The 60948-nt window shown below is 42.2% G+C and overlaps 1 protein-coding gene across 1 annotated transcript; it reads left to right on the top strand.

The window, feature by feature from the left end:
* Window positions 1-383: 383 nt before the first annotated feature.
* Window positions 384-40681, top strand: LOC126101606 (transmembrane emp24 domain-containing protein 2). The gene is made up of 3 exons (XM_049912285.1): window positions 384-601; window positions 687-935; window positions 40256-40681. The coding sequence occupies exons 1-3, from the start codon at window positions 463-465 to the stop codon at window positions 40486-40488; spliced, it is 621 nt and encodes a 206-aa protein (XP_049768242.1). The 5' UTR covers window positions 384-462; the 3' UTR covers window positions 40489-40681.
* Window positions 40682-60948: the final 20267 nt, after the last annotated feature.

The raw sequence follows: 60948 nt of genomic DNA, 5'->3' as shown, positions 1-60948 counted from the left end.
TGAGTCTTGTGCGGAAATCCCTGTAGTAAGTTAAATGTTTATTCAACAAAGAAAACTTTTGTCCTTCAAGATTACTTAATTCGATAGAAGCATATTAGTGAACAATATCATTCTGGAACGGTCATTACAGAAAAAGAAGTGGAACTGAAAGGTACTTCGTTTTGTAAAGGGCGCTATTGGGCTTCGCCTCTAATTTGCGCTCTCTGTTAGGGAATTACGGAATCAATGCAAAGATATGTTGATGAACCGGTAAACGAATATAATATTTACAAATAATAAGTTTGGAGCTGCAAGAAGTAACAAAAGTTCTTTCTTAATCTTTTTAAATCAATATTTAATTTTTTTACAGAAATGAGAGCATCTTGCTTGATTTGAGCGTTCCATCAGCTCGCAAGTGGTTTGTCTTTACGCGTGCTACATTACGTGGAAACATACGTCGTGTACTGTATTTACAGGAGACTAATGGAAGTGAGAATGTTGTTTCATGTATTGTTTATTTGTATGTCCGTGTGTTTTCGAGTATGTGTTTCGTACTCCATAACAGTGGATGCCCATGCAGAAGAATGCTTCTTTGACAAGGTTGAAGCCGGAACAAAAATGGGTAAATGTTTTGACAGCAACAGACTTCCAGATGATTATGCTTCCTTATGCAGTGATCATGCTTAGCATTATTTTCTTTTTTTCAGGGCTGATGTTTGAAATTGCTGAAGGTGGTTTCCTTGATATTGATGTTAAAATAATCGGACCTGATAACAGAATAATCTATCAAGGTGAACGTGAAACCAGTGGAAAATACACTTTTTCGGCGCATACAACTGGAGTATACACGTATTGTTTTAGTAATCAAATGTCTACAATGACTCCTAAGGTTGTCATGTTTAACATGGACATAGGAGAAGCACCTAAGGATCAAGCTCCAGCATCTGAAGGGGGAGGTGAGGATAGTCTGTAGTTGTCTCTTCAGAGTACCTGTCTTGCCATTTCATTTATCCATGCACCGGCAGAAATAATAATTGTTGTTTACCGCATTGTACAGCTGTCTTGTACAGTTCTGTTATACATGCGGTTAATGATTCTGTGTACTGGATTACACTTTGCAAATTACGAATCTGTAGGTAGATTTGCCAACTTTCCTTCCTTCCGGACTTATACGTAATTTCAGCCAGTTGCAACCACAGTGAAACTTTCAGCTGCCTTACTACGACTTATCTTATGCCCTCTTCCGTACCTGCTGCGATTTTGCAGAAAGTGTTTTATATGCTTGAAATGATTAGCAGCTGTTTGAGAAATACGATTTGAATGAATATCTAACAAATATGATCGTCTTTATTGTTAGGCTTTGAATTACGAGTTTCCGATTCTGTCGGCCCTTAAATGATTTTCAATAGATATTTTTGTCAAGAAGTTATTTTAGTTCCTACAATGTGCCTTGCATGGAAAGTACTGATAAAGAGAGAGCTTTTATGAAGTTGGAAGGGGTTATGGACAGTTTGTGGCTAACTACCTACCAACAAAAGAAGGTGCTTGTCTTGACACTAATGTCAAAACCAAAATAATTGGAACTACAAAGTAAGTATTCATGCTTGCCTTACAGATTGCAGGGCCGTGATGATGAGTCTACAGACAAACCCAGTGACCGCACAATAAATTCCCAGGTGGAATACATGTTATTTGTTTATAAGTGGGGTTATTACAAAGGAAACCTACAAATCTTTCAAAAAAAAAAAAAAAAAAAAAAAAAAAAAAAAAAAAAAAAAAAAGTTCTTTTATTGATTGCTAACAAATATTTGAAGAATTGGCATCAAATGATACATTAAGTTGCATGTTGCAGACCCTTAAAGTCAGGTTTGATGAAAATTGTCCACTAGAACTCGATAGATATCCAACTGTCAAATCAAAATGCATGCAGAGAACAGGCCAACTGAAGAATGGGATACTACCCATCGGCTCTGACTGATGACGTCATAGTTTACTCGTAGATATTATCTTTATTTATTTATTTTTTTTTTTTTTTATTTTGTTGGCTTGTAGCATACAAACTTTTTGGCAATCACAAATAAATGTACTGACAAGATGTTGTCTTTATTTTCGAGTTGTAGATAATAAATCTGTTATCTCCTGTGGCAAGGTGTCATCATTGTAAACTGAAATAAATGACTGTTTTCTGAAAAGATAGGTCTAGACATTGGTTCGATTTTTGTCACTTGTATTAATTATAAGTTAATTGTTCGTTCCATTTCATTTGGTACTTGTTTTCATTCTTAGTGAGATTTAGATAATTTGAAAGAATTGTTATTCATTCTGGACAACTTTAACTTTTTGATTTTCATTTGTAGGTATGGATTTACTTATCTTGACTGCAGTACGGGATACAAATTTTACAGTTGTTGCTTCATTCTCTCTCACTAGTACTAGTATTACTAAGATATTTCTCAGTGGGTATTGGTACTATTGAAGGCAAAAACACCAATAATATAAAAAAATTGTACTAGTGCTAGCAAAGACGGAGAAAACGACTTATTTAACTCTGGCATCCTCTACCTCAGTTTAAGTATAAAGGTAGTATTCTGTTCTTCAGTTGACCTCTTTTTTCGACTTCGCTAGCGTTAGTATCTCGCTCTTCAGTTGACTTATATACATCAACTGAAGAAAAGGATACTACCTTTGTAGTTCATCTCAGATAGCCTATTAGTGCTAGTGAAGGCGAAAAAGTCGACATACCTTGTATCTCGTATTGCAGTTAACCTATACATATCAACTGAAGTTCGGGGTACAACTCATATATGTCAACTGAAGTAGGCCATACTGACACTGCTTCTATCCCTTTTTTCTTTATATTTTTTGCACTAGTATCCCATTCTTCAGTTGAGCTATGTAGGCCAACTGAAGAATAGGATACCAGGACTCAAAGAAACAATATATCTAACATCATGTTCAAAATATGGATGTTCGTGATGCATGCCTAACATCTGTTTTCTCTGACCTGTGTTCCTTTGTTTCTCAGCATTCGTCTTTGCTAAATAAAATGTGTTGCCCAAGTACCAAATATAGTCAAAGTAGCTAAAGACACTGACATTAGACTATCCAGCAGTTAGTTATGAGCCAAAAGGATATACAGAAAGAAAAGATAAAAAAGGAAAATGCTGCTAGATTTATTAAAGAAACTTATAATCGTTGCAAGGCAGCATGGGAACTGGTTAATGAACAAAGGAAAAAAGTCCACCTCTTATTTATTTGGTTATTTATCCATGGAACACTTTACAATGATATTGGATTTGTCATTATAATACAGTGAAAATAAATAGCTCAGGAGCTAACATAGAATATATAAGTATGGTGTATGAGGGTAGGACAGTTGGTCAGCTTAATTGATTGCAAGTCGTGAAGTCCAGTGAATTTAATGAATGCGATGACATTCTTGACTTGGGAATTAATCTTGCAGTTGCTGTGAAATTTGGAAATAAATGCAGCATAGTAATGTGGAACAGAGTGTATCCAAAAGATGTAAAAAAATGTAAACTCTCAAAAAATCCCAGATGTTTACAGTGTGCCCTGTAGAGTATGATACAAACTATAATGTGTGAAATTGCGAATCACTGTTAGAAGTGATAAATAAATGCCTTGGTGCTGGGGAATTTCCAGATTACCTAAAAGTAGCATGCACAGTGTCAATTTACTAGAAAAGGTACTCCAAATAGTGTCACTCTACAGGTCTATGTATCTATAATACCAGTATTAGCTTAAGTGATATAGTCCATAATGAAAGATCAACTATTCAGTTATTTTGAAAGAATCGTATGGTGCCTACCATTTCCGTCAGAAGGTCCAGTCAACAGCAGCAGTACTTGACTTAGTTAAAAATACAGGGTGAGTCACTAACTATTGCCACCTAGAATAACTCGGAAAGTATGATAGTAGCTGAAAAGTTTGTGGGACAGAAGTTGTGTGGGACAACGGTTTTTTTTGTTGCTAGGTGGGGTCGCTTCAGAGATATGAAGGTCAGCTTTGATTCTTTAAACGGGATGTTATAGTTTGGTACTTATTTTCTGGTAGCAGCTATTGAAACGAATCCAATGATGTGTAACAGTAAGGTCTTTGAAAGTGAACGAAGGTCAAAAAGGTGACATGATCGTCCATTTACAGAACGTATTCGAGGTGATGACCATTGGTATCAATGCAGTGCTGCAATCTTCTTATCATGGATGAGTGGTATTCCTTATCACATCAGCACTTATCGAAGTACATGCTCTGACAATTCTCTCGTATATTGTGCAAATAGTAAATATTAACCGCATATCCATCTAACTTGCCATTGACATGTAAACACCATTCGACGGTTTCGCAATACAACACTAATAAGAATGTTAAGACTAGTATTGTCGAATCCAGCAAATGTGAATGATGTATTCCTTCGAAAAACAAGTTGGTATGCTTCTCATTTATGGAGAATGCCAATGAAATTCAGTGAGAGCTAGAGACTTCTACACTGAAACATATCCTCAACGTACTCACCCTACTCGTTGTACTTTTAAATAAGTGTATGATAAATTGTCCCCCCCCCCCCCCCCCCACCCATGAATCATGGACCTTGCCATTGGTGGGGAGGCTTGTGTGCATCAGCGATACAGATAGCCATACCGTAGGTGCAAGTGCAACGGAGGGGTATCTGTTGAGAGGCCAGACAAACATGTGGTTCCTGAAGAGGGGCAGCAGCCTTTTCAATAGTTGCAGTGGCAACAGTCTGAATGATTGACTGAACTGGCCTTGTAACATTTACCAAAATGGCCTTTCTGTGCTGGTACTGTGAATGGCTGAAACCAAGGGGAAACTTCAGCCGGCCTTGTAACACTAACCAAAACAGCCTTTCTGTGCTGGTACTGCGAACGGCTGAAAGCAAGGGGAAACTACAGCCGTAATTTTTCCCGAGGGCATGCAGCTTTACTGTGTGGTTAAATGATAATGGCATCTTCTGGGGTAAAATGTTCCGGAGGTAAAATAGTCCGCCATCCGGATCTCTGGGCGGGAACGACTCAGGAGGACATCGTTATCAGGAGAAAGAAAACGCGTTCTACGGATCGGAGCGTGGAATGTCAGATCCCTTAATCGGGCAGGTAGGTTAGAAAATTTAAAAAGGGAAATGGATAGGTTAAAGTTAGATATAGTGAAGTTCGGTGGCAGGAGGAACAAGACTTCTGGTCAGGTGAATACAGGGTTATAAATACAAAATCAAATAGGGGTAATGCAGGAGTAGGTGTAATAATGAATAAAAAAATGTGAGTGTGGGGAAGCTAGTACAATAGCATAGTGAAAGCATTATTGTGGCCAAGATAGACACGAAGCCCACGCCTACCACAGTAGTGCAAGTTTATATGCCAACTAGCTCCGCAGATGAGGAAGAGATTGATGCAGAGTATGATGAGATAAAAGAAATTATTAAGATAGTGAAGGGAGACGAAATTTTAATAGTCATGGGTGACTGGAATTCGATAATAGGAAAAGGAAGAGAAGGAAATGTAGTAGGTGAATATGGAATGGGGGTAAGAAATAAAAGACGAAGCCGCCTGGTAGAATTTTGCACAGAGCTTAACTTAATCATAGCTAACACTTGGTTCAAGAACCATTAAAGAAGGTTGTATACATGGAAGAGGCCGGGAGATACTAGAAGGTTTTAGATAGATTATATAATGGTAAAACAGAGATTTAGGAACCAGGTTTTAAATTGTAAGACATTTCCAGGGGCAGATGTGGACTCTGACCACAATCTATTGGTTATGAACTATAGATAAAAACTGAAGAAACTGCAAAAAGGTGGGAATTTAAGGAGATGGGATCTGGGTAAACTGACAGAACCAGATGTTGTAGAGACCTTCAGGGAGAACATTGGAGAACAATTGCCAGGAATGGGGAAAAGAAATACAGAAGAAGAAGAAGAAGAAGAATTGGTAGCTTTGAGGGCTGCGTCAAGTAGATAAAAAGATGAGGGCTAGTAGAAACACTTGGGTAATAGAAGATACATTGAATTTAATTGATGAAAGGAGAAAATATAAAAATGCAGTAAATGAAGCAGGCAAATATGAATACAGAGTCTCAAAAATGAGGTCGACAGGGAGTGCAAAATGGCTAAGCAGGGATGGCGAGAGGTCAAATGTAAGGATGTAGAGGCATATCTCACTAGAGGTTAGATAGATACTGCCTACAGGAAAATTAAAGAGACTTTTGGAGAAAATAGGACCACTTGTATGAATATCAAGAGCTTTGATGGAAACCCAGTTTTAAGCAAAGAAGAGAAAGCAGAAAGGTGGAAGGAGTATATAGAGGGTCTATACAAGGGTGATGTACTTCGGGACAATATTATGGAAATGGTAGAGGATGTAGATGAAGATGAAATGGGAGATATGATACTGCATGAAGAGTTTGACAGAGCATTGAAAGACCTAAGCCGAAACAAGGCCCCGGGAGTAGACAACATCCCATCAGAACTACTGATAGCCCTGGGAGAGCCAGCCCTGACAAAACTCTACCATATGGTGAGCAAGATGAATGAGACATTCGAAATACCCTCAGACTTCAAGAAGAATATAATAATTCTAATCCCAAAGAAAGCAGGTGTTGACAGATGTGAAAATTACCGAACTATCAGTTTAATAAGTCACAGCTGCAAAATACTAACGCGAATTATTTACAGACGAATGGAAAAACTGGTAGAAGCCGACCTCGGGGAAGATCAGTTTGGATTCTGTAGAAATGTTGGAATATGTGAGGTAACACAGACCCTACGACTTACGTTAGAAAACAGATTAAGGAAAGGCAAACCTACGTGTCTGACATTTGTAGACTTTGTGAAAGCTTTTGACAATGTTGACTGGAGTACTCTCTTTCAATTTCTGAATGTGACAGGGGTAAAATACAGGTAGCGAAAGGCTATTTACAATTTGTACAGAAACCAGATGGCAGTTATAAGAGTCGATGGGCATGAAAGGGAAGCAGTGGTTGAAAAGGGAGTGAGATGGGGTTGTAGCCTACCCCTGATGTTATTCAATCTGTATATTGAGCAAGCAGTGAAGGAAACAAAAGAAAAATTCGGAGTAGGAATTAAAATCCATGGAGAAGAAATAAAATCAGAGACAGCAAAGGACCTGGAAGAGCAGCTCAACGGAATGGACAGTGTCTTGAAAGGACGATATAAGATGAACATCATCAAAAGCAAAACGAGGGTAATGGAATGTAGTCGAATTAAATTGGGTGATGCTGAGGGTATTAGATTAGGAAATGAGATGCTTAAAGTAGTAAAGGAGTTTTGCTTTTTGGGGAGGAAAATAACTGATGATGGTCGAAGTAGAGAGGATATAAAATGCAGACTGGCAATGGCAAGGAAAGCGTTTCTGAAGAAGAGAAATTTGTTAACATCAAGCATAGATTTAGGTGTCGGGAAGTCATTTCTGAAAGTATTTGTATGGAGTGTGGCCATGTATGGAAGTGAAACATGGACGATAAATAGTTTGAACAAGAAGAGAATAGAAGCCTTCGAAATGTGGTGCTACAGAAGAATGCTGAAGATTATATGGGTAGATCGCACAACTAATGAGGAGGTATTGAATAGAATTGGGGAGAAGAGAAATTTGTTGCACACCTTGACCAGAATAAGGGATCGGTTGGTAGGACATGTTCTGAGGCATCAAGGGATCACCAGTTTAGTATTGGAGGGCAGTGTGGAGCGTAAAAATCGTAGAGGAAGACCAAGAGATGAATACACCAAGCAGATTCAGAAGGATGTAGGATTCAGTAGGTACTGGGAGATGAAGCAGCTTGCACAGGATAGAGTAGCGTGGAGAGCTGCATCAAACCAGTCTCTGGACTGAAGACAACAACAACAACAACAACAACAACAACATGTAAATTGAGAACAAGTAGATTTTTAACGCATTGGAAACATGCCTGGTAAAGAAAAGTTACTAGCAGTGGTATGTGTGCCAGTGTGGTTCGAGATCCTTGTGTTAGTTCGCATCAGGTTGTAAGGGAATGTGGCATGAGCCAGAGTAATGTTGTTCGTCTTCTGCATTGCCATAAGTATTATCCTTACCATATTGGTCTCCACCAAGAATTAACTGGTACGGACTTATGTGTCGCATTGAATCCTGCCGATGGGCTCAACTTCAGATTCTGAGGGATAACACATTTACTAATTTTACTGACGACGCTATATTCACACACCATAAAAGTGTTAATTTACATAACATGCATTATTGGGCAACTGAAAATCCATGTTGGCTGCGGCAAGTTGCACACCAAAAACTGTGGTCGGTGAATGTTGGTGTGGGATTCTGGAGGACAGAATTCTAGGCCCCTGTTTCATCGAAGGAAATCTTAACGATAGAAAGTACATTACATACCTGTAAGAAACATTAGGTCCGTTATTGGAAGAAATACCTTTAGGAACAAGGAACAGAATGTGGTATCAACATGATGGGTGTCCGGCACATTTTTCGCTGATGGCTGGAAATGAGTTGCAGAGACAATTCCCAAACCTTTGGATTGGACGTGGAGGAGAAGTGTCGTGGCCGGCTCATTCCCCAGACTTGACGCCTCTGGATTTTTTTCTTGTGGGAATTTGTAAAAGACATTGTTTATAAATATGTTCCAACTACACTGGAAGATATGCAAGAGATAATTGTCATAGCATGTGCTTTGATATGTGCCAGTGTGATAAGGATTACCACTCAATCTGTGATAAGAAGATGGAGCACTGCATTGATACCAATGGTAATCATTTTGAACACCTTCTGTAAATGGATGTTCTTGCCACCTTTGTGACCTTGGTTGTCCTTAAAAGATCTTACTGTTACACATCACTGGATTCGTCTCGATAGCCGCTGTCAGAAAATAAGTACCAAACTATAGCATTCCCTTTAAAAAAGTAAAGTTGACCTTCATATCTCTGAAGTGACCCCACCAAGCAACAAAAAAACCAACGTCATATTATGGCCCCCATTGTTCCATGCAACTTTTGTCCCACAAACTTTTCAGCTCATACCATACTTTCAGAGTTATTCTTGGTGGCAATAATTAGTGACTCAGCCTGTATAATTCAAGTTTTTAAGGAGCTCCAGAAAGCCCTATGTTTCCAATTTTAAAATAGTAGTTATAAATTACATGTAAATATGCTAAATGAACCAATTTCTTCAATTTTAAATTACATATAACAGTAATTGTGCTTACTGCAAACATAGCTGAACCAATAACAGCAAAATTCCACACTCCGGCCCTGATGACCTATCAGAATTGACCAACCACTGTGTCTTCCTCTACCAGTGGTGTCATTTGGTGTGATATGGACCTCTGAGCCTCCACTTCTCATTCAAGCAGCTCATCAGTTGGCCTCACGAGGCTGAGCACACCCTGTACCAGTCCTCCCACCAAGGAAAAATCTCTGGCAATAACAGGAACCGAAGCTGAGTCCTCACTGTAGCAGCCATACTTGCTTACCACTGGGCTATGGAGGCAGACGAAAGAGTTGCTTCATTATTTCTAGACATTGGGTTTTTCCAAATAAGGTTGTGACCTATCTGTAATGCCCAAACATTAACACTTTCTAGTTCTTGTATTTTATTGTTGGAGAAATCTACACTGAAGAGCGAAAGAAACTTGTACACCTGCCTAATATCGTGTAGAGCCCTTGCAAGCTCTCAGACAGGTCATGGCATGTACTCGACTAATGTCTGAAGTGTGTGCTGGAGGGAACTGAGACCGGGAATCCTGCAAGGCTCTCCATAAATCCGTAAGAGTATGAGGGGCTGGAGATCTCTTCTGAACACCATGTTGCAAGGCATCCCAGATGTGCTCGATAATGTTCATGTCTGGGGAGTTTCGTGGCCAGCAGAAGTGTTTAAACTTGAAAGAGTGTTCCTGGAGTCACTCTGTAGCAAATCTGGATGTGTGGGGTATCACACTGTCCTGCTGCAATTGCCCAAGTCTGTCGGAATGCCCAATGGACATGAATGGATGCTAGTGAACAGACAGGATGCTTATGTACTTGCCACCCGTCAGAGTCGTATCTAGACATGTGGGGGGTCCCATATCACTCCAGCTGCAAATGCCCCACACTATTACAGAGCCTCCACCAGCTTGAACAGTCCCCTGCTTACGTGCAGGGTCCACAGATTCATGAGGTTGTCTCCATACCTGTTCACATCCAGCCAGTCGATACAATCTGAAACGAGACTCGTCCGACCAGCGTCATGTTTCCAGTCATCAGTTGTGTAAAGTCAGTGTTGATGGGCCCAGGTGAGAGATAAAGCTTTGTGTCGTGCAGTCATCAAGGGTACACGAGCGGGCCTTTGGCTCTGAAAGCCCATATTGATGTTTCATTAAATGGTTCACATGCTGTTGATGGCCCAGCATTGAAATCTGCAGCAATTTGCGGAAGGCTTGCACTTCTGTCATGTTGAATGATTCTCTTCAGTCATTGTTGGTCCCGTTCTTGCAGGATATTTTTCCGGCTGCAGCAATGTCGGAGAGTTGATGTTTTACCGCATTCCTTTTATTCACGATCCACTCGTGAAATGGTCATACAGGAAAATCCCCACTTCATCGCTACCTTGGAGGTGCTATGCCCGATCGCTTGAGCGCCGACTATAACACCATGTTCAAACTTGCTTAAATCTTGATAACTTGCCATTGTAGCAGCAGTAACCGATCTAACAACTGGGCTGGACACTTGTCTTATCTAGGCGCTGCCGACCGCAGTGTCGTATTCTCCCTGTTTATATGTCTCTGTATTTGAATACACATGCCAATACCAGTTTCTTTGGTGCTTCAGTGTATTTTTATAGCTTTTGGAGAAGTACTGAATTATATTTACTGAATCCTGTCAAAATTAATTGATGATCCATTGGTATCAAACCGTCTGTAATTGGTTTCAGATACTACATTAGCTGCTGTCTTTGTAAAGGGATTAGTACTATGTTTTATTCCTGTGGTTGTATCATCTGCATATGAAGAACAAACTTTTCATCTTCTGAAACTAGAAATAGAAAATCATTTGTGTAGATCAGAACCAACAGAAGACCAAAACTGCCAGTCTTACTTCAAATTCAGTTTGCCATTGGAACGTAATTGACATGAACTAATATACTTTAATTTTCATCATTTGTATGGGATAAAAATCATGAACCTTCTTTGTCTGCTATTATTTTCACTTTCGCATAAGGATATCACAGTTCACACAATCAAAAACCTTACCGGAGTCACAAAATTCAGTAGTAATAATTTCTGATTTATTGTTTCTGGTACACAATCTGTCAAAGGGATTAACTTAATCCTTTGACAACCACTTTGTCAATTCCCAACCAACCTGTCAGCTTTCAGTCCAGCATAGGCCTCGGGCTACACTACATATAAGTATTTTATCTCAACTAAGATTTTGTATCCGGGTCAGGCCATGCTATTTTTTTGCTATGGAAGGACACTTTGTTGTGAAATCTGGGTAAAAAACTTTAATTAGAAGTGGAAAACTAGGGCACAACACATATTCTGCAAATTGTTAAAAACAACAGGAATTTTTTATGCATTTAAATAGTAATATTATGTTTCTATATTTTCAATATTAATTATTTTACTGAGCGTTACGGAAGGACAAGAAAAAGCAAGCTTTTTCGATACTTGAATGTAAAGATTAATTCCTGCTCTGATGTTTATGTTTCACTTATTAAAGTTTTTAATTGGTTAACTGCATATGTTTAGTATACAGATAAGGGCATAATAGATTTTTTTAGCTCTTAGATTAAATGCTGCCTCCAAGAAAGTGAGTAGCTGCAGTGTTACGGAAGGACATTTTTTCCCAGCTATACAAATTTGACTTTTAACACAAAATAAATTGCTATTTATTAAATTTTGTAACTATAAATGCTATCATACAAGTTACATATTAATTTATTACTGAAATTAAAATTATGTAGCATAGGAAAGTTAAATTATTGTTAGTAAAATATAGACTTTGTACATACTTAATTTAAAACACTGTTCTGAGGAAGTACCCTTTACATTTAATAAAGTAACACTGGAAAATGGTTTATAAACTTCAAAATAATTGAAAAATTGTATACTTAGGCATTACTACTTGCTTAAGAAAGCATGAGTAATGTTGCTGAGATATTTCTTTTTTTGTTTTTTAAGAAAGTACCAGGGGGAACAAAAAAACTTTCATTTAATTTTTGTTCATAAACATCAACAGGATCTGAAAATTTATAAGTAAGTCTTTCAGAACTACCATTAATATGCGGTTCACAACACAGAAATTATGTCAGCAGGAGAAACATTAAAGACATTATTCTGGGCAATTTTAAATGTGTTTTTAGTAGTGTCTGTTGACTTCATTCCCATCACTTTGTAAATATCTTCATCAGCATGAAACTTCTGAATAATGCATGCATACCTGTATACAACAGCTGTATCACTTTGCAAAGTAAAAATGACCCATTAGGCAAGACTGAATCATTTGTTAACTTGCTTTGAACTACTTGGTTCTGCTGCTGCTTGAAAACATTTGTACTCTGAATAAGTTTGTAGGTCCTTCCACTATTATGCTGCCCAGAAAAAAAACAGAATTTTTCAAAAGTGTGACATTTTTTTTATCAGAAGAGGGTTGTGCAAAATGATATTTTCGAAGGCCACTTATAGGCAGTTATTCCATCGGGTTTCCAACATTTTCTTTACTTCTTCAATTTTTGTCTCTGGAACGTATATCAGAATAATACTTTTGGCAAGATCTTTTGCAGCTGTTGCAAATTCTTCTGCATTATTTACTACTATTTTTTTCTGGAGTATGGAACGAAAAATGACACTCTTCAGTTCTCCTCTGATGCCATCATGTGGACCCTTTCCATGAGCTGTTTCGAAGTAACTTTGATCAGCTGTTACACCAAAATCTTTGTCATGGAAAAAGAAGATAACAAACAGAGAACCGGCTTTTGAACTGACTTGCAGCTCCATCACTAAAGTAATGGACAAGTGAAATTGGAAACCCGACTTTTGTTTTCAGATGTGCTAAAATTGCCTGATTGAAAGCATGGTTACTGTCCGTACTACATTCTAAAGAATCAGATACAGCACAGCAGTTTATATGCTTCAGTTCAGGACACTTGTAATACAAAATGGCTGTAAAAATAGACACCCTGGGTGAACACCAGTGAGTCTGCATGATCTCAGATTGATGTTTTATCGAAAAGTTTTGTGAGAAATCCTCTAGTACAACAATGTCAGTTTCTGGAAGGACACGTTTTAACACGCGCAACTTGGAGTGCTGCCTACGTGCATTGTAAACGTGCCTGGTCAAAGTCTGTAATTGTAAATAAAGTTGTACCTTTGCTTCTGACAACTTTGTTTGCATTTCTTGTTTCTTTGTACGACCTTCTTCTAGACACCATTTATAAAAAGTTATTCTTTCGTTTAAATGTAACCCTTCAAAATAGCTGTCAAGGTTTTGAAGTGCCTTACTCTTCACAATTCCTGTCTTGGTCCGGCTCACAGTTTGAATCTGCCAGGAAGTTTCATATCAACACACACTCCCCTGCAGAGTGAAAATCTCATTCTGGGAACATGCCCCAGGCTGTGGCTTAGCCATGTCTCCGCAATATCCTTTCTTTTAGTTCTGAAAGGTTCGCAGGAGAGCTTCTGTAAAGTTTGGAAGGTAGGAGATGAGGCACTGTCAGAAGTAAAGCTGTGAGGACGGGGCTTGAGTCGTGCTTGGGTAGCTCTGATGGTAGAGCACTTGCCCGCGAAAGGCAAAAGTCCCGAGTTCGAAACTCTGCAAGGAACGTTCACCTTCTTTATTGTTTGATTTGGCACAGAATCCCTTCTTTTTTTTCTTTCAAATATTGATTGTTTTGGTTTTACATTCCTAGCAGTAAAGCCAGCAACATCAAAGAAATTATTAAGTTTTTGAGGTGAAAAGGGTTTGACGGGTTTTCCAAGAACTTTGGGATGCTTGGAAGGTGATTTTGGGAGACAACTCTTGATCCTAGTGGTAGCTTTACCTAACGAGCTAGGTGACATTTTTAATGTTGGATTTGGACTGGTTTGACGAGCTAGGGCACATTGCATCTTTTCTTTTTCATGTTTTCGTAAATGACCTATATTTCCCTCAGCTATTAACTTCTGTCATTTTGCCTTCTTTCTCTCACGATCATTTTGACGATACACTTCTGCTGTTCCTGGATCATTCATTTTTCGTTTCTGCATCCCTTAGCACGCTCGGCACCAGTTTTGGCCATCACACCTGCACATATATTCAAGAAACTTGTTAAGTCTGTAACTGAACCAAAGAAGCAATTGAATTTACATTACATTTCCAAAAATTTCATAGTAAGCCATTGATGTACATTACATTTTATTTCCAAGCTGAAAGAGCGAACATATGCTCAGCTCAAAGGAGATATGCCATGTTTGTTTAGAGTATAAATTAAAAATTACAAAGCCAAAAATTGAGAAATTCTTTTAAAATGTTTTTGAAAGTGTTGCACGTAACAGTGTCACCTAGTCTTTGCAGAGTAGGCTACGATGTTCCTTCACTGTTAATAATTATAAAAATATTTGGAAGTTGTCAGATAAATACTAACAATATTAACAAGATGCCTCAGCATGTAAATATTTGATACACTTGCTTATATAGCACATGGAATTATAGCTTACATTGTTCACTCATGCTTTTGAAGTAATCAGGCTTATTAAAAAAAATGTTTCAGACTTATGCATAAATAAACAAACTTTGTTTACATTACACTAATACTTACTTTCAAATTGCTTATAACCTTTATAACCAGCAGATTTACACTTCCAACATGAGCAGCCACTTGAAACCTATACAACAATGGGGAGAGAAAGAGAGAGAGAGAGAGAGAGAGAGAGAGAGAGAGAGAGAAAACTGGAGGGAAAACATCTGATAGAATTGTTTCATTGGCTAGCCAGGTAAAGACGTGCTGCGAGTGGCTGGTTTCATTTTTAGAGGGAAACTCAAATAGACATTTATAACAAATGTCCTTCTGTAACAAAAAATGACCTTCCGTAAACAGTGTTACAAAATAAATATTTATTAAATAGTCATGTTTCATGTGGATTTATGGTACTGAAGACATAATAATACTCTTATATTAGGCAGTTAAGGAAAAGAAAATTGTGTATTCTGTTCATTATATTTTATATTGAAATTGTGTTAACAATTTGTTATGGAAGGACATTTACAATTTTGGGGGAAATTTTATGTCTTTGATAAACATACCAAATTCCTTCTTTAATACCAATGTATTCCTGTTAGGCTAACTTAAGTGCCCACATAGATTTTGTCATAGGATCATCAATGTGTGTCATACAAATAATGAAAATGAAATGTCCTTCCGTAACAGAATATTTTTTTATTTTTTCTAAATATGCGAGAAAAAAATCACACAAATAATTTTTAAAAAGGAAAATGCCTATAGCATATGAAACTACATAGTTTTTCTGAACAAATATGGTGATTAAAAGGTTTATGAATTTCAGTACTTGTGGCAAACAATATCATGGCCTGACCCATCTACATTCTTTGGTTTTAGCAACTCACAATCAGATTGTCACCCTTCAGCATCTACCTCGTGTTACACTACAAAACAGCCGGCCGGTGTGGCCCAGCGGTTCTAGGCGCTACAGCCTGGAACCGCGCGACCTCTCCGGTCGCAGGTTCGAATCCTGCCTCATTCATGGATGTGTGTGATGTCCTTAGGTTAGTTAGGTTTAAGTAGTTCTAAGTTCTAGGGAACTGATGACCTCAGATGTTAGCCATCTGTGGGTTCGGGGGTAAGAATAGGCCCGCAGTATTCCTGCCTGTTGTAAGAGGCGACTAAAAGGAGTCTCAAACGTTTCGGCCCTTCTGTGTTGGTCCCCTGTCGGGTTTGACCTCCATATCTCAAAGTTCTTCTGAAGAGTGAGCCGATTGGGGAAGGGCGCTTTACTTGGTGCATTGTGTCCATCTTGCGTTGAGACCTTTTGCCAGCTTATTCGTTGTTGCCTTGCAGTCCTGCCTGCTCTCCATCTCTTGGGCATGGATACGTTCCTGCGTGCATTTTCCGCCATGCAATGTGCAGTGCCGCTTTCTGCACTGACGACGAACATGGACTACTTGTCACCTAATATCCAGCACGGTAGCCAGTCTGTTGTGGTGGGGCCGCCATGTACCCTGTTGGTTGTAGCCTCCTGACAACACAGGGATCGCTCTACTGATGCCTGCACCGTTAACTCCCCACGTATGCCAAGGATTAGAAGCCTATCTCCCTGGGTCATCGGGACTCCCGGCAACGGCCATCCTGCCAGGTGGCCCTTGCTGAGGCTGGGTGGCACCCGTGGGGAGGCCTCTTGGTCGGAGTGGGTGGCATCAGGGCGGATGACCCGCAATTAAGCGTGCTAAATCATCTCTTGCTGGTGGCCAGCCGCCAGCAGTCTCTAAGCGTTCTCGGGCTCAATTTAATGCTCAGAAACAAGATCCGAAAACGTTCCCCTACCTGGCCACACTGTGGGAGGAGGGTAAGTCTCAGGATGGCAGTGACAGTTATTCGCCCCGTTTCCTTGTTTGTACGAGAGCTGATGGGGAGTCTTCCGTGCCCACAAAGCCTCTGTTCTTCATAGAGCATTTAGAAGACAAGTTTGGGAAGGTGGAGGGCTTGTCCAAAATGCACTCTGGGACAGTTTTGATAAAAACGGCGTCCTCTGCCCAGTCACGACGGTTACTTGCTTGTGACAAATTGGGGGATGTTCCCATTACCATCACACTCCATAAGAGTTTAAATATGGTCCAGGGTATTAATTCCCATAGGGACCTACTTCTGCAGTCTGATGACGAGCTGCACGCCAACTAAGAGCGTCAAGGGGTTCATTTCATCCGGCGCGTTCATTGGGGTCTGAAGGATAATCAGGTTGCTAATGGTGCTGTCATCTTGGCCTTAGAGGGTGATACATTACTGGAGAAGGTCAAGGTGATGGTCTACCGGTGTGATGTCAAGCCCTATATCCCTCCCCCAATGCGGTGCTTCAAGTGCTGGAAGTTTGGCCATATGTCTTCCTGCTGTACTTCCAGCCTCACATGTCGAGATTGCGGACGCCCATCACGTCTCAATACTCCATGTTCCCCGCCTCCCATCTGTGGAAACTGTGGAGAGCATCATTCACCTTGCTTGCCAGACTGCAGGATCTTACAGAAAGAGCAAAAAATCATGGAATATAAGACCCTGGACCGACTGACCTATACTGAGGCTAAGAGGAAATATGACCGACTACATCCTGTGAGAATGACGTCTTCATACGCTGCTGCTGTAACAACCATGCTATCCCCATCAGTTCAGCGACTTCCAGCCAGATTGCCGAACTGTACATCTCCACATGCCCCCTTGCCCGTAGGGGGGGGGGGGGGGGGGGGGGGCACTACCCACCCTGTTGCTCCTGTGCCACCTACCTCGGGAGCAACACTCCCCCACCCTTCCCCGCTTCTAAGCTGGAGAAGCGTCCAACTTCTTTGGCTACTCTCGCTCGCAAGGGGTCCCCTGGGTCCCTCCCTTCCCAGGTTTCCACAAGCGGGAAGGATGACGTGCGACAGTGGCATAAGTTCCCACAAGCAGCTGGTCATAGGGCTTTGCAATCCTCCTCCATCCCTGAGACTGAATCGGTGAGGCCTCCCAGCCGGTGAAACCCATGGAGCAGCAAGAGAAGTCAAAGTGAAAGACCTCTAAGCCCAAGGTACTTGCGGTAGCACCCATCCCACCACAGCCTTCGAGCTCTGCATCCGAGGAAGAGGTGGAGATCCTGGCGTCCACTGAGGACCTCGATCTCGCCGGTCCCTCAGACACAATGGATAGCACTTGCACAGTTGCTGAATCGGTGGCAGCAGGTGACCCATCTACATCTACATCTACATCTACATCCATATCCATACTCCGCAAGCCACCTGACGGTGTGTGGCGGAGGGTACCTTTAGTACCTCTATCGCTTCTCCCTTCTATTCCAGTTTCGTATTGTTCGTGGAAAGGAGGATTGTTGGTATGCCTCTGTGTGGGCTCTAATCTCTCTGATTTTATCCCCATTGTCTCTTCGCGAGGAGGGAGCAATATACTGCGTGACTCCTCGGTGAACATATGTTCTCGAAACTTCAACAAAAGCCCATACCGAGCTACTTAGTGTCTCCCCTGCAGTGTCTTCCACTGGAGTTTATCTATCATCTCCGTAATGCTTTCGCGATAACTAAATTATCCTGTAATGAAGCACGCTGCTCTCCATTGGATCTTCTCTATCTCTTCTATCAACCCTATCTGGTACGGATCCCAGCAGCGTAATCTGCCTCCCCAGTCCCTTCACGCCTTTCTCAACCATGGACAATATCATCCTCCAGTGGAACTGCAGCGGTTTCTTCCACCATCTTGCTGAGCTCTGACAACTTCTCAGCCTTCACCCTTTCCTCTGCATTGCTCTTCAAGAAACTTGGTTTCCGGCAATGCGAACCCCCGTCCTCCGTGGCTATCGGGGTTATTGTAGGAACCGGGCAGCTTATGAAAGGGTATCTGGTGGCGTCTGCATCTACGTCCTTCACTCTCTTCACAGCGAGTCTGTCACTCTATAAAAACCTTTAGAGGCTGTCGCTGTTTGGGTGTGGATGCCACATGCTGTTACTGTCTGCAGTCTGTATCTTCCACAGGATGGTGATGTCCCGCAGCATGTCCTGGCTGCGCTGATAGTCCAAATGCCGCCCCCTTTTCTGTTAATGGGCGACTTCAATGCCCATAACCCTCTGTGGGGTGGATCAGTGGCAACAGGCCGAGGCGCCACTGTTGAGCATGTTTTGGCACAGTTTGACCTTTCCTTTTTAATTGATGGTGCCTTCACACATTTCAGTGTGGCGCATGGCAGGTACTCGGCAATCGACCTTTCGATTTGCAGCCCTAGCCTCTTACCGTGTGTCCAATGAAGGGTGCACGACGACTTGTGCGGTAGTGACCACTTTCCGCTCTTTCTGTCACTGCCACAGCGTCCTTCTTCTGGGCGCACCTGCAGATGGGGCATGAATAAGGCTGACTGGGACTTGGTCTCCTCCGTTGTCGCTATTGTGCCTCTGTCCAATGACGCCATTGATGTGGTGGTTCACTCTGTCACTACCAGCATAATTAATGCCACAGAATCTGCTATTCCCTGTTCTTCTGGGTCCCCTCAGCTGAGAACCGTGCCTTGGTGGTTGCCTGAGATTGCTGAGACGATGAGAGATCGCAGGTGGGCACTCCAGCATCACAAGCGACATCCCTCATTAGCACACCTCATCGCCTTTAACGGCTCCATGCGCGGGCCCGCCGCCTCATTCACCAACACAAGCAGGAATGCTGGGAATGGTATGTCTCCACCATTGGCCTCCGTACTTCTCCATCGCAGGTATAAGCCTAGATTCGGCGACTCTATGGCTATCGAACCCCCGTAAGTGTCCCTGCGCTGTCACTGAAAGGGGCAGCTTGTACTGATTCTGACATAATTGCAAACCGCTTAGCAGACCATTTTGCTCTCAGTTCTGCTTCTGTGAATTACCCACTGGCCTTCTGCTCTATTAAAGAGTGATTGGAATGTCGGAGCCTTTCATTTCACACGCGTCATCCTGAATCCTACAATGTTCCATTCAGTGAGTGGGAATTCCACAGTGCCCTAGCCGCTTGCCCTGATACAGCTCCTGGGCCAGATCACATCCACTGTCAGATGCTCAAACACCTCTCAGTGCACTGCCAGCGACGCCTCCTCGACCTTTACAACCGTATCTGGGTCAAGGGTGAGTTTCCGTCACAATGGCGGGAAAGCATTGTTATCCCCATTTTGAAACCTGGCAAGAACCCATTGGAGGTGGACAGCTACCACCCCATTAGCCTCACCAGTGTTCTTTGCAAGTTGCTTGAACGCATGGTGAGCCGGCGGTTGAGTTCGTTACTTGTCTTGGGGCCTTCTGGCTCTGTCTCAGGGTGGGTTCCGTAAGGGCCCCTCTGCCGCTGACAATCTGGTGAGCTCGCCGTCAGCACCTTGTCGCTGGCTTTTTTGACATGCGGAAGGCATACGATACGACATGGCGACATCACATCCTCTCTATGCTTCATGGTTGGGGTCTTTGGGGTCCGCTGCCGATTTTAATATGAAATTTTCTGTCGCATCGTACCTTCTGCGTGCAAGTTGTGGCCTCCTATAGTTCCCCCCGGGTTCAGGTGAACGGGGTGCCACAGGGATCTGTCTTAAGTGTCTGCCTGTTTTTAATTGCAGTTAATGGGCTTGCTACGGCGGTGGGAACGTCTGTCTCAGCTTCCTTGTATGCTGATGACTTCTGCCTCTACTATAGCTTCATTGAATTGCAGCTGCTGAATGTCAGCTGCAGGACACTATCCACAAGACGCAGTCTTGGGCTGTAGCACATGGCTTCCAGTTTTCAGCTGCCAAGACCTGCGTTATGCATTTCTGCCGGTGACGCACTGTTCACCCTGAGCCACAGCTTTATCGTGACGGTGAACCTCTTGCTGTGGTGGAGACACATCGGTTTTTGATGTCTGGTTGACTTGGCTCCTTCATATTCGGCAGCTTAAACAGATCTGTTGTCGGCATCTTCATGCTCTGTGATGCTTGAGCCACACCAGCTGGGGAGCCGACTGATCTACCCTCTTACGGCTCTACCAGGCTACCCTCTTACGGCTCTACCAGGCTTTAATTCAGTCCCGTCTGGATTATGGGAGCCTGGTGTATGGTTCAGCATCCCCTTCTGCATTGCGGGTGCTGGACCCCATCCTTCACAGTGGGATCTGAGTTGTCACTGGAGCTTTCCAGACCAGCCCTGTGAACAGCATCCTTGTGGACCCAGATGTCCCTCCACTGCGGTTACGGCACCAACGTTTACTGGCTGCTTATGCTACACACGTTTGTAGCGTTCCCATTCATCCTAATTATCGTCTCCTGTTCCCTCAGTTGGTTGCCCATCTCACAGAACGTCGGGCCCGGTTTGGTTGTGCGATCGCGATCCTATTCAGAGAGCTTCTCTCTTGGCTTGGGGTTTTCCCTCTTCCACCTCCTTTCCGGGCCCCTCTGCATACACGCCCGTAGTGTGTGCCCCGCCCATGCCTTTGGCTCGAATTGGCACAGGGCCTGAAGGACTCAGTCCCTCCTGAGGCCTTCTGTCTCCGCTTTCTTTCCATCCTTGCCACGTATGAGGGCTCTGGTGTTGTTTACACTGACGGTTCGATGGTTGTTGGTTGTGTCGGTTATGCTCTCACTCTAGGGGACCATTACGAACAACTCTCATTGCCAGCTGGCTGCAGCGTTTTTACTGCTGAGCTGGTCGCCATCTTTCGCGCCCTTGAGTATAGCCGCTCATGCTCAGGTGAGTGCTTTGCTATCTGTAGCAACTCCCTGAGTGGTTTCCGAGCTGTCGACCAGTGTTTTCCTGCTCTCGTCTGGTGATGACTATCCATGAGTCCCTCCATACTCTTTCCCGTTGTGGCCACTCTGTGGTCTTTGTGTGGACCCCAGGCCATGTTGGGATACCGGGCAATGAACACGTTGACCACCTGGCCAAACACGCCACCAGTAAACCATCTCTGGACATTGGCCTCCTGGAGACTGATTTGCGAGCTGTCTTATGCCGCAAAGTTTTTGAACTTTGGGACACTGAATGGTGCGCCCTACCTTCACAAAACAAACTTCGGGCCATCAAGGAGGCTACCGGAGCGTGGCGCTCCTCCTTGCGGGTCTCTCGCAAGGAGTCTGTTGTCCTCTGCCGGCTGTGCATTGGGCACACCTAGATGACGCACGGCCACTTATTGCGCCATGAGGACCCACCTCTATGTCGCTGCGGATCCATTTTGACGGTGGTCCACATTTTGTTGGAGTGTCCCTTTTTAACTGTGCTCAGACAGATGTTTGCGTTAATCTTAGTGTTTTGTCATTTCTTTGTTTTGAGTCTGGCCTTTGGCCTATGATTTTAGACTGGGTTATTATTTAGTGTGTTTCTAGATAGTTGGCTTTTCCTTTTTTGTCTCTGTGTTCGGCCAATCACCATCACACTTCTGTGTTCGGCCAATCACAATCACACTCTGTATGATTTTAATTCCTTTTGTCTGGTCTCTGTCTGCGTCATTCTTGTCCTGTGTCGTCTGTTGTCATGTCCATTGTTCGTTTTTATTCTGTGTGGGTGTTTGAAGTTTTGGAAAAAGGGACCGATGACCATAGCAGTCTGGTCCCTTTAATCCCACAAACCAACCAACCAACCAACCAACCAACCTCAGATGTTAAGTCCCATAGTGCTACAAAACAGTCCATCATAACAACTACATTACAAAAAATAATAGAGATGCAAAGAAGTCAGTTGATCCTGTCAAGGTACTGTTATAAATAAGTGTAAGAATTATTTAGCTGCCACCCAGATTCCCCCATCCCACAATGCCAGAACATTTTTCCAGTCAGTGTATTGATATGCAACATGTATAGGTCTGCATATTATGTATCAAAATAATCACTGGGTATTTGTCAGTTATGTAGTACAGATTTTTTTTTAATTTACCCTTCAATTTCAACTATTTGTAGTGAAAAGTGTGTTAAATATAGAATGAAAGTAGACTTTGTGCTACAGATCTATTTGTTACCACAACCATTATTTGGTATTCAGTCATTGACCTCACTGGCTTATGTCAAAGACCTCTGCCTATGTTAAAGATCAGTCTGTCACCACAGCTAAGATTTTGAGGAGGTAACACTTATAACACTAAAAACAAGATAAGCAATACACAATATAGAACTTTTTCTTGAAAATTGAGATATAGAATGCACTGATTCCACAAATGAAAAAAATGTGTGTGCTGCTACTCAAAAATCTTGCTGTCCCAGGTGATTATTCAGCATTTTGTCTTCAATCCGATCAATTCCGTTCCCCCTTTGGAAAGGTAGTGCTACAGAACTGTGGCACAGGCTACAGTCTTCTGGTTGTCCATCTTCATCAGTCTACCTGACACCAATTCTTAGAAAGAAAAAGTGTTTTGCTCCAGCAACATGGCAGTGGCACTGCTCAGTGTTGAGGTCCAGACTAACACTGGAGAGCAGGGACGGGCAGGTGAGCAGTAGCAGAGGTCCGTAAGTTGCAGCCCAGAAGCAGAGTTTGAGGCGAAGACTCGAGGGCTTTGTCAGTAGAACTCATAGTGATGGCTGACGACCCATGGCAGTCACTACACATGGGTCTTTGTGGTCCACCACAAACCATCTGAAACAGAACAACAGCCACAGTTTCTGGGGTAATCGGTGCCATGTGTCGAAAGCGCTGAAGTTGGTCGAGCTGGAGTGGCTTCTCAAATGCTTGATCCAGGGTACTGACACTCAGAATGGTGTCACAGAAGTCTTGCTGCCGCCGAGGGAAACTGATCAAGCAGGGGTCATGGCTGGCTGTGGCCGATGCCTGTGGCTTATGGTACGATTTTGGCAGTCCACATTCTTCTGCAGTTCATCCCATTACAGTTGTTTCTCCTTTGGCATACTATATCTATGGGCTTTGTCATCAAAACATGCATTTGTTTAGTGCTTTCTGCGTCCCTTCAGTGAGTATTTATAGCATTGCATGCTATCCAGGATAAAATTATAGAGAGAAGTGAATAAATGCATTAACATAAAAAGTGTGGTATTAAAATGGTGTAATGGTGTTGTCAGTAATTTGGAATGCAGTAAATGGTTTTATGTGCATACATGGTATTCAGCTGGAAGCAATGACACTATCAGTAAGCCAACTTTGTCAGCCATATTTAATCATTGTGGAATATGTGACATCTTATTTATGGATATTTCTCTGTTGTAACAGAGACTTCTTAGCATCAGGCAAAGTCACACTCGTGTCCATGGCCAAAGTTGGCGCACACTTAGCACTGAGTAGTACATGAGACAAATTGTGCTAGGTAGTTCTCTTAAGACTTCCTCTGAAAAGTTTATCACTTGATGCAAATTATTTCTGTGCACAGCTACACATATACTGGTCAAGCTGAATAACAGTCACCCACTTCGCTTCTCACTTTTACCTGTGACATAGGGTTAAAATAGTGACTTCATCTACACCACTAATCAGTGCTCTGTAGCAATCCAGGTGCATTCAAAAGACTTTCAAATCCAACCACTATACTTGAAAACAAGCACCGCAAACAGACACTACACCATCACCAGATGGTTTATAATGTCTCTTCCATACATGAGACATTATAGCAATCTAAAATTTAAAGATAGCAGGACACTTGCAGAAACACCACAAGTTTCCACTAGAACAAGTGGAGATTATAGGCATCAGTTAATCCTAGCCGAGTCTGTCACTTTTATCCAACACCTCCTCCAGCTAGTTAATGCCTCCAGGCATTGTTCAGGGGTGCCTTTTTATTCAACAAGTACTCACTCACTAACCTGCAACACTCTCAAAGAAAAACAGCAAAGTACCTAAGCTGTAGTGACAGCCGCACATGAGAACAACTTTTGAGTACTTTGTAGGCTTTCTGTATTGGAAAAGTAATCTCAGACATTGTAAAGAATGACCACTTTAAAAACACAACCTCCATCCCCACGAGGGGTGTAAGCTGACTCTGTTTTCATGAGCTACCAAAATTACCCACAAAATTGTTTTAATCTCCAAACCTTCCAACCAGTCAGCTTCCAGAGCAGGAAGTAGGCACCTCAGTTGGTCATTTCCTGCTAACATACATAGTACTTGCTTTAAGGTGCTGCTTCCTGCCAGTACCTGTACCTCCAGCAGCCAAAATTCCAGTACAACCAACACACATAGAACTACACACACTATCCCAGTTTCCAGAACTATTAGTTCCTTCCTTATGGTTGTTTGATTACTGCTTGGTTGGTTGATTTGGGAAAGGGGACCAAACAACGAGGCCATTGGGCGCATCAGATTAGGGGAGGATGGGGAAGGAAGTCAGCTGTGCCCTTTCAAAGAAACCATCCTTGCATTTGCCTGAAGTAATTTAGGGATATCACAGGAAACCTAAATCAGGGTGGCCGGACATGGGTTTGAACCATTGTCCTCCCGAATGCCAGTTTAGTGAGCTAACTACTGTGCTGCCTTGCTCAGTCCTACCTGTTGGAGGAGGGAGTGAGGGATAGATTGGGTAACATTAAAGAAGGGAAGGCAGGCCAGTCAGAAGTGGAAGAGAGGAGACGAAGACTTCTAAATATATTTTTAATTTTTTTTAGGTATGCCCATGATCATAACTTTTTAATTTCATTTCACACTTCCTGTAGTTCATTATTTACATCTTTTTCTAATGCTGTGAGGACTATTTAAATAAGCATCAGTCCTTTATCCACGCGTTGTTTCTGTTGGGCATTGTCTTCTTAGACTGTTTCTAGGTCATTTTAATGACAACTATCTGATTTGATCAACCAGCGATGTTCAACTTTCCTGTCTCTAGCTTCCTTTCCAGGATTTATTAACCACATTCTTTGGAAAACAGTGCTCTTTGTTTCTGTGTATCTTTGCACACTTTCCACTGGAGCAAAATTTTGCAGTTCATCTGTAAGGAACAAAACTGTTCAAGATGAGGCCTTAGGTGTGAGAAAAATGACGAGCATTTGTTAGCATAGAGCCAGTTATCACTTTGCTTGTTGAGTCAACATTCACCACCCTTGAATATTAGATAAAAAGTATTTCAGAGTATTTAGAGGTTTGTATTAACTAAATTCATGTGAGCACCAAAACATTGTTATAGTGTAAGTGCTTCAAAGGAAAAATGTATCAAAAAACTTTCTGACCAGTATTCACCTTCAAAAGCCAAAATGTTTAGTGCTACCAATAGACACACAAAAAGTATAAGTGATATTAGCTCCTTCCTCAGGAGGAGGAAGAGAGAGAGTAGAGAAGGTTAAAAAAGATGTCTGTTAGTTAAAGAGAGGGGTATTTGATATGGCAGATTGGAGAAAGAAAATTTAATGTAATATTACTTAATTCCAGGAATGTCTTTGAAATATACGGTAACTATAGATAGAAAGCTGGCTGAAACCAGATGTTAATAGCAATGAAATTCTAAATTGCAAAGACAGATTGAATGCTTGTGGTAGGGGCATGTTTTTTTTTCTTTTTTCTTTTTTAAAAAAAAAAGTAATATGTAATGTTTCTGGTACAGAATGCAAATGTGAAATAACTTGGGTGAAGGTAAGAGTTACAGGTGGATCAAACATCGTCATCAGATGCTTTTATGGACATCATGCCTCAAGAGCAGTAGAGGCAGAATTTTTGAGGAGAAAGCTTGAAAAGGTTTTGCACGAATTTTGTGTTCATGTTACAGTATTAGATGAGATTTCAATGTACCAGCTATAGCCTTGGAGACTTCAGTGATTAAAGTAGGTTGTAGGTACAGGAAATCATATGAAATTTTTCTGAAGGCCTTATCTGTAAATTGCATTGAGCAGCCAGTCAGGGAACCAATTCATGAAAATATATTAGAACTCCTTGTTAACAATAAGCTCTAAATTTTCAACTTGGGATAGAACATGGGATCAGTGATTATAAGGCCCTTACAGAAGCCCTGAATGTAGTTGCCTGTATGAATGTAAAGGGAAACAGGAAGATATTTTGCTTAATAGGTGTCACAAGAAAGATTTCAGTTTACCTGAGTGGTCAACATGGAAATTTTACCTCCAGCACTGCTGGTGTTGAGCATCAATGGACAGAGTTAGAGAGTATTCTCCAATGTACTTTGTACAGGTATATGATGAGCAGATTTGGTATGGTTGGGAAAGACCCACCGTGGTTCAGCAGCCATGTTAGGAAGTTGCTACAAAAGCAAGGAGTGTTTCACTGCAAATGTTAATGTAGCCAAAGCCTCACGGATGAACAAAAACTGAATGAAGCCGAAATTAGTGGAAGGAAGCTCACGCTTGAAGCGTTCAACAAAATCGAAAGTAAACATCTACCTGCCAACTTGAAGGAAAAACCTAAAGTTTTGGTTGTATGTTAAATTAGTTAACAGATTCGAGGTATCTGTCCAGGCACTGTGACCTTAGTGGCATAGACGTGGGATGGCAGCAAGAATGCCAGAATATTAAATGTCTCGTTCCAAAATTGTTTCACTGAGGAAGATCATACTGTGGTTCCTCCTCTAAATCATCAGACAAATGTGGAAACGATAGATAATAATATAGGACATCATGTGGTATAAGAGAAACTGAAATTGACTGACAGATGAAACACCACTGGACTTGCTGGAATACTAATAAGGTTTTACGTAGAGTATACGAAAGAACTAGTTCCAACATGTTCCTCTTATTGCAGCAGTGTGCTGTAGCAATGAAGCATTCCTAGCAATTGGTAAAATGTGCAGGTCATTCCCATTTTCAAGAAATGTCATCAGATATATGTGCAAACTGTAGGCCTATATCTTTGACATTTGCCTTGTTGAATTATGGAACGTGTTTTATGCTTGCTTATTACAAAATTTCTGGAGACTGAAATCTCCTCTTTATAAATCAACAAGGGTTCAAAAAACAGTGATCATGTGAAATCCAGTCACCCTGTTTGTCAACGAAACCCAGAAAACAATAGAAAACAGCACCTACCGAGGTTGATGCCATGTTCCTTGACTTCCAGGTGGCGTTCGATAACAGTTCCACGCTGCCGCCTAATGAAAAAAGTGCAAGCATATGGAATACCAGACCAGTCGTTTAATTGAAGAGTTTAAAGCAATCAGAAGACAGTTTGTCATCCCTAATGGAGAGGAATCTTTGGATGTGAAAGTAGTTCTGGGCATTCCCCAAGGGACCGTTAAATGACAGTTACTTTCCATGGTATATACTGAAGAGCCAAAGAAACTGGTATACCTGCCTAATATTGTGTAGGGCCCCCGCGAGCTCACAGGAGTGCTGAAAAATGACTTGGCATGGACTTGGCTAATCGCTGAAGTAGTGGTGGAGGGAATTGATCAGTGAATCCTGTGGGGCTGTCCATAAATCCATAAGATCGCTGAAGTAGTGGTGGAGGGAATTGATCAGTGAATCCTGTGGGGCTGTCCATAAATCCATAAGAGTGCAAGTGGGTGGAGATCTCTTCTAAGTAGCACGTTGCAAGGCATCCCAGATATACTCAATAATGCTCATTTCTCGGGAGTTTCATGGCCAGTTGAAGTGTTTAAATTCAGATGAGTGTTCCTGGGGCCACTCTGTAGCAATTGTGGACGTGTGGGGTGTCACATTGTCCTGCTGGAATTGCTCAAGTCCGTCGGAATGCACAATGGACATGAGTGGATGCAGGTGATGAGACAGGATGCTTATGTACGTGTCACCTAGACGTATCAGGGGTCCCATATCACTCCAAATGCACTCGCTCCACACCATTACAGAGCCTCCAGCAGCTTGAAAAGTTTCCTGCTGACATGCAGGGTCCATGGTTTCATGAGCTTGTCTCCATACCTGTACACGTCCATCTGCTCGATACAATTTACACGATTAGACAAGACTCGCCCGACCAGGCAACATGTTTCCTGTCATCAACAGTCCAAATTTGGTGTTGATGGGCCCAGGTGTTGTGCTGTCATCAAGGGTATGGGAGTGGGCCTTCGGCTCCGAAAGCCCATATCGATGGTTCTGTTGAATCGTTCACATGCTGATACTTGTTGATGGCCCAGCATTAAAATCTGCAGCAGTTTGCGAAAGAGTCACACTTCTGTAGCGTTGAACGATTCTCATCAGTCGTCGTTGGTACCATTCTTGCAGGATCTTTTTCCGGCCACAAAAGTGTCGGAGATTTGATATTTTACCATATTCCTGACATTCAAGATCCACTCATGAAATGGTCATGCGGGAAAATCCTCACTTCATCGCTATCTTGGAGATGCTGTCCCCCATCGCTCGTGCACCGACTGTAACACCACGTTCAAACTCACTTAAATCTTGATAACCTGCCATTGTAGCATCAGTAACCAATCTAACAACCGCGCCAGGCACTTGTTGTCCTATCTAGGTGTTGCCAACTGCAGCACCATATTATGCCTGTGTACTATCTCTGTATTTGAATAAACATGCCTCTAATAATTTCTTTGGTGCTTCAGTGTATAATTGACTTGTAAATATAATTGACCTAATGGACAATGTTGGGAGTTCTGTGAAGCTCTTAGCAGATGATGCCATTGTATACAGAAAAGCCGTAACATAAGAAATTTCTTGCAGGATGAAGGGAGACCTAGGGAGGATCAGTGCTTGGTGCAGTGATTGGCAGGTAACCCTCAACATAAAAAAGAGTCGTATATTGTGCATAAATAATCAGAGTGCCAATTGCAGACCAATCACAGGAAGCAATCACATCTGTAAAATATTGCGCAATTGATTTAAAGTGGAACAACCACTTAAATTAATTGAAGATATGCAGGTGCTAGTCTGAGGATCATTGGAAGAATCCTCAGAAACCATCGACCACTCACAAAGGAGACAGCTTATAAAACCTGTGTTCGACCAGTGCTTGAATATTGGTCGTCAGTCTGGGATGTACCAGATTGAACTGAGTCATTTAATAGGCACAAACGTGTCATGGAGATGGACGTTCAACACGAGTAGGAGTCGCTGTAAGAGAGGTGTTCTGTTACACGGTGTGGTTTAGTGTTAAGAGTTCCGAGAACAAATTTTCATAGAAGAGTTGACCAATTTATTCCTTTCTTCTGTGTATTTCTCATGAAAAGATCATGAAGGTATAACTAGAAGTATATGAGCTCACATGGAGGCTTGCCAAAAATGGTTCTTCTTGCAGACAGGATAGTCAGATGAGTGACATTGATGCACACAGTACCCTCTGTTACACTGTAAGGTGGTTTTTGCAGTTTAGACATAGATGTAAATACTTAAAAAATATTTAAAAACAGAAGTATAAACTGAAACAAAATTGAAATAAACATATATTAAAAAGGTGCTTGGTTGGCTCAGTCGGTAAAGCAGTTGCCTGTGAAAGGCAGAGGTCCCGAGTTTGAGTCTTGATCCGGCACACCGTTTTAACCTGATAGAAGTTTCATATCAGCGCGCACTTAGCTGCTGATGAAAATTTAATTCTGGAAACATTCTCCAGGGTGTGGCTAAGACTTGACTTTGCATTCTTTGATCGAGGAGTGCTAGTCTTGCAAGTTTCGCAGAAGAGCTTCTGTGAAGTTTGGAAGGTAGGATCTGAGGTGTGGTGGAAGTAAAGCTGTGAGGATGGGTTGTGCGTCAATCTTGGGTAGGATGGATTGTGAGTCATTCTTGGGTGGCACAGTCTGCAGAGCACCTGCCTGCAAATGCCAGGAAGTTCACACCTTTCAGCCTTTATGATGGTCCCCTCCATTTTTCAGAATTTTCCCGAAGAGCGAGCCAATTGGGGAAGGGTGCCTTACATGGTGCATTGTGTCCATCGTACATGGAGATCTTTAGCCCGCTTTCTCGTCATGGCATTGCAGTTCCGCTCATCCTCGAATCTCTTGAGTGAGGACACCTTCCTGGGTGCGTTCTCCTCCACCCACTATGCAGTGTCGTTTTCTGCGCCGACGATGACCGTGGAATTCTTTGCACCTCTTTGCACCTCACATCCAGTCTGTTGTGGTGGGGCAACCATGTACCTGGCCATCCTGCTAGGTGGCCTTTGTTGTGGCTGGGGAGGGCCCCTGGTCGTAGTGGGTGGCATCAGGGCGGATGACGCGCGATGAAGCGTACCATGTCATCACGATGAAGTGTACCATTCATCACTTGCTGGTGATCAAACGCCAGCAGTCTCTGAGTGTTCCAAGTCTCAGTACAATGCAAGGAAGTATGATCCTAAATTGTTTCCCTTCTGACCACACCATGGAAGGAATGCCAGGCTAAGGATGGCAGTGAACCTCATTCGCCCCGGTACCATGTATGTACGAAAGCTGATGGGGACTCCTTTGTCTCTAAGAAGCCTCAGTTTTTGTAGAGCATGTAGAGGACAAGTTTGGGGAGGCACAGGGTTTGTCCAAAATACGTTGAGTGCCAGTCTTGATAAAAACAGCATCCTCTGCTGAGTCACAGGCATTATTTGCTGGTGACAAGCTTGGGGATTTGTCCGTTACCACCATGCCTCAGAAGAACTTAAATATGGTCCAGGGTATCATATTTCACAGGGATCTTCTTTTGCAGTCTCACAATGAGCTGTGCGCTAACTTAGAGCGACGAGTAGTTCATTTCGTCCGGCGCTTCCATCGGGGTCCGAGGGATAATCAGGTTTCTGCTGGTGCCTTCATCTTGGCCTTTGAGGGTGACACATTACCTGAGAAGGTGAAGGTGATGGTCTACCATTGTGATGTCAAACCATATATCCCTCCCCCAATGCAGTACTTTAAGAGCTGGAAGTCTTCCCGCTGTGCTTCCAGCATCACATGTCGAGATTGTGGACGTCCTTCCCATCCCAATACTCAATGTGCCCCGCCTCCCATCTGTGTCAAGTTCTGAAGAGAGCATCGTTCCTCTTGCTCACCAGACTGCAGCATTTTACAGTGATAAAGGAAAATGGTAGAATACAAGACTGTGGACCGACTGACCTACTCTGAGGCCAAGAGGAAATTTGAGCGTCTACATCCTTTGGCTATGATCTCCTCTTATGCTGCTGCTACGAGAACAGCTGTATAGCCCCATCAGTTCTGCGAGTTCCAGTCAGCTGGAAGACTACTCCTGCTCTCTTGTCGATGGGGGAGGGGGGGGGGGGCAGCACTTCCCTCCCTGTTGCTCCCGCCCCACTTACCTCAGGAGCACTGTCCCCCCCAACCATCGGGGACACCAGTCCCCACTTCTCAGCCAGAGAAGTGTAAGTCTTCTTTGGCTCCTCTCGCTACGAAGGAGTCCCTTGGGTCACTCCCTTCCAAGGTTTCTGCTAGTGGGAAAGGTGACACACGCCAGAGGCTGAAGTGCCCACAAGCAGCTGGTCGTAGGGCTTCACGATCGTCCTCAGTCCTGGAGACTGAATAATTGAAGCCCTGCCAGCCAGAGAAACCCAAGAATTAGTAAGAGAAATCCAGAAAGAAGACCCCCAAGGCCAAGGGAAGTGCGGTGGCACCCACACCACTGCTGCCTACAAGCTCTGCATCTGAGGTGGTTGTTGTTGTGGTCTTCAGTCCTGAGACTGGTTTGATGCAGCTCTCCATGCTACTCTATCCTGTGCAAGCTTCTTCATCTCCCAGTACCTACTGCAACCTACATCCTTCTGAATCTGCTTAGTGTATTCATCTCTTGGTCTCCCCCTATAATTTTTACCCTCCACGCTACCCTCCAATACTAAATTGGTGATCCCTCATCTGAGGATGAGGTGAATATTCTGGTGTCCACTGAGGACTTAGATTTCGCCAGACCCTCAGACACAATGGATATACCCTATTCAGGAAATAATTCAGTGGCAGTAGGCGACCCTGATGCGTAGACTGCCTCATTGAGTGTTTCATGCCTTCCCAGTCTCACGATCATGTCATGTTCCAGTGGAATTGCAGCAGTTTTTTCCACCACCTGGCTGAGCTACAGCAACTGTTAAACTTTACACCTGCTTTCTGCATTGCCCTCCAGGAAACTGGGTTCCCGGCAATGCGAACCCCTGCCCTTCGCAGCTCCAGGGGATATTACAAGAACTGCAGCAAATATAATAGTGTGTCAGGTGGAGTTTGTGTTTATGTACTGAACTTGGTATGTAGTGAACCTGTGTCCCTTCACACTCCTCTTGAAGCTGTAGCTGTCAGTATATGGACGACACAGGAAATAACTGTCTGCAACGTATATCTCCCTGCAGATGGTGTGGTACCCCTGAACATATTGGCTGCAGTGATTGATTGATTCCCTAAACCTGTTCTACTTTTGGGAGATTTTAATGCCCACAACCCTTTGTTACAGGCTTACAGGCCATGGCAAAGATGTGAAAAATTTACTGTTCTAACTCGACTTCTGCCTCCTAAATACTGGGGCTGCCACACATTTCAGTGTGGCTCATGGTAGTTACTCAGCCATTAATTTACCAATTTGCAGCTCAGGACTCCTCCAATTTATCTACTGGAGAGCACATGACGACCTGTGTGGTAGTGTCTACTTCCCCATCTTCCTGTCACTCGCCCGGCATCATGCCCACGGATGCCTACCCAGATGGGCAGGCAGACTGGGTAACCTTCACCTCTGCTGTCACCAGTGAATCTCCTCCACATGGTGCCATCGATGTTGTCATTCAGCGGGTCACTACAACAATAATTTCTGCGGCGGAAAACGCGATCCCATGTTTTCCAGGGCGCCCCCGGTGAAAGACAGTCCCTTGGTGGTCACTGGAAGTCACTGAGGCAATTAAAGAGCATCAGCGAGCTCTACAGCGACATAAGTGGCACCTTCCCTAGAGCACCTAACAGCCTTTAAGCAGTTCTGTGCCTGCGTTCGCCTGCTTATAAAATGACTGAAACAGGGGTGTTGGGAGAAGTATGTGTCGACCATTGAGTGCCATACATCACCTTCCCAAGTCTGGACGTAGGTCAGACATCTTTTGGGTACCAGACCGACAGGTGTCCCTGGCATTAACATCAATGTTGTTCTCTCTACCGACGCAAACGCGATTGTTGAGCACTTTGCTCGAGCCTCTGCATCAGAGAATTATCCCCCAGCCTTTTGCACCCTCAAATGCTGGATGGAAAGGAAAGTCCTCTTTCACTACATGCCACAGTGAACCCCATAACGCCACATTTACAGAGTGTGAGCTCCTCAGTGCCCTTGCACATTGCCCCGACACAGCTCCTGGGCCGGATCGGATCCACAGGCAGATGATTAAACAACTCTTGTCTGACTACAAGCGACATCTCCTCCTCATCTTCAACCGGATCTGGTGTGATGGCATTTTTCCATTGCAATGAGAGCACCATCATTCCGGTGCTCAGACCTGGTCAAAACCCGCTTGATGTGGATAGCTATTGGCCCATCAGCCTCACCAACGTTCTCTGTAAGCTGCTGGAACGTATGGTGTGTTGGCGGTTGGGTTGGGTCCTGGAGTCACGTGGCCTACTGGCTCCATGTCAGGGCAGCTTCTGCCATGGTCGCTCTATCACTGATAGTCTTGTGTCCCTCAAGTCTGCCATCCGAACAGCCTTTTCCTTTGCCATCTTTTTTGACTTACGTAAAGCTTACAATACGACCTGGTGACATCATATCCTTGCCACATTGTATGAGTGTGGTCTCTGGGGCCTGCTCCCGATCCTTATTCAAAACTTCCTGTCGCTCCGTACTTTCCATGTCAGTGTTGGTGCCTCCCATAGTTCCCCCCGTATTTAGGAGAATGGCATTCCGTAGGGCTCCGTATTGAGCATATCTCTATTTTGAATGGCCATTAACGGCCTAGCAGCAGCTGTAGGGCCATCGGTCTTCCCTTCTCTGTATGCGGATGACTTCTGCATTTCGTATTGCTCCTCCAGTACTGGTGTTGCTGAGCGGCACATACAGGGAGCTGTTCATAAGGCGCAGTCATGGGCTCTAGCCCATGGCTTCCAGTTTTCAGCCGCGAAGTCGTTTGTCATGCACTTCTGTCGGCATCGTACCATTCATCCGGAACCTGAACTTTGTCTTAATGACGATTCACTCACTGTAGTGGAGACGTATTGATTCTTGGGACTGCTTTTTGACGCCCGATTGACTTGGCTACCTCAGCTTCGTCAGCTTAAGCGAGAGTGCTGGCAGCATCTCAGTGCTCTCCACTGACCGAGCAACACTAACTGGGGTGCAGATCGCTCTACGTTGCTGTAGCACAGAGCCCTTGTTCAATCTCGCCTTGACTTTTGGAGTCTGGTTCGTGGTTCGGCGGCACCCTCAGCGTTGCCTTTACCCGACCCATTGCACCACTGTGGCGTTTGCCTAGTGACGGGAGCATGTAGAATTAATCCGGTGACCGGTGTCCTGGTGGAGGCCGGAGTCCCGCCATTGCGGATCCGGTGTGCACAACTGCTTGCCAGTTATGTTGCACACATTCGTAGTTCTCCTGAGCATCCGAACTACCAGCTCTTCTTCCCACCCACGGCAGTTCATCTCCCGCATCGGCAACCCACGTCAGGGCTCACGATTGCAGTTTGTGTGCGATCCCTTCTCTCCGAAATGGAGTCTGTCCCATTACCACCTCTACTTGAGGTCAATTCACGTACATCTCCATGGTGTACACCTCGGCTGAAGCTTCGTCTGCACCTTGCCCTGAGGACTCCGTTAACCCCATCGCTCTCCGCTGTCACTTCCGCTTGTTTCTTGAAGTGTTCAGGCGCTCTGAAGTTGTTTACATCGATGGCTGATGGTAATGTTGGCTTCGCCTATGTCTACAGAGGCCATATTGAACAGCATTCCTTGCCTGCTGGCTGCAGTGTATTCACTGCAGAGCTTGTGGCCGTATCTCGTGCACTTCAGTACATCTGCTCCTGTTCTGGTGGGTCATTTCTTCTGTGTTCTGACTCCCTGAGCAGCTTACCAGCCATTGACCAGTGCTATCCTTGCCATCCTTTAGCAGCGAACACTCAGGAGTCCATATCTGCCCTACAACAGTCCACTCGTTCAGTGGTGTTTGTGTGGTCCGCAGGACACGTTGGAAACCCAGGCGACGAACTTGCTGACACTCTGGCCTAACAGGCTATGATGAAACCACTCCCAGAGATGGGCATCTCTGAAACTGACCTGCGTTCTGTCTTACGCCACAAGGTTTTTCAGCTTTGGGAGACGGTGTGGCATAACAGTATGCACAACAAACTGTGTGTCAATAAGGAGACTGCGAATGTGTGGAGATCGTCCCTGCGGGCTTCTCCCAGGGAATTAGTTGTCCTTTGTTGGCTCTGAATTGGCTATACGCAGCTCACACATGGTTACCTCCTCCGTCGCGAGGCCCCACCTCAGTGTCGCTGTGGCTCCCAAATGACAGTCGTCCACTTTTAGCCACTCTGGGGGGGACTTTTAACTTTCCCAGCATCCTACCTTCAGTGTTGGGTGACAATGCCTCAACAGCAGCTTTAGTTTTATGTTTTATTCATGAGGGTAGGTTTTATCATTTGATTTGAGTTTTAGCGCATGTTATTCGTCTCTCTGTGTCCTCCACCCTAGGGCTTTTAGGGTGAAGGTTTTAATGTGTTGCAGAGTGGCTGGCTTCTCCTTTTTTATTCTCATGGTCAGCCACTCATGGTAACCTGCTTTCTTGTTTTTAATCTCTTCTCCCTGTTTCTTTAGTCTCTCTCTGGTTTTCTGTCCTGTTTTGTCCATTGTAGTGTTTGTTGTCTTCCTGTCATTCTTCTGGTTCTTCCTCTCTCCTGTTATTGTGCCGTATGCCTTCTTTGTTTTCTTCTTTCCCTTGGGTAATTGTTCTACTGGGAACAAGGGATCAGTGACCTTGCATTTTGGTCCCTCCCCCCCTCCCCCCTTTTAAACCAACCAACCATGAAGTTTCATATTGGGCCACACTCTGCTGCAGAGTGAAAATTTCATTCAAAAAATATATTGTCAGCACTAGGCCAAACACCTGCCTCAAGAACGGTCAAAAATGCAAGTAATATATGTGAACAGTGTTCAGATACTAGTTTTTGATTATGAACGTAAGCTTCAATGTTGCACTTATTTCATATATAAAATAAAAAGTACAATGTTTCAATTAAATAAAAAAGCAATCAAGCATTTGATTCTGGAACATAAAACAGTTGGACCTTGATAATCCGGCACATTTTGGGATTCGACAGTGCTGGATCATCAAATATATGCTGGATTATTAAGGTAATTTTTAGAAACTTTGTGTAAAAAAGGGGTATAAGCGAAATCTATTGTTTTAATCTACAAAAACAAGTATTGGTTATTTATTAAATATAACAGTAGAGATTACAGTATAAAAATTACAAGTATGTATTACTTTTGTGTAAAAACAAAATTGAATTAAAATTTGAGTACTGTAGTGTTCCATTAAATGAGTTCAAGGCTCAGAGATTTAGATATGTTCAGTTTACATAAAACAGTGGAAAGTTTAGGATGGTATAATGACAATATTATTAAAAGGAAAGTTGCTACTCACTGTGTATTGGAGATGCTGAGTCACAGATCGGCACAACAAAAAGAATGCTAAACAGGCCTTCATCAGGACAGACAGAAAAAAAAAACCACACACACACACACACGCGCGCGCGCGAGACTAAAGTCTCTTGATCTACTATCTTGGAACAATGAAACTGAACTTTTGCTGCAGATTTTGCTTTAGAAATTAATACATTGCTATGTATTTCTGAAGTGCCTCAACAATTCTTGTTGAAGCAGGTGTCCTTTTTCAACTTCTGTCTGTCTCTCTGTGTGTGTGTGTGTGTGTGTGTGTGTGTGTGTGTGTGTGTGTGTGTTTTCTGATGAAGATGTGTTTGGGCTAAAGCTTTGTTTGTCAGTTATTTTGTTGTTCTATCTGTGACTCAGTATCTCCACTATGTGGTGAGTAGCACCTTTCCTTTTCATAATGTTGTCAGTATACGTAAATAATTTTTGTGTGCCACTTATGAAGTAAAATAAGCACCGTTGATTTGAAAAGATCAAGAGCAAGCTAATTATTAAAAATTGTTACCATAAATGTGGTCCACTCTGATTAGAATCACTGTCCTTAGAAATAGTACAGACATCTGACATTGTCAAGGGCATGGACACTGATAGTTTAGATAGAGTTTTCTTCTCGACTCTGGAACATTGTAGAAATGCCAACTTATTTCTTGGATTGAGCTCAGTTGTATAAAAGTAATATTGTCTGATGTGCAGTTTCAAAAATTCAGGGGTGTTGTATTGTTGGCTTCTTTCAGCGAATTTCACGAAAGTGTTTAATGTTTCTGAAGCCTCAGGCCAAGAGGTGTGAATTGTAGGCATTTCTTCTTCATCACTCCCAATTTCTGGTGCCTCCTGTGGGTTGAAAATACTTTGTAATACCACATTGTCAGTCTGCCCTTCTTTAATAGCTAAATTTCTGTCAAGAACAATCCATTTGTCAACTACTTCTGCTGAAGAGACACGCAGTTCAGTATTGGATGCAGAATTTGTCACTTGTGCGACTTCAGGGTGATCAGTTGTCGACTCATTATCATTTAATTACTTTCCATCTTGGCTTCTTCAACCAGTTTATGCCATACTTTTCTCCAGGCCCTGTACAATATTGCATGTTTCACAGAGGTCCAAAATTGCATTGGAACTCTTTGACATTGCAATCTGAACTTAGCAGATTTTGCACAAACATTCCTCTGCCCTAGCACTTGAATTAGTGACATAACACTGGCGGGAAGATACGAGCAGAAAATATTACCTGACACAATGTCCGATTCTGGAGATTGAGCTCCTGCTTCACAGCATGTGCTATATGGATCCTTCCCACCAACACCAGCAGGTGGGAACTTCCGCTGCAATACATCCTACGTTCTAGTAACCCTCCTGGCCTCAACCTTCATTAGTCACTGTCCTCACCCATCCAGCTCCTTCCCTGTTCCCATTCCACCCAGTCTTTTTATTTCTCTCCTTTTCAGCTGCTTCGCCCCTGCCCCCCTCCCCTGCCCTCAGTTTAATGTGCAGCACTTCGCTGTCCACCACCCCCACCATACTATTCCTTCCCCTCCGTGCTCCAGCCTCGTCCTTACCTCCAGCCAGTCGCCACTCCCATCGTGCACTGGTGCTACTGCTGACAGTGTGGTTTCAGTTGCTGAGACTGCAGTTGTGTGCATGAGTTGCACGTGTGTGTGTGTGTGTGTGTGTGTGTGTGTGTGTGTGTGTGTGTGTATTGTCGATGAAGGTCTTAATGGCCAAAAGCTATAATTGTGAGAGTCTTTTTGTGGTGCCTATCTGCAACCCAGCATTGCTGCTATATAGTGAGTAGCAGTTTTCCTTCTCGTAATATTGTTATATTCCATCCTGGATTTTCCAATGTTTGATTTCTCTCTGTCTTGTTGAGATGAAGAAAACGGTACCAAGCAGTATCTTGGCATTGCTTACAGTATGTATTAATGGTAAATGAATTTTAGAAAATTCGTTGCTGTAATGAAAGGATGCTAAATATTTGCGCATAATGTACGTTAACAATTTTGTAAAGGTAGGCAGAAGCTGTCACACCAAATTACATTCTTGTCAAATGAGTGATTTCGAAGTTGCTTATATGATTTTTGTGGCTATTGAGATTAATGAGTCTTCTTGCGATCATTACATCACAAATATTTCCATGACAACTTATTGTCTCTCTGTCTCTGGGATGTGGGGAATCATTCCCATTCTCTTTTCGAATATTTGCTTTTATTCTTTCTCTTGAGATGCCCATACCAAATTAAGTATTATATGTCAGTGGCTAACTGTCCCTTTTCCCCCATTTACTGTCTTAAGTTATCATTGTGCACATTATCCATCCTAGAGATGCCCCAATTTTTATTCTGAAAATAATTTTGAGTGTGTAATCATTTTTGTTGCCTCTGTAAAACACATTTGTGATGCATGTATGTTAATTCCATCCAAAATTGCCTAGTAGATAACGTGTTATGTTCCATGCTATACTTGTGCTTCAGAACACAGAATTCATTTTTACAGACTCATTAGAAACAATTGTCACTATTAGATATTCCAGGAATTAAATTACAGAAAGTACTTACCAACTGCCAGTGTATTAGATAAAAATGAACAAAGAGTTTACTTTGTTGTAATGATTTCTGTAAGTAATATTGGAGTGGATTTTTATTTGTTTGTTTGTTTGTTTGTGTATTTGCAACTTGTGCCGTTACAATGTTATTTGCAATATTAAATATATGTATATTTGTGTGTTTGGTATTTCACTCAGGGCATTGGCACCAAGTCTTTACGCCACCACCTCTCCTCCACTTGCCAGCCAGATACTGGCAGTGAAAATTTTTACCCCACCAGGGTTCGACCCAGCTTACTTCTGGGTCGAGTGCCACCGTACGAGTGTGTGTTAGTAACCTTGGTCACGGAGGCGGGTTGTGAAATTTTATTGAGAGAGAATTTTTATTAATAGCTCGTGAGACATTTCCTAATTTAATGTATAGTGGACAAATGAAATATTTCTTCCTAGTCACATAGTGTTGGGGAAAAAAAAAAAAGGCTTTAGATGGCATTTCACAAGTTGTTCTGTTCAGGAAATGAACTATAGCACCTCAAACACATTTCATGTCATATCTGTCACTGATAAGAAGTGTGTACTTATGTTTGTTATATTCTCTCTTTATGGCAGAACAATTAACCTTGGCTTTTTATTTTGCAGATGATCACAACAAGTTACAGGACATGATAAAAGAACTATCTACAACACTTACTGGAGTAAAGCATGAACAAGAATACATTGAAATGAGAGATAGAATCCATCGAAAAATTAATGAGAGTACAAATTCGAGAGTGGTCATGTGGTCTTTCTTTGAAGCCATGGTTCTAGTTGCTATGACTGTGGGACAGATCTATTACCTGAAACGATTTTTTGAGGTTAGGCGAGTGGTATAAGAATTTCACTAAGAGAGACATATGAGTGTGTGGCTGTGAATAGAAGTGTATGTATGCAGATTATACAAACTTCTATTGTTGTGTCAGTATTTAATAAAGAGGTGTAAATGTCTATGAATGTACCAAGATTTTGATGTTAAATGTTTTTCTATTGAAATTTGCAGAAATAAAACATTTTTCCATCTGAAAAATTTTTACCTCTAAAGAAATTCAGTGTTGTTTTAACCCTTCTAGGAGTTAACTTGTCATACTCCGCTGCCTCCCAGGAGCTGTGGGCACGTTGAAATGAGGCCCCTGGCTTTTCCTGAAGCACTGTTGACATGTTTATGCGGATCTTCCACTGACCTCTCACTGTCAGCGAAGATAACTTGTGAGATATGCGCAAATCAGATTTCTTTTCACTAAATAGTTCTATTAAAATCAGTTGATAAGTATTTCATAGTGGTTGGCAAGCCATTTCTCAGCACAGGTAGCAGAGTTTGTCAAGCAGTTCAGCCTCAGCAAAGCAGCACTCAGCACGTCATAGCAGCAAAGGGGTTAGTATGTAAATAGTTTGTAATTGTGAGGGATTGTAGGAAGAACTTTACTGTGAACATCTGCTGTGATTGGTTTATTGTTATATTGTATCCAGGACTACACTGGACACCATAGATGTGTAACAGAGCAAAAGTGCTGTCTCACTATGATGTTTTTTTGTGTGTGTGTGTGTGTGTGTGTGTGTGTGTGTGTGTGTGTGTATTTCAGATTTCAACTCACGTTTATTGCACATGTCTATTGTTTCCAGTTGCCTTGAGTATATAAACTTATCAGCTGTCCAGTAACGTCATTGCTGATCTTTATTGATTTCTTTCAGCAAACTGACTGTACAAAATTTTTGTCTTACATATTAGGCCTCCTGTCATCTTCACTCTGTTGAATTTTTCCATTCTTTGTTGTTCTTATTCTGCAAGCGAAGTAAACAGAACCATATTGTCTTGCCTAACATATTTATCAATTAATTGTCTACTACCTTGTAACAGAGAAACTGAAATTTTGCTGTAGATTTTGCTTTGAAAATTAATACATCATTGTGAGTTTCTGAAGTGCTTCAACAAGTTTTGTTGTAATAGGCGTCCTTTTTCAACATCTACTTTCATGTATGTGGTGCGCAAATGTTCACCACCTTCATTTATCAATTTCTCTCATTGCTCTAAGTAGCAGTTATTTTGTCGTTTATCCTTAAATTTCTCTCTAAGGCTGTCTGCCCCTTAGCTGAGTGGTCAGCACGTCTGACTGCCATGTTTAATAATAATTAATTGAGTCATGCCTTAGATAGTTATACATGTTCTGTGACTGTCTAACGATTTCAGCCTCTTGTCTATACTTAAAATACAACACGTTACGCAGGCAAATTCTGCATTGCAAATTTGGTGTATGTGTTTCCACTTCCCATCGCTTTAGGTGTTTGCTGTATCTTATAGTAAAATTTGTGCCTGGTGATGGGAAACAGTCTGAAAAGACTGTAAGGGTGCTAAAAGATAGGTTGTGTGGATAAATAATTGTTAAGTAAAGAATTGGTGTGTTCCACTGTTTCTGCGTTAATTAGCATTGAAATTAGTAGCCAATCAGACCGTTATGTGTGCAGATTCAAGCAGCTTGCCAAATACAATTTGTGTCAGTTGTTCTCATTGTGTAGATGATAGTGAAGACTGCTCAGCCTTTGGTTTGGGTTTGATCCTTACGACCGTTACATGTCCAATTTTTTTTATTGCTCTCTTGTTCAGTTTTAGGAAACCAAATGAACACATTTGGGGCCACTCTTCTTGGCAGACCACTTGAATTTGCATGTGCAACAGCCTGATTGATTAAATTCAATGCCAGTTAACTCGGAGAAGATACAATGTATCAAATTTCTTTCTTAAGAGTTACTTCTCAGCACAGCCTACTCTGCAATACGCTTACAAGCTTTTCAGACTGTTTCGACCACCCTGCCTGTATATGTCTTCCACACATGTGCCGAATGACAGTTTGAAGGTTAATTGACATATGTATGTGTTTTTGCATTTATTTGAAGTTATGTGGATTATTTGTAGTATTGCTTTTCACTGTCACCATGAAATCATCCCCAGTATGTTATGTTTTTCTCTTCATCTCACATATTTGTATAATTTGTCTGCTTAGTCCAATAATTGAGGAAAGAGTGTACAGTGCTCACCACATTCTATTTGATTCAGGTCTAACTCATTCACATGGATTTGGTGTCTTTTTAATAGCAGCAGACATTCCCAAACATGAAGTGTAGTGGCATCCATCATGCTAAATTTCATCATAGAGCAGATTCTGACCTAACCTAACTTAATCTTCTAGATCCTGTGAAAAACTGAAGAAGCAGATCGGTCACACTGTGACTGCCAACGTTATCAATTAACCTCTGGTGATGGCCTCTGAGGACCATTGTCGGTGCCACTGTGAACGAAGCCTTGGTGTACGTTCTGGTGTTCTTCAATCTTATTGCATGGCTGTATCACTGGAGTAGCCAGTATACTTTTAAGATATTTGCCCCAGATTTTGAATTAAATTTGCAGAAGAGACTGGAAAGCTGAGATTAGAGGGATTTACTAACACAAAGCACATGTAGTATTAATTTATATTTGGTAATTCTGTGATAATTATACAAGCTTTCAGGGATGATGGAGAAGTATAAATGGGTCAATTTGATGTAAGGGTGTCTCGTCCTCAAGTGACAGGGTCGAAAGATATAATCAAAAATTGTTCTAACCTAACTTACATGCATGTACCTGTACTGTTGTTGCCAAGACTGCAAGTTGGGCAACTTTCATAGGCGGTAGTATGGACCAAACAAGATAAAAATGTCAAGTAAATATGATCTGTAAAATGCATACCTTGAACTATGAGCACTTGTTCATCTATGATCCAGTGAACCATATCTCTTCTACTGCACAGGTGCCCATAGCTCTTAAGGTATGCATTTTAGAGCCTGTATTTACTGGGTATTTTCTGTTTTCATCCATACTACTATTCCTGAAAGTTGCCTATCCTACAATCATAGCAACAACAATACCAATATATATATTCCACTGTCAGAGGTATCAGAACAATTTTTGGGTATAACTTTTGACTCAGTTCCCCGGACAAGGGTCTCTTAGCTCAAATTGATACATGTACCCTTCTCCACCACCCATGAAAGTTTGTAACTTCATCATGGAATTTTGCTATATACTGTGTTAACCAAAGTTGTACATTTTTGTGCACTATTAGTTCTTTCTTGTGTTCTAGTTTATTCACTGCAACATAAGAAAACAGCTGCTCACTGCTCCTTCTCACAAACTTAGTTGCAACTTGTTACAAATCACTTTTCATTCTAAGATTGATGATTCCTATTAAACAGTTCTTGGAGTTCCTTTAATGATACAGGTTCTGTCACTTAATTGCCCAGTCATTGCTTAACTAAACTTGGTTATAGCATGTACAGTATAATAATGCGTGAACTTCTTGCTATCATATGTGATCACGGGAACAATTTAATTTCCTTTAATGGCCAATAGCCTTCAATAGCCTTCAATAGCCAAGAAGAAATATTATGAATGAACCTCGCACAAAATTGGTTTAATATTCTGCAATATTTATTATTAGTTACATGAACCTGTTTTAAGTTGTTATATGATTGTCAAGTACAAAGATAGGTATGTGGTGCAGTGAAATTTTGTAGTGCATTTACAGAGTATATCCATTTCCAGAGATGAAAATGTTAATGTTAGAACAGGAATGAAACAAGTGGAGTTATTTCAGTATATATGCAATGTAAGATCATTTAACTAAGATAAAATATGTGACACATTAACTAATGAACTGTAGACAAATTACTACAGTTGTGCAAAGAAGAACATAACTGAAAGATAAGCATTGGTGACATATTTCAAAGATGCTGCTGAACAAAGTAATCTTGTCTTTAAGAGATCATAAATTACAAACAGATAAGATATAATAGTGATATAAAGCAGCTGAGTGATGCAACTGTGTTTATACACAGTAAATTTTTTTTAACATGGCAAGGGAAATTATAGTCACTGAAATAAAAGAAATGGAGCATGTGAGTAAGGTGGATAATTTACAACATGGCCCGGATTGGGATTGTTGATGTCTTCAATCCTGAGACTGGTGTGATGCAGCTCTCCATGCTACTGTATCCTGTGCAAGCTTCTTCATCTCCCAGTACCTACTGCAACCTACATCCTTCTGAATCTGCTTAGTGTACATATCTCTTGGTCTCCCTGTACGATTTTTTCCTTCACGCTGCCCTCCAATACTAAATTGGTGATCCTTTGATGCCTCCGAACATGTCCTACCAACCAATCCCTTCTTGTAGTCTAGTTGTGCCACAAACTCCTCTTCTCCCCAATTCTGTTTAATATCTCCTCATTAATTATGTGATCTACCCATCTAATCTTCAGCATTCTTCTGTAGCACCACATTTCAAAAGCTTCTATTCTCTTCTTGTCCAAACTATTTATCGTCCATGTTTCACTTCCATACATGGCTACACTCCATACAAATACTTCCAGAAACGACTTCCTGACACTTAAATCTATACTCGATGTTAACAAATTTCTCTTCTTCAGAAACGCTTTCCTTTGCCATTGCCAGTCTTCATTTTATATCCTCTCTACTTCGACCGTCATCCGTTATTTTGCTCCCCAAATAGCAAAACTCCTTTACTTCTTTAAGTGTCTCATTTCCTAATCTAATCCCCTCAGCATCACCCGACTTAATTCGACTACATTCCATTATCCAAGTTTTGCTTTTGTTGATGTTCATCTTATATCCTCCTTTCAGGACACTGTCCTTTCTGTTCAACTGCTCTAAAGTCCTTTGCTGTCTCTGACATAATTTCAATGTCATCGCCGAAAGATTTTATTTCTTCTCCATGAATTTTAATACCTACTCCAAATTTTTCTTTTGTTTCATTTACTGCTTGCTCAATATACATATTGAATAACATCGGGGAGAGGCTACAACCCTGTCTCACTCCCTTCCCAATCACTGCTTCCCTTTCATGTCCCTCAACTCTTATAACTGCCATCAGGTTTCTGTAAAACTTGTAAATAGTCTTTCGCTCACTGTATTTTACCCCTGCCACCTTCAGAATTTGAAAAAGAGTATTCCAATCAACATTGTCAAAAGCTTTCTCTAAGTCTACAAATGCCAGAAACGTAGGTGTGACTTTCCTTAATGATCCTTCTAACATAAGTAGTAGGGTCAGTATTGCCTCACGTGTTCCAACATTTCTACGGAATCCAAACTGATCTTCCCTGAGGTTGGCTTCCACCAGTTTTTCCATTCGTCTGTAAAGAATTCGTGTTAGTATTTTGCAGCTGTGACTTATTGAACTGATCGTTCGTTAATTTTCACATCTGTCAACAACTGCTTTCTTTGGGATTGGAATTATTATATTCTTCTTGAAGTCTGAGGGTATTTTGCCTGTCTCATACATCTTGCTCACCAATTATGAGTAGTAATTGCAGTTAGAAGTGGTGGTTAAGGGAACTGTGTCGGGTCATTCAGTACTAGGCTTGGGTTAATGGATATGTGTTTATCAAATTCCATAATTTCAAGACAGTTCCTCTTCCTTCTTTTGTGGATGTGATGTAATACTTCATGTTTCATCTTGTAACTATGACCTCCTTTAAGCAGGTGGTCTTCCAAAGTAGGGTCTCCTTTTCTAAGTTTCCAACTTATGCGTTGTTCCTTCAGGTGGTATATATTGGCCATATATAGAATTTGCCTAAGTTACAAGTAATTTTATATATTCCAAAGCTGGAGTACTGTCTATCCCTCTGGGCAAAAAGTGTCCAGCAGTGTTGCACACATGAAATGATGCTCTTACATTCCTGAATTTAAGCTTTCTGGCTCCATGCAGTGAGACTTTTCCTAAGTATAGAATTGTGCACCATTTATCCCATTCTTGAGGTGGTCGGTTAGGGTCAGGGTAAGGAACAGTAAGTATTAAACAATTTCAAGACAAAATTATATGTGGACAACTGTTTTAATTTGTCTATAGTTCATTAGTTAATGTGTCACATTTTGTCGTAGTTAAATAATCTTACAATATTATGTAGTTACATTCCATCCTTGATTTTCCATTATTTAAATAATTGTACATCACATTTACGCTGAAATAACCTCACTTGTTTTATTCCTCTTCTAACATTAACATTTTCATCTCTGGAAATGGAGATACTCTGTACTTGCACTAGTTTAAAATCTTTGATCCAACAATATATCGCTGCACCACATACTTATCTTTGTACCTTATGATGGCGTAACAGCCAAAAATCTGGTTTGTGTAACAAATAATAAATATTGTATAATATTACACCAGTGGTGTGTGAGTTTTATTCATAAAGTACAAAATATTCTACCTAGAACTGGGGAAACATTCAATCATTGTAAGAAGAAATAATTCACAACTTAACATATTTAAGCACTCACATTCCCCGATACTAAAACAGCACCTTTTATCAACATTGTTTAAAATAAAATGCTAGTATTTTTTATCACAGCAGTTTTCGAATACAATCACAGTTCACATATTGCACTACACACTTAACTGTTTCAAACACAATCTTCCTTCCATGCATGAGGAGGAGATTTATAGGTATCAAAAGCTGGCTAAAGCTGGAGATAAGTTTATTTGAAATTTTTACAAAAGACCAGGTGTGTGCATTGCTGTCAGAGGTAGTTTATCATGTAGCAAAATTGAAGTAGATAGTTCATGTGAGTTACTAATACGTAGAGGTTATACTTCACAACTGGAATAAGTTAATAATTGGTTCCATTTACTGATCCCACGAATAGATATCTCACTCATACAATTATAGTTGGTGGTGACTTCAAATCTACACTTCATTTGTTTCTGAAAATACACGTTCAAACGAGGTGGTAGGTATAAAACATCCTTGGAAACGGTACTAAATGGTTTTTATGGAAACTACTTTGAGCAATTACTTAAGGAGCCCACTCGAAGTGTACATGGTTGCGAAAACTATTTTATCTCTTAGCAACAAATAACCCTGAGCAAATAGGGAGCATCATGACAGATACAGGGATTAGTGAAACTTTCTCAAAATCTGCCAAAAAATCCACAGAGATTATGCTCGTGTAAAGTACACCAGAGGCAATATACAATAAATACCTTCACTGTGTGATACTACTGATAATATTACCGAGTTTTCCAAAATTCCTTCAACAAAGAAGTAGTAAATACTCCAGAATTTGAATCAAGAACAGCTGCCAACTTGAGTAACTTAGAAGTACGTAACTTCGGTGAAGCAAAACAGCTTAAATCACTAGCTTTCAGTCCAGATAGTATACTAATCAGATTCCTTTCACAGTATACTTAGCAATTGTGTACAACCACTCGCTCAATGGCAGATCAGTACCTAAAGACTGGAAAGTTGCTTTGGTCTCATCAATATGCAAGAACAAAAATGGGAATAATCCAATAAATTACAGACCTATATCTCTTATGTCGATTTGCTGTAGGATATTGGAACATATACTTTGTTCGAAAAGTATGAATTACTTTGAGAGTAACTGTCTACTGATACACAGTTGTCATGAATTCAAAATATCCATTATTGTGAAACACAAGTAGAATAATAGCTATCGACAGGGGATCTCAAATTGATTCCATATTTATAGATTTCTTTTCCTCTCAAGAGACTTCTAAAATTTCATGCCTGTGGAGTATTGTGTGAGTTGTGTAACTGGATTTGTAATTCCGTCTCAGAAACATCACAGTATGTAGTAGTGCACAGAAAGTCATCGAGTACAGCAGAAATGATATCAGGTGTTCCCCATGGCAGCATTATAGGCCCTCTGCTGTTGGTGATCTACATGAACATTAGGAGACAATGTGAGCAGCCTTTTAGATTGTTTGCGGATGATGCAATTGTTTATTGTGTAGTAAAGTCATCAGTAGATCAAAGGTAATAGCAAAATGACTTAACCCTTTGTTTCCTGACATAAGAAAAAAATTTACTTTTTAACATTTTCTTTGCAGAATTTATGCTATTGTGGGCTCAAATGACGGTAGGATTTTTTGTAAAATTTTATTTTATTTTTTACAACTTTTTTCACTCCTGGTACTCAGAAGTACCGACAGACTCCATGGACAGAATCACAACATGCGCAGAAAAATGCTCCAATTTTTATAACTTGTACTTTATTCCACATAAATATTAAATATTTTTACATTAGAAAATTAATTAACAAAAATATATTTCTGAATTTTTTTTGAAATTCGCATGAATTTACCTTACTATGTGTTTGTCTCTCCACATTCTGTGTGTCCGGTATTCACATTGGGGTGAAGGTGTAAACAGCAAAGAACACTCTGAGGCATCATTATCCGAACAAGTGGAGTTTGTTTCACAATCTGCCTCTTGCAAATTGCACGAAAAAGCCTTGTCAAAATTATTAACATTTTCGTCATCATCTTCGATGTCAGTATCCTCTGTAATATCAGAAGGAATGTCCTCATACAAAATTGCTTCAATTTCTGCATCACTCAAAGGTCGAAAGTAGCCATCAGTTTTACGACTTTCGTCCATCTGTGTGTGAAAAAGTGGCCAGAACAACTAGAGAGAGGTAACGCACTGTTGCTACAATAAAGTGTTCGCACAACCTGACGGTACTAATAAGTCCGCTCTGTATTTTCCACTTTATCTCATTCAGTTGTAACGTAATGCTTCAAACTATTATAAAAAAAACAAAGAAGGTAAGTACTTACAATGGAAAACTCAGCGGAAGTTTCAATAAATTGCGCACAAATTCAGGCAACACCATGTAAACAAGCACATACAATCTTCTGTTTTCAAAGCAACGCGCGAAAAACAATTTCAAGCTCTGACAGCCAGAGAGGTCTATGTATTGCATAATAACATCTATGAAACAGTAGAGCAGAGTTACTGTTACGTACCGACAGGCTCTTAGATCACGAAACTGCACCACGAGAAAATAATGAGAGTCAAAACTTACTGGTACTTTTTAAGTACCATCAGGCAACAAAGGGTTAAGACATGTTGTGTCGATAGGTCATATCGACCACGATTAACACTATCTTTGGACTCTGATTGCTCTGCTGAGCCTCCATGTTAGTTTTTAGTTCTGTTCTGTATCTCAAGCTGTGGACATGTTTGTGACAAACTACAAAATATATCTCTATGTGGAATTTAATGGGGATAGTTATTGCATTCGACTGATAATCGTACCCTGTTCCCATACTAGTGACCCCAAGGTTTCTACGTCTTCCATGACCTCCGCGCCGGGTGTTGTAAATCAACAGGTTATGCACACGACGCCATGGCTACCCCACCCAACGCTTTGTTCGAAGATTTGGAAGCACAACAATGATCGACAGACATCTTTATGCCTTCGCCAACAACCGGCTCTACATTAATTCACAGTGATTCGTGATCTCCAGCCACATTAACTTCAAACTTTGTCGCTCTACAATGGTTGAGTGCTACGCCGCTAATGCAACCAATGGACTTGGGTTTCATGTTGCCGGACTGTGCTCGCCAACATGTGAAGTGTGAAGTGAATAACATTCTATTGTATAATGCCCAAAGTGATCTACATTTGCACACGTACTTTGACTCTCAATGGACCGCAACAACAGTTACTGTCACGCCGTGTGCAGCACCGCCATTATTGCAAAATGCACCCGGCCACTATCAACCATGATCTGTTCCGGTTTTGCCACATTGCAAACTAATGAATATTTGAGTGTGCACAATTCTCCATGCTCACTTAAGAAGACCTTAAACTTTGGTCATATAAGTTACTGACCCCCCCTTCCCCCCACCTGCATTCGCAGAGGGCCGCGGTTTCGGTCGCTCAGCCGCTCGTCTCTCCCACAGCACTGCCTGTGTCTGCTGCACTGGCCTTCTGCGTTATGTCTAGGGTGGGTCAATTCAATTCAGTACCTGTAATCTCCAGTCCAGTTTACGGGACCCCCGCACTTATTGCACAACCGCTCATTCCCATGGTACCAACTGCCAGCCGTGCCGTGTTTTCATGACAAGTCAAGGACAATGCAACCTGCCATTGCTACGGATGTGCTTGCCAGTAACACGCCTACTGTGCCGGTCTGTTGTACGACCTCTCCTACCACGGACTAGCCAGTTTTCCAAGGGACACCGAAGCCACCTTCGTCCCCTCCCCCTGGTCGTCTGTCGAAGCTACCTCCTTTGTATGAGGACAACACTGTATCATGGTTTGCACTTGTTGAGCATCTTTTCGAGTTGCATCATGTGTCGGACGACAACCCTAAATTAATGTGTGTCGTCACGCACCTCCATTATCACTCGGACTTAATTTGCAATCTACTCCTCTCGCCACCACCTCCACCAAAGGACGAGTTCCCGAAGAAAATGATCATGGACCGACTTGCCTGCTAACCATAAGAATTAATCATCAAGATCTTGTACAAGGAACACCTGGTGGACTGAACTCCATCACAACTCTGGCACCCCCTTCAGTTTCTGGTGAGTGAGCATACAATGGTGGACGTCACTCTATGGGTGGTATGGTTCGCCAAATTGCCTACCGACCTACTGATTCACCTGCTACTGCACTTCTTCAAGTCAATTGGCTCTCGTCTCCGCATCACAGACCAGCTGTATGCATGTATGCATTGGTACGACAACACCAACCAGCTCACCACTCACCACTGGTCGGCACCACTGATCCAGTTTACCGGCCGTCTACTGGCAGAGGCAGAGCTTGCTCCACATCCGCACTGCCTGGCAGTATCTGCTCGCTCTCTCCACCGTCCGAACATTCCAGGATTGCCCATGCACCATATGTGCCGGTATACATACCAGAACAAATCGACGAGGACAAGCCTCCTCCACTGCCGCAGTTACCAGCACCGCCACCACCATCACCACCACCACCACATCTGGCTCATCCGTACTGCTAGTACCACAAGGTTTTCGGCGATAATGCTAAGAAGTGCCAGTTACCTTGCCAGCACCCAAACCAACCGCAGGACCTAAAAGATGCCGAGTCCTCCAGGGAACCTCACAGGCGTCCCTATACATTGCACTCCATTTGCTTGTCCGCCCAGCCAAGCGGTCGTTTATACGTGACTGACATTTCGTCACGGCTCGTTTTCCTAGTCGACACTGGTGCTGACATGTCTATCATACCTACAGCGATGGCTCCCCCCACCATTTCACCGACGAGGTCACTTCTGCGAGCTGTCAAAGCATGAGTGTTACAAATCTTAGACTCTGTCAAAGTTACAGTGCAGATATCTTCCTCTCTGTGTTTTCCGTGGACTTTCTACATTGCTGACATCGATGAACCAATTATTGGTATAGATTTTTTGTCCCATTACAAACTCTCTCTGAACATGGTTCAGGGCTCAGTGCTACACCATCCCACTAATACTCATACTGTGCTCCCACACTTATATTCCATGTTCTGTTGCTCTCGTGAAATGTGAGTTAGTACGCGAGTGCTCTGCCCTCGTGGGCAACATTGTTACCAGCGTCACTAACCTATTGTCAGAATACGACTTGGTGGCACAACTCCTCCAGGAAAACGACGAGCTGTAACAAAGAACAGCACACACTTACAACGAGCTCGTCGTGGCTCGTACCTTGCTGCTGAAACTGCAGTCCACAGTGCCGACACCTAACCTTGTTTCTCCAGCAGACACCAGCTCGGACACTCAGCAGGTTAGTCCAGAAACTTAATTGCGTGTGACGATTCGTGTCCAGTAGACACCGCACCCCCGATGTGCTCACCACGTTCAGTGTCTCGTGTTTTAAACAGTGCTTCTAATGACCGTCGCGCGCGCGATATGACCACACCCTCCACGCAGGCAGTCATCCTGCGTGTTGATAAACATTCCCCCTCTCTCTCGCGCCAACCACATGACGCGGCGGCCATCACTGTTCCCGTGGGATGCCAATGCCTCTCTTGCCCATACCCGAGGCAAGAGCTGACAATAGAGTTGCTGTGCATCTCGACCCGCTCCGTGCTGCGCGCACAGCTGACCTCTCCAAACAAGCACGCGCCGCACTCACGTAATAAGCATGTGACTTTCATGCTGCCTTTTTCCAACCACGCTAACGGTTACGCCTCGTCACGCCCCACTCGTCCAAAAACTTCACGTCAGGACGTTACTCAGTCTCGTGTGCAGTTCTCAGTTTCTGACGGAATGACACACAAGATAATTAACACTGCCGGCTCTCCTATTAGGCACAGGGTTAGACGCCTCAACCCCATTAAGTTGCGCATGGCCCAGCAGAAAATTAACAAACTTTTGGAAGCAGATATTCTACAACAATAGGACAGCAACTGGTCTTCACCAATTCACCTCGTCCCCAAACACGATGGTTCTTTTCGAATGTGCAGTGACTACAGACGCTTAAACGCTCGTACCATCATGGACAATTACCCCATGCTGAACATAAACGATTTCACTCATATGTTGTTGGGCGCCACAATCTTCAGTGTGATTGACTGTAAATATGCCTCTCACCAGATTCCCATAGCACCGGAAGACATTCCAAAGACAGCTATTATCACACCGCTCAGTTTGTTACAATACAACTTCATACTGTTCGGCCTGAAAAACGCAGTACAAACATGGCAACATTTCATCAAGTCGATCTACGACAGTTTTGCTTTGCATATCTGGATAACATACTCATTTTCAGCAACTCGGGTGAGGAACACGAAAATCATTTATACAAGATCCTCCAGACCTTGAACTCCAATGGTGTTGAGGTCAACAAGGACAAAGTCCAATTGTGCCAGTCCTCTGTTACATTTTTGGGTTAATCTGTCTCCACAGATGAACTACAGGCTCCCAAATCCCGTGTGCAGGCCATCACGTCACTGCTGCCTCTGGCTACTTACAAAGAACTCCAACGTTTCTTGGGTACAATAAATTACTACCGTCAGCATCTGCCTTCTGCCGCCGCTGTGGAGGCCCTGTTGACAGACTCGCTGTCAGGCAAACAAGACTTCAGGCCTTAAACCAGTTCACTGGACTGAACCCATGCTGGAGGGCTTCAAGGCTCTAAAAACTTCCTTAGCTCACGCCATGACAGTCGCCCATCCTGACCCGTCGGCCAAGTTTTTCATCACTACTGATGCCAATGACATCGCGGTGGGGGCAGTACTACAGCAACGCGAGGGCGACATGGTTTCTCCCCTTCATTTCTTCTCTAAAAAACTGCCTACAGCTCAAAGGAAAAATTCCGCTTTTGATAGGGAACTTCTGGCGGTCCACCAAGCTGTCAAACACTTTCGCCCCGACGTCGAGGGCTGCTCTTTCTTCATCCTCACAGATCACAAACTACTAGCAGACGCTTTCTGGAACCCTCCCGAGGACCCATCCCCCTCGGTGTTTCCGCCACTTTGATTTAGTCCCTCAATTCACAACAGACGTTCGCTGCATCAAAGGCACAGAAAACATCCTTGCTGATTTTTTCTTGCAGATCAATACTGTCTCATACATCATCGACTTATCCAACCTGAGACTCTCCAGGCCTCCGACGAGGAATCTCAAGCTCTCCTCATGGATCCTCAAAAATATTTTGTGTTTACCAAAGTCAAGATCCCCAGCATTTTGGAAGAGGTGTGGTGCGATTCTTCTACCGGCACCCTGCGGCCGTTGCTCCCACCCACATTGCACTGGCAAGCCTCTGATGCCTTGCATAACCGCACTCACCTTGGCATCCACGCCACTACATGGCTCGTATCCAAGACTTTCGTTTGGGAAAATATTAAACGGGACTGTCAGACCTGGGCACGCAGCTGCGACCCCTGTCAACGCAACAAAATCGGCCGCCATACCACCCCTCCACTAGGCAAGTTCGACATTCCACAAGGACGATTTCGTCATGTAGATGTCGACCTTATCGGTCCACTACCACTGTCAGAGGGCCACAGATATATTCTCTCCACAATCGACCGCATGTCTCGCTGAGTGGAAGCTGTTCTTCTACCAAACATCACCACTGAAACTGTGGCCCAGGGTTTCGTCTCCTCATGGACTGCTAGGTTCAGTTGCCCGACCACCATCACCACCAACCAAGGTTGGCAGTTTTCGTCTGCGCTGTTCACCATTTTATGTAGCATCTGCGGCATTAAAAAAATTCATACAACAGCCAACCACCAGCAAAGCAACAGTTTAGTTGAATGGTGGCACCACACCCTCAAAACTGTTCTCAGGTGCCACGACTGCCCCTGATATGAGATGCTTCCATGGGTGTTACTCGGTCTCCATTCGGCCTTTAAACCAGACTTACAGGGAACCATCTCTGGATTCGTTTTCGGGAGAACACAGTCCTATCAGCGGAACTTATCCTGCACTTGGGGATTCCCCCCCCCCCCCCCGCCCCCCTCCCCAGATTTCATTAGTTGCATGCTCACTCACTTCAAACATGCACGGTTACACCTGCCTATCAGCCATTCCCACTGGACACTTATGTGCCAACTGCACTCAACACTTGCTCCCATGTTACGCTCAGGGATGATTATGTTAGACAACCCCTGCAATCACCCTGCTTTGGCCCCTTTAAAGTACTCTGGCGGGGCGAGACAACATTTCACATTATGGTTAAACATCGTCCTCAAACTGTTTCATTGCACATGCTCAAACCTGCTTTCTTGGACTCCGACACCCCTCTGCCATCTTAGTCAGATCCTCCTGACGACTTTTCCGCTGCAGAGCCTGAAAATGCTTTGTCACATCTCTTGGCGCTGTTTTCTCCAACCCATGATTTGTCATCACCATTCGCAGGTTTTCCAGGCACGTCGTCATCCACCCCATGTGCGGGTTTCGCCACCACTTCACAATCTGTGGAGACTTGCTCTCCCACATCCAACCTGTGCTGCAACGTGCCACCACACCATGTGGATGAGATGTCGATCATCACCTTCGATAACCAGGTGCTTGTGCTCCTAACAGACACCGCGGCCTCGTCATCCAACAGTCAGTTAAATGTCAGTGTGGTGCATAGCCTGTCCTTCCCCCATGAGTGCGACCCATCAGAAATCCATACATTCATCTCGTCGGACGGCTCGATCTGCATATGGGGTGGACATGCCTGCACCATGCTGCATGCCTGCTCTTGGGTCGGTCGACGCATTGTCTGCCCCCGCTGGTTAACCGACTATGAGGTGGACCTGCCGCCAGTCACTCCGCCTCTGCACACCACCTCGACAGAGATGGCAATCCCGGTCGTGCCCCTGCTGACTCGCACGACTACTACCAACGCCAGCACCCACATGACCTCTGCTCAAGCCTCACTGGTAGTACTCTGTACCTGTACTGTGGCGTGGGGGGCTGGGGGAGGGGGGAGGGCTGTGTGGCGTCGATAGGGTGTATCGACCACGATTAACACCATCTTTGGACTGTGATTGGTCTGCTGAGCCTTCATGGTAGTTTTTAGTTCTTTTCTCTATCTCAAGCTGTGTACATGTTTATGACTAGCTATGAAATATATCTCTATGTGGAATTTAATGGGGATTATTATTGCATTTGACTGATAATTGTACCCCATTCCCATAGACACAATGTCTGTATGGTGCAAAAAGTGACAATTGATTCTGAATAAGTAAACGTGTGAGGTCACCCACATGAGTACTAAAAGAAATCTATTACATTTTGGGTACATGATAAACCACATAAATCTAAAGACTGTGAGTTCAACTAAATACCTAGAAATTAGAATTACAAACAAACTCGAATGAGCACACAGATGATCTCGTGGGGATGGCACAAACCAGTGACTGCGTTTTATTGCCAGAACACTTAGGCCCCCATAGATGATCAAATGTGTTTAAAAAGTTGCTCATATTTATCCACGGATTTGATAAGCAAGCCCATACACATACAGTATTTGTCACTGTAATATCACTTTAGAAGCATACACTGTTTGTGTTTGTATTTTGTCAATAGTGAGCATGGCCACAAATGCAGACAAAGCAGTCCTGGTACTGACCTTTTTGCTATGTTTGAAGAAGGAGAAAACAAGATGCTGGTTAGGGAAAGGCTCCAAATGAGAGATTTTGCTCATGAATATCAGCTAAAGGAAATAGGCCTACTACTCTCAGCACATGATGATTACATTAACTTTCTTTCAGTTGACAATGAAACTTTCAAAGACTCATTAAGTATCTCATAAAAGACGAAACTTGTTTGTCAGATTCACTCTTAATAAGACACAGATGTGTCAAACAAGCGTATAAACATACCAAGAAAGCTTGACAACTTAACCTTACTTTTGAAATAAACGCTTTTCGCTTTTTGGCACTAGTGCGATTGGCTGCAAATGGAGATAATGTATTTCTAACATTGGCTGTGACGCTATGTTTAAAGAAGAAGGAAACAAGACGCTGGTCCAGGTAGTGGTTTAAAATGAGATAAATATACACTGTAAATGGCTACACTCAGAACCTGATGATTACATCAACATTGTGTGGACAGACAGTGAAACGTTTAATAACTTAGCCCAAACATTGAAAAACAAGACCCAAGTATTACATGTGATAATTTATTCTCTTCTACTTGGTCTTCTAATGTGAGTTCATTACAATATTACAAGGTGGAAACATATAATCCACATCGTCCATGGCAGAAGCAGAGAACTTTGGTTTCTTTTATGTCTTTGCACTCGCGCCTGTATGTTATGCGTAAAATATTGATTTTATTCATTACCCTTCCTGCTTAATATATGGCTGGGAAAAATGTGATAGTTCCATCATTTTGGCATTAGTCAGTGGTATTTTGTTTTTATCTCGATCTGAGTTTCTGTAGTTATGGAAACTCCCGATACAGTGTGATAACTATAATCAAACAATTTTTCACTAAACATAGGCGACGTATCATCGATTCAAACCACGTTCACCATCTTGTCAAACCTTCCGCTAACATGATCTATGCTTTGAAACACGTCAGACAGCACCGTACATGGTCAAATATATGACAGGCATACTTACATTTGACAAAAAGTTTGATCGTTTACAGGGGTCATTAGAAGCAGCGATGACAGTTATCTTTCAAACAACGGCTATACTGGTTGTTTTCGTCTCCAGCTTCACCTGCTAAAAATTACCGATTTCTGAAATAACCAATTTTCGGTTTTTTACTGTTATAATTTCCAATAATAGACGTGGGATTTGAACAAAGATTAAATAATACTAATGAAGCCGAAGGAGTATGAGCTATCGATCGATATGTAGTAGAGGCTGTGGCAGAAATCGGTCTTAGGCTAGGCGTGCAAGGACGATTTTTCGATCGGCCGATCACAGAATCGTTACTCAATGATGTTATATGGAAGTACGCGCGTGATCGATCCAAAAATCGGCCGATAGAAAAATCTGTGATGAGACACAAAACTATCGGCCGATCCGTGTCAGCCAAGGGAGCTACGCATACCGTTTTGCTTGCTGCGCACACATGTACTTGTTTCCGGTCGGCCAAGTTGTGATCATCTGTTGAGCGACAAAAATGGAAAACATAAACATTACGATAAATATGGAAGAATTAATTTCTGGTAGTAGAGAGTTGTCCGGCGCTGTATGATAAAAAATTAAAAATACACAGTGACTGTCAGGTGAAAGATAAATTGTGGACAGAAGTTTGCGAAAGTTAGACACCAGTCTGGAGCGAACTAACCTCCAACGAACAAATGCAAACTGTTAAGTACTTTGGCGACACTAGTTGCATGAGTTTTGAGGTTATGTGTGTTCGTAGAGTGTAGATAAATTGAAAATGAAGTGGGCAGCGGAGAATAATGTTCGCTTTTTATATATATATATATATCTATGCTTCTATGCTTTGCATAGGTGTTTGTGGGATTTCAGTGATGCTGATTACAAAAATAAGCAACATATCGCTGCTGCTGAGACCGTCATATGCGACCGTAACATAAATGGTTTGACAATATCTGAGCTGCAGGGCAAAATTTATTGAGTTAGGAGCACATATACAACTGAATTAAGAAAAACACTAACAAGTGTAATTCTAGCTGTGGCAATGCTCTCGTCTACAAGACTAAAATCCCATCGTTCGAGTTGGCCAACTCTTTGTTAAGGAATGATGTTGACAGGAGGGAAGGCTGCGTTCTTCATTAGATATTTATCTATTTAAAACGCCGCTGTGCTTCCCATTCAAATACGTTAGAATTTTGAAATATTGCCACTGTACACATCTATCTTCAAGAGAGTAGTTTGCAAACCATTATCTTCTTGATGCAGCCTGCTTCGAATAAGTACTGCTGTTAATGTTAATAATTGTTTCTGTTAATAATAATTGGTGTTATTGAAAAAGCGTCATCACCAACTAAAACAGCATCTTATAGCATGCCGAGTGTTCTCGATTGCATGCAATGTGATATGTAATTTCGGTTCTGGCGACGGTGCTCCATGCAGTACAATATCTTTATTCCTTATCGCTTAAGTAACTCTATTTAGAAGAAACGGCAACAGTTCTGGTGACATTCTAAGACAATTAAAAGAAGTTTTTGGATGTACCGTTATAAATTAGTTCAGCAAGTATGCTGAGCAGCCGAACTGACGACTTTTCTTCATCCAGTCACGAATCGAAACACGTTTCTTAATGTTTTATTATGCAGCGATTCCACGCAACAAGCTTTAACTCCATCACAACTCGTGCGACTTGCAGCTGCCAAAACTTTTATTTCAGACACGCCCACAAACGACGGAACTGAAGTGTATACTGGTTTTGCCATTTCTATAGTCAAATATGAAACCATTTGCGTGCAACTCATTCCATGCATCGAATGGCACAACCCAATGTCGTCGTGTAAAATAGGCTTTATTGTCTCCAACAATGATGGCAAAGCCGCAGGAAACCGGCGTGGCCAAGGCGAAAGCGAAAGGTGACAAGTTGATTTTCCTGCATCATCACTTTTGGATAGTATCACTTTTTCACCCTGAAGCAACCTCAAAATTAAGGGTTCAGTCACTATCCCAAGTTTTTAATATAAAATTATATCAAATTTGCCTTCCGTGGAACATTGCGGATATTTTCTTCTTATATGACGCAAATGTTTTGTGCTTCCTCCTGTTTTTAATCTTCTGAAACAAATGGAGCATGGCACTTCATTGCTACCACGCTTCTAAAATCCTTCCGAACGTGAGATGGTGCCTTTCTCAAATACATCTACAGTTGTCAGCATATATTTGAACAAATAAAATATATTTCGGTGCTAAAGATAAGAAGTACATTGCATAAAGATAAATTATGGTATTTAGTTTGCTTAACCCTTTCATGCACGAATTATCAACCTGACAATGAAAAAGATTTCTAATACATTATTTGGTTCCTAAGATCTATCTTACACAGAATTCATCATAATTTATCTAAAAAATTAGTTTCGTCGTAGACCTCATATGATGACAAAGAGCACGAAAACTACTACGTTTTAAATAGAACATTTATTAGTAATGTCAAAGGATACATGAAGAGCATACACTATTATAACATTTATCAGTAATATCAAAAAATACATGAAGAGTGTGCACTATTTTGTATTTGGTCTACAATGAAATTGTTCCATGCACTCAGGGCACACAGCAACTTTACACTTTTCACAAATGTAACGGGTTTTCCGACTGCAGTCCCGATCATGACACCTGCTGGCACTGGAACCTCCTGACTTGGCCGGCCAGTGTGATCCACTATCGAAGCGTAATTCGTTGGGTACCGCATAACAGACTCTTTTTTTTTTTTTTTTTTGACTGTACAGACAGCAATGGGCTCTCATCTGAAGGCCCTCCTCTACTCTTTCTTGTAATTTCTGCTTTCGCTTTGTATATTAGCCCAGAGGTGACTCTACTTTTGAATGCTAACAAATCCATATTTTCTTTTTCACTCATCCTCCACAGTATCCATGCATTCACTACAGTCACATTTAGAATGTGGTAGAAAATCCTCATGTACCACATAAGGTTTATGGTGGCCCTTCTATAGAGGACCACCAAAGTATCCATTAGGTCAACTTGTAATTGTACTTGAATTACGCAACCATTACGGCACCTCACCTGAACCTCTTGATACCAGTAATATTCTACTGTGTTTCTGTAAAGTAGTTGACATATTTCTGAGACAACATTCAGATTTGATTTCATTTGTGATACATCGATATGTTTATATTGCAATGATATTATTCTATGTGTATTCTTTCTTTTGTCACTAAGTACTTTGACGTACTTGTAACTCTGATTTTTGGGCGCGTAAGCGATTATTAGTTAGAGTTAGTTGTTATAGAGACGGTCCTTGAAAAAGTCAAGTCTTGGACGTCATGTTGGAAAGACGCATATTGTAGTCAGCTTATAAAATGTGAACTTCAGCAGTGACTGTGAGGAAGATGTTTTCAAGTATGTTTTGTATTGTGAAGTGAT

Source organism: Schistocerca cancellata, chromosome 9 (assembly GCF_023864275.1).
Source record: "Schistocerca cancellata isolate TAMUIC-IGC-003103 chromosome 9, iqSchCanc2.1, whole genome shotgun sequence".
Classification (NCBI taxonomy): domain Eukaryota; kingdom Metazoa; phylum Arthropoda; class Insecta; order Orthoptera; family Acrididae; genus Schistocerca; species Schistocerca cancellata.
The sequence above is the reverse complement of the archived record's forward strand: the minus strand, read 5'-3'. Positions and strand labels throughout refer to the sequence as shown.

Excerpts from the sequence above, each read along its gene's own strand:
- LOC126101606 (XM_049912285.1), top strand. The coding sequence starts at position 463 with ATGGAAGTGAGAATGTTGTTTCATGTATTGTTTATTTGTATGTCCGTG. Across the intron at positions 602-686 it reads TGAAGCCGGAACAAAAATGG|GGCTGATGTTTGAAATTGCT; the intron begins GTAAATGTTTTG and ends TCTTTTTTTCAG. Across the intron at positions 936-40,255 it reads TCCAGCATCTGAAGGGGGAG|ATGATCACAACAAGTTACAG; the intron begins GTGAGGATAGTC and ends TTTATTTTGCAG.